Genomic DNA, 72,089 nt, shown 5'->3' on the forward strand with positions numbered 1-72,089 from the left:
ACCAATTTCAAGGTCATAGAAGGAATTTCACAACATGGACAATGCTCGGGTGATCTACAGGGGGTAAAAAGTAAGTGAAACAATAGCGGAAGGGTTGTCCGGGGTATTTGAAACTTGTAGGGGGCTGTTTGGGAAAATTTAAATTCTTGAGGGGCTAAATAGTAATTTTTTTCGCTATTATTTATGATACTATTAATTAATTAATTAATTATTTTTTTTATAAAGTTGATAAGCGACAAAATAAAAGACAAGTGAGTATAGAGGAGGTACACCAGTTATAATGGCTTAACTAACCTTCTTGAACGAGAGATAATACTTACACAGAACTCCTAACATGAATTGTAATATGTGAGATTTGAACTCGAGATCTCTTAATCACAACTACAACTAATTATCATTGAGTTAGACCACTACTCCATTTATGATACTATTTTAAATGAGTTTCATGAGTTCTTGCTAGAGATGTTATATCTCTCCTTTGCATGGCAACGAAAATTTATTAGCTCAATTTAATTTTCAAAGAATCTTATAAGTGTACACATGAACCTGTAAGTGGTTAATAGGCTACTATAAGGGTAAAAATTTTGAGTGATCATTGTACTATGCCCAATTTTCACTTTGCTCTTTGAATTTCAATTTGTATCTTTTCAATCACTGGACATTAATTCCTTTTCACCGACAGGTTATCAATAGAATTCCGGTCATTTTTTGCTGAGCTGGTGGCCAAAAGTACATGCCAGCCATTAAATTTGATTTAATTAATCCACGCTGGTGATTGACACATCACCTGAAGAACCTGTTACCTGAGTTTTTATCCAAGTCAGCCTCTAACTCAGCAAAGCTCATCCACGTCAACCCCACATCAAGGATGGAAGAGAGAGGACAGTGGTCGAGCATCATCGACTGCAACATTCAATCAATGTTTGTTTAATTTATGTATGATAGGTTCAGAAGTTGTAAAGATGTTTAGATCTCATATTTTTTTGATAGTTTCTAGCTATTTGACTCGGCTTTCATAATGATTAAGACATCCATGTAATATAATTCTCCATGTACTATAATTCTTTCATTTCAAATGCACCTACTCTTGTATATTGTTGTATGTTTCAATCAGTGGTTATTTGAGAATTCCTTTAGTGGGGACAACTCAATTATGATAACTTTTTCAGTATGCTTCCTTACTTGATGGTGTGTATATTGACCTTACTAAGCTTTTTTGGTTAGTGGGGACAACCCTGTATTAAACTCATTGTAGGTTCCATGGATATGATTTGTAATTCATTAATAAATTCCTTTTTTTGTAGTTTCCATCACAGAGTATTTCACAATACATATGTATAATTGGTTAGGTGATTTTGTGAATTTGAATGAAGCTAGATTTGGAGGATATATAGACTTTTGTAATGCTGATTTTATTTCAATGTTGGAGCTTCTATAGATGGCTAGGGAGATGAAATTAGATGTAAGAAACTGCAGTTTTTGGTCGAGGGAAACTAGGGGTGAATGGGTAAGGATGGTTGAAATGTGGAATGATTTGGATGTGATTATAATGGCAAAAAGTGTGGGCCCTAGTAGGAACATAAATGTGTATGTCAAGGGGACTACTCAGATTGGAGATACTTGTGGGGCTGGTTTAGAAATTGTTGCCAATGTGGGGACTAGTCAGGGTTATGAAGAAGTCATTCTAGAGGAAGATGTGGAGTAGAATTTAGTTGAAGCACCAGAATAGCACATGTAATTGGAAAATTACATGTAGATGAAGATGGTGAAGAAGATGAATTAGGAGATGAAGTGGATGGGGCAAGGAACAATGGGCAGCTTGATGATGCTGATGCTGATGAAAGTGATTTTGAAGACTCTGAGTACAGCTTTCATAGTGAAGAAGATGTAGAGGAAGATGTACCCAATGAAGATGCAATACCAATGGTAGAGTACAGGGGCACAAGAAAAAGTGGGAAAGGAATGATTAATGATGATGAGGAGGATGTTGTCTCTGAGTATGCTGGATCGGATGAGTTAGAGTCATGTTCGTCTACAGATGAAGATGAAATAAAACCAACCAAACCTAGATACAGTGAGTTCAGAGAAGACTTAGACATGAAGGACCCACAATTCAAGATTGACATGAAATTTAGGAGTTTCAAACAATTCAAACAAGCAGTCAAGAATTATGGAATAAAACTTAGGTGTGTATTGAGTTTTTGGCCAAATGATAAAATCAGATACAAAGCTTATTGTAGGAAGAATTGCCCTTTCTACCTACTTGTGGGCATCAGCAATGTATACAGACATAAACACCATATAAATTAAGGCAGGAAATCTGAATCATGAATGTTTCCGAGATCACAATATCAAGCATGTTACTACTAAATGGATCACAAAGCAGTACATAGATTAGTTCAGATTAGATCCAAGTTGGAAACTTGCTAGTATCATTCAGGTAGTTAGGATTAATCAAGAGGTCAACATCAGTAGGTTGAAGGCATGGAGAGCAAAAAACATAGCAATAAGGTATATGATTGTCATGATTGTCCCTTTTTGTTACATATTAGTAATCAACACATTTATTCTTAACCATGTTATTTTGTGTTTGTTAATTAATTTTTTTCATTGCCATTTCTGTTGTGATTTAGGATGCTTGATGGGGATGAGCACACACAAGTGTGTGGTTTATACGACTACAGATTAGAGCTACTTAGAACATATCCTAACTCCACAGTGAAATTTAGATGCAGTGAAGGTGTGCTCGAAGCCATGTATGTGAGCTTGTCCCCACTTACGACAGGGTTCCTAGCAGGGTGCAACTAGGTGATATCTGTTGATGGATGCTTTCTGAAGGGCCACTACGGGGGACAGTTGTTGACAGCAGTTGGCATAGATGCAAATGACTGCATCTATCCAACTACCTGGGCAGTGGTTAATAGAGAGAATTCCCAGAACTGGCTTTGGTTTTTAGAGCTATTGGCAAAAGACTTGGAAATATCCAACTCTCACCATTGGCCATTTATGAGTTATTGACAGAAAGTAAGTGCATTTAAACTATCTTTGTGATTATTAATGATTATACTTACTTATGTCTAATAGGTATTTCCCTTATCTAGTCACTGACTTGAAGTTTTAATTTTTATTTTTTATCACTTCATGGGGACTTGTAAATAAATCTTACATGGAAAAAATAAAATAAAACATTGACCACGTAGGGCCTCCAAAATGCAATTGAAGAGTTGTTCCCATACAGTGAACATAGATATTGTGTGAGGTATTTGCATATAAACTTTAGGAAAAAATTCAAAGGCAAGACTCTTAAGGATCAGTTATGCACCTATGGTCTTGTGCCAAGTCCAGTTACATACTAGCATTTAACCTAGCTATGGATACTCTTAAATGTATGTCAGCAGATGCACACACTCATATGAAAAACATTGACTCTGTGCATTGGAGTAGGTCACACTTTAAAATGCTGTTTGGCTACCATTAAATTCCATAGGAATGGCCACCATTCCTATGGAATTTAATATTACATAGGAAATCATAGGAATTAGTGTTTGGGTATTCTTTTTACAGGTTAAAATTCCTATGAAATCATAATTCCATAGGAATTTTACAAAGTGGGGGAACACAAATTTTTTTTCCTTTGTTTTTCATGTGGGTGCTACGAACAAGTGTCAAGGGCTTTCATTTGGGATTGGCCGCCAAGCTTCTTCGTCCGTCTCCCACTCCCTCCGCCTCCATCTTCTCCCCCGGTTGGATCCCGACGGTGAAACTGTGCCCATTGAAGAAGTAGTCCAAGGATAGTGGAGTTGGAGTTCGTGCATCGTCCAGCTTCTTCATCGGCGCTAGTCCTTCCTATAACCTGGCTGATATTTGATAGGAATAGGAAAATCTCAAGATTGCTCTCTAGCTCATCTCAGAATCACACTGTGTTCTTCCTCCTTGATCTTCCTCGCCATTGGGTGTTCAAGCGCTCTCCCCAAGCGCCCATTTCCTCATTCAGCCATCCGATCCCCCTTGCAAGGTCTGTATATATATGTATATAAAAAGCATCATGAAAATGATTGAAATTAGTTTGCAATTTGCATACATACCCTGTCATTGTTCCTAGTATGAGCCTTTAGAAGTAAAGTCTAACTTGGAGATGAGATCAATGATCTGCTCATCAGTGTTTCTATTACTTGACATCAGAGATCAAACTAGGGATATATAGATGGTGAGATTTCAGTTGGATGATGGCAAAGGTTCTAGTTAAAGATGGAAGGAGAAAAGAGACAAGGAGCAACATATTTCAGATGAAGTAATGTGGAGAGAGAGAGAGAGATAGAGAAAGAGAGAGAGAGAGAGAGAGAGAGCGATAGAAGACTAGAGAAAGAAATGGCATTGTCTTGATTATAAATAGTGTTTTAATTGTCTACAGATCAGAGGGAATCACATGTAAAAACTTCAGTTTGTTGTATATGTATATAAATATATAGATAAGAAAATAAAAAAGTGTGAGAGGGATAATTTGAAGTCATTTTATGTTCATGATATGATCAGTTAAAAGCATTATACAGTCAGTTAAATGTTACTGCAGATCTAGAATAACTATCATATTAATTATATGGTTTTGAGTTGATGAACAACAGGGTAAAGTGAGTGATGATCTTTTAATTTGTGAATCTTTTTTCTATTTGTATATTTAATGGTTGGCATGTTATGGAATGTTATCAATGTCCATATATAATCAATGGTGATAGGCTGGTTTCAATTGGGGTTTTTTTTCCTATTTAATTTCGGTTTTTTGTTCTTAATGGTGTTGATTTCAATGACTATTTTTTTTAAATTTCTATTTTCCGTGCTTGATGGTGTTGATCTCAATGGTTTTGTTTTTTTAAATGTAAGTAAACAGTTCACCCATTCATCTTGTCATCCAATCTAATCGTTAGGTCCAATTATCAACCAACCATGAACAATTCTTTTATTATGTTTGGACCAATCCATCATCACCAACAAACAAACTACTAGTTTACTACTGGCCCTCTTTTCCAAGCCATTTTCTTTTGTCATATGCAGGTAATTCACTAATTGCAAATGGTTAGTCTTTTTCTTCTTGTATCTCTGTAGTTCTTATATAGTGAATTGGATTAATAAATACAATGGTGTTTACATTGAGATTTGTATGTTTATATGTGCAATAATAATAATATTGTAACTAAAATTAAAAAATCCATGTATTAAATTTTTAAATTTGAAATATAGTTATAGAAACAATCCTATAAAAAATGAAGTGGGTCATTACCATAAATACTCATGGGACATGACCACAGGCTGATACAGATTAATGCCTTGTTTGCTTGTTATTTGTTTTTCTATAGATTATTATGAAGGTACTAAATTCATAGCCCACTCTTCCTACTTTTTAATATTTTGGGGGATGTTGTCAAGTGCCAATGCCATAATACCCACCATTACCTAGTGCATACATGAGAGATAGCTTGTGACAAATGTCGGATACTATTATTAAAAATGTCAGGAGATTAAAGAACATCAATAGCAAGTCTAAAGAAAATGAAATAAAGTTGCACTGACAACTTGAAGTTATAATTCAGTGGCTCAAGTTCTTTGGTCAACATTGTTTGATATTTGCAAAATTGATAGAATTTCAGTGGGTCAAATAATAATTTTGTTGAATTGTTTGATATTGCAGAATTGATAGAATTTCTTTTGGTTGCATAGATAGCAACTCAAGAAAAGACCGACACAAGGGCCAAATTTAATAAAAATCATAAGGCTCATCTAGTAAAATTGTTGGGTGATTATAACGTTCCAGTGTACCACTCACAAAATGGATGGACTAAAGAAGCATGGAATAAAATATTGCGTGATATGATAACGAAATTCCCTAATTTAAAATGCACAGTTGTACAAGTTAAAGCATTAGAACAAGAGCTAAAAAAATTTACAAGATTCTAAAAGGGTTTATCGAATTAAGTGGCTTTGGATGGGGTTATGAAAAAAATATGGTAGAAGCCGCTGAAGAAGTTTGGGCACCACTACTTGAGGTATATATTTTTATCACATAATTTACAAACTTTATGCAATAATTTATCTTAATAATTTTCATCAAAAAATGCAGAGAAATAAAGAAGCTAGAAGGTGGCATCAAAAACCCTTTCTATATTTTACAACACTGCAGGAGATTTATGAGGGTAAAAATGTGTTGTTTACTAATGTTTGTTTTAAAGATTTGTTCATATATTTTCTAATAATGTGTACATTTATTACACAGGGAGATATGCAGAAGGAAGACGCTCTCATGATGTAGATTATTATGCAAATGTACCAATGGACACTCCATCTCCAAGCATTCCGGCTCCAAATGATCCCATCCAATCATTGTCTACACCCGAAATAGAGACAGAATCCTGATTTTACACAAGTAGAGCCTCCATGCAGTCAACCAAATATTTCACAACCCCAAAACTCATGTAGTGCAAGCCGGCAAAGGTTAGGAGATGAAGTGCAAAGAAGAAAAAAAGACCGAAAGCGAAAAAATGTTCAAGAGTCATTCTTAGAACAATATATAGATATACGTCGAGCTGAGATGGACATAAATATTGATGCTGTGAAAATTAACTCAGGAGAGGAGAAGTACACCATAGGAGAATGCATGGCGGCATTTAATGTGTTGTGTGATCAATTTCCAGATAAAATTTTTGTTAAAATTACAATATTGTTTAAAGATAAGGACAATGGTGAAATCTTCTTCAGTCTCATCAATGAAGAACAGAAAGTGTTGTGGCTTAGGTAAATGATTAATTAAAAACAATGTTATGTTCTATGTTTTTTATATTTAGTTACATGTAAACCGTTTTGGTTTATGTAAGACGTTATGTTTAAATGACTTGAATCTTTTATGTAAGACATTATGTTTATGAGATGTATTTATTTGTTTGAGATATACTTGTTTATTTGCTGGCAGGTTTTTGAATTATTTGTGGATATTCTATTGCTTAATAACAAGAAAGAGGATTTTATAAATAAGGCAACATTGATAAAGTTACATATTGATAATTGTAGCCCCAAAATAAAACCACATCGATAAACTTACACATTAGTTAAATGACATTTCTATGATAGTTACAGTAATCATTCCACATTTGCATTGTTATTTCATCTCTTTTGCGAGCACCTGCAATACAATCAGAGTTTAGTACATTGACATCATTTTGATATGTATCATCTTCATTTGGGATGGTAACTTCGTCAGCTCCATTACTGATTTCTTCGATTTCATCCATGCCATTGTGTATACGTATGAATTATGCAAGACACATGCTGCAACTACTATATCAGTTTGGGAATATATTGGATGAAAGGTTGCAACTTTAAGTATAGGAAATCTCATTTTCAAGACACCAATAATGCGTTCAACATGATTTCTCAATGAAGCATGTCACAAATTAAATAGTTCTTTGTAATTACTTGGTCTACATCCTGACCGTCCTTGCTCCTGTAAGTGATGATGCACATCCCAGTATAAGGCAATAAAATTTGGAGTATTTGCATATCCTACATCCACTATGTATTATTTATTGGGGGGGGGGGGATATAGAAACCTTGGTCAATTGAATGCTGAAGTACTCTAGCATCAGAAGCAGAACCTTCCCAACCAGCTCGAACATATACAAAATATAGGTTAAAATCACATACGACCATGACATTCTGGGATAATGTTTGTTTTCTATTTCTATAAGTATCTTACAAGGCCAAAGAAATAGTGATTGGAACATGTGTTCCATCAATAGCACCAATACAATCCTAAAATAAAAAACCCATAATATTTGTTAAGAGAATATATAAAAAACGTAAATAATAAATAAAAAGACAATATAAAAATTTCTAACCTTGAAATATAGAAAAAAATGTCTATTATTATGGATAACTGGTGATGTAGTTGTTGGTGGCGATTCTATATATGTAGTCGTAAGAGTAGTAATAGCTTCAAGCACTTTTTTAAAATAACGGCTAAGGGTTTCTGCTGAATGTTGAAAACATTCTTGTACGTCATGATTACTAGCGTTGTACGCAAGAGTGTACATAAACATTGCTAGTTGTTCCTCGATATGTAACCCTTTTCGAGCTTCGAAGAAGAGATCTTTCTCTTAAATAATTAGCAAGTGCTTGAAATATACGAGGCTCCATACAAAATTCACGCTTACAACGTGCTTCATGACCTTCAAGAGTTTTTTGAACATATGCATCGCCTGTTAATATTGATGTATGACAAGGCCTAGTTTATGAACTTACAGGAAATAAACTTGGTAAAATGGTGAACATAGATTCGTCATCATCTTCATTAATCTTTCTCCATTGATCCAGATCCATATTGAAACAAATGACTTTGAGACGTAAAAATTTAAGCTAATAAGTTTACAAATGGCATAAGAGTGTTGGTTTTAAATAGAGAGAAATTGTTACCGACTAGTTTTTAAAAAACTCCAACGGCTAATTTTTCAAAAACTTCAACGGCTAGTTTCTTTTTAAAAACTCTAACGGCTAGTTTCATTTTTAAAATTAAAAATTTTTATAGAAAAATTCTTGCGCACATCCAAACACTAATTATGTAGGAATTATTCCTGTATTAAATTCCAAAGGAATAATTTCTGAATCTTATGGAATAAAATTCCTACAGAAAAATTTACTACGCATCCAAACAGGCTGTCTCAATTTAAGTGTGGCATGTTACTCAACAACCTGTATGAGTGCTTCAACAACACAATTCTTGTGGCTAGAACCAAGGGCATAGTTAGGATGTATAAAATGATTAGAACACAACTTATGACCAAAATCTAAAAAAGAAGAGATGTAATGAGAAAATGCACAACAGAACATTGCCCTAAGATTCTGAACAAGTTGGAAAAATCCAAACAACTTAGTTGGTCATGCAAGAAAATTTGGAGTGGTGGTGATAAATACCAAGTTGTGTGTGCAGAGGGCCAATTCATTGTTGATTGTGTTGAGCAAAGTTGCACTTATAGGAAATGACAGTTAACAGGTATCCCATGTTCTCATGCAATTGCATCTCTATATTACAATAAAAAAGACCTAAGGATTACCTAGATGAGCACTATAAGGTTAGTACATACCTAGCAACTTATGAACACATCCTCTACCCAACCCAAAGCTCTAATTGTTGGCCCATAAGTCCACAAGGCCCCATGATTCCACCTGAACCACCAAACAGAAACATGGGCAGGAAACCTATGCTAAGGAGAGAAGGACCCACTTGAAGAAAACACTGGCTTCAAAAAAAGGAAAAATCAGTAGAAAAAAGGTGCCAATAAAATGTGTATTTGTGGGGTTGCAGGCCACAACAGAAAATTCCATCGACTGCAAGTATTGGTTTTTAATGTGCATCAGATTTTTTGTTGTTGATTGCTTTATGGGAGGAAGAGAGACACGCACTGTGGGGGAACAAAGTTGTGAGCACATTTGCAAAATTCAAAATTGTTTTAATAATCCATTTGTAATGGTTCAATTGATTATGATAACCAATTTAATTTTGGCGGTGTGGTAGCACTAAAGAGGACCCCATGGAGAACATTGATCCTGAGGTCCTTGAGGAGCATTTTATTGAGGTATGTATATGATGTAATGTGGGATGAGATTTTTAATTTATCATAGACTAATTCTGTTGTAAGTACTAGGCTAAAATAATAAGAGGCAACAATGTAAGTGGAGACAATGCAAATGGCAGAACAATTGGGACTCAGGGACACCTTTCACAAGTATTTTCCTACTTACGCAATGTGAATAGTTTAAGCTTTAGCTTATGTTGACTTTGTCTATGTCAAGATAATTGACATACCTGTCCACAATCATGGAAGAATACCAATTGCATCATCATTTGAGTAGGTATTGCTGTAATTAATTTCCTTGAGTTCTTGGGATGACCTTCATTAACTAGGATAGTCGTTGGTGTGGCATGATTTCTGAAAGTATTCAATGTGCTTGTTGATATATATCCTGCCAAAAGAGAGTCTTAAAGTAGCTGGAAATTTATCAACTCCATCGAAATCAAAAGTATGTAACAATCAATTCCCAAAATAATGCTTGAATATCTACTTTGTTTTTTTTTTTAACACAACCTAGCTTCAAATACTTGGTTACAAACTATCCAACCCACCAACTACATACCAGAATCTTACAGAAGATGGAACTAGGGCAATTTCATTAGTATCAAAGGTATGCGTCAACTAACCCAGAAAGAATACTCAATTCCCCAAAGTGAAGCTCGAATTGTTGACACTACATACATAACTGCAAAAGACTAACCTGCTTATGCCCTTTCAAGTGTAGATCAATAAAATAGCTGATCGACCCACTTCTAGACCTTCAACTCCATCTTCAAAGTCAAGTGTAGAAGGAGTGACAATAACAGTTGGGATTATAGGAAGAGAAGCAAAGCTCTACAAAAGTCAGGCCAGGAAGCAGTTTCCAAACAAGACCTCCTGTATTGCAAGGAATAGTAATTGATAAAAAAAATCTAAAGATAGTAAGAAATTAGGTGGTAAGGGGAAATAAAGGAATGCGTGGCTTCCACCAGGTCCTGGAGGAGGAAGCAGTGGAGCTGGAAGACAATAAAATGCATCCTCAAAGAAAGTGATGCTTCAAATTTTGTACCTTTTTTTATTTCTTTTCATTGCTTACAATGCTTGCTATGACTAGTGGGACCTTGTACACTTTGTTTTGTTAAAACTTTATCAGGTTTCGCATGTGAAATTCTAGAACATGTATCGAAAGTAACATGTGCGTTTGCAGCAAACCAATTCTTGCCTGCAGAATCGTAGTTTATGACTTAACACTAACTTTTTTTTAATACTAAGGTCATCCCTTTCTTTGTGTGTTATTAAAATCAAATACAAAGTCGTATTTCATCCAATTTTGTGTTCTACAATATTGTATTTTGCAATATAATATCACTAACAACAGATTTATTAACATAGCAAGCTCTATTTGTTGGGGAAGGTTAAGTTAACAAAACATAAAAATGAGGAGAAGATAAATTCATTGCTCGTTGACTAATACAAGATGAAGATGATGGAATTTCAGAAAATTAGGACAAGCAGTTGCTGTTTTCTTTCATTACAAATCACATGAAGAGCACGTGATCTTACAACTTATGCTAGCTCAGCTTTTAGTTAAAACTAATACCAAATCATTTGATGCCAACTCAGCAAATCAGTTATAACTGATGTTGAGTTAGCTAATTAGTTATATAACAATTTTCCTACAGCTATTGTTCTAATGTCTGAGCATTTTCAGGCTCTTCTCTGTAAATCTTTAGATCACTGAAATAAGTTTTTCTCCTCTAGAACATTGCTTTTCTACTCATTTTCTTTCTTTGATTCTTGTTCACAGATCAAGTTTGGAGTTCTTTGTTCATTCGGAGAAGTTGGATCATAGCAAGGATGGGAGTTCTGCTTCTCAGTTCAGTAGGGATTAAGCTGGATTGTTGTGCTGTATTTTTCATCAAATTCCATGAAGTTTTCCAACACTATTCTCATTCCACTCACAAATTAATTATAGCATCTACAAATTAACCTCTCATGGATTCAATTCCCAGAAGGATCAAAAGCGCCAAAACAACCAAAAAACAAAAAATGATGTAGTTAGTGATTTGTTGGTGATCTCCTCCCACTTCCTTGGTCGAATCAGCCAGTAATCTACTTTCCTTCCTCTTTCTTGGTCGAATGTTGTAGCCGGTGATGCTCGACCATAGTCCTATCTTTCTTACCCTTGATTGGGCAGATCTCGAGTGTTGGACTGTTGTGATCTCCTCTCTACCGGTAAAGGAAGATCCCTTCGATGAAGTATCGCACTGTCGGTGGAGGATGGCGCCGTCGGTGAAGAACTTCTTTCTCGGTTGCACGCTGGAAAAGTGGGAGATGGAGTGGGGTCGTGGCTCTCTCAAGAGAAAGGGGAAAGTATGGCTTACGTGGATGAGTTTTGCTGAGTTGGAGGCTGACTTGGATGAAAACTCGGGTGATAGGTTCTCCAAGTGACATGTCAATCATCAACGTGGATTAATTAAATCAAATTTAATGGTTGACGTATACTTTCGGTTGCCAGCTCAGCAAAAAATGATCGAAATCATATGGATGACCTCCCGCTGAAAAGGAATTGATGTCAGTGATTAAAAAGATACAAATTGAAATTCAGTGACCAAAGTGGAGATTGGGCATAGAACAATGATCACTCAAAATTTTTACCCATATAAATAGTGCACCATCAAATCTGCTTGTCCTTGGATAATCTTTTAATGATGAGTAGCTTGTTGTTTTTGTAAAAAAAAAAAATTGTTTCACATGTTATGTTTGAAAATATAAGAAGTGAAATAAATAAAATTAATTCGAGTTTAATTTAATATGATTTGTACGAAGCTTGTTCAAAGGGATCAATTTAAATTACTCCACAAGAAATTAGTGCACTATCACATCAAAATATAAAAATTCCAAAGTCATATGTGGGATTAATTAAACGTTTAATTAATTCATTGTTTATATTTTATTTATTTTCCACCATCCTTGTATATTTAAATGCATAATTCTTTTCAGAGATATAATAAATATATTCATTGAGGACTACACAGATAAATAACATTTTATATATTGTACCCTGTACTGATTTAGACCTCGGACCTCTTTAGATTTTTATGCTTGCATTAGGGCTAAAATGGTCATTTAGCAGTAGTGACATTTTTTCCATGTTTGCATGGTAGCTTTTATGTGAAAAACCGGGGGCAATTCCGTCATTTGGATCTATTTTCTATTATTTCTCTATTAGGAGGCAATTAGGTCATTTCCTAAAAAAAAAAGAAGAAAAGAAAGAGAGAGCCAAACCTGTCTCCTTCTTCTTCATTACTTTTTCTTCTTCGTTTCTTATTCGGCCGACCACAACATTAGAAGGAATTTTTTTCCGGCAAGCATTTCCGGTGAACTAAAATACCAAACTCCTTCCGCCCTCACTCCTGAACTTGGTAAGCTTTAGATCTAATGTTTTCATTTAGTATTTCTCCCGTATTTCTTGCTTTTAGATTTTCTTTAAAAACTTCGATCTCTCCATGGATTTGATGGTTTATAGTCTCAAATTGAAGCCAATAATTTGTGATTCATATATGAGAATGTTGTTGAAGAAATTTCTTGATTTAGTGTTGTAAATTTGAAGAAAACCATAGTATAAGTTCCGGTTTTACTGTATCTAGCACTGAAAATTTTGAGCGTTTTCGGGTATTTCCTTGGTCCAAATTGAAGCCGTTCTTACCCTTAACTCTTTGGAACTAGGTTACTTCATTCTGATGTCATTTGGGTCCAAAATGACGCTGTTTTACCTCAAAACCCTAAGGTTTCGTAGTCGACTTGTATAATTGCATTTACATGCATTCCTTTTAGTTATCATTCTTATGTTCATTAGTATTTGGATTCCCTGCTTGTATCTAGGTGGCGAAACATCCTCCAAGGGGAAGGAACTCGCTGATCAGTGAGCACGTCTCGAGATGAGACAAATAGTTCTGTGAGTGGTTTAATTCGTAAATGCATAGATTTAACAATCAAGAGTATTACAGTATTTCCTTATGTGTTTTATAACATAAATTTGATATATATATATATATATATATATTGTGAGTATGAATATATTTGAAATGGCTAAACCTAGAATACTTATATGTATTCATTTTGGAATAAACATGTTTACATGTGTAAGTATGTTATTTGCAAATGGAATAAGGGTTGATGCAATTTACGTATTTAAACATTGTTTGATGGTTTCCTTGAGTTGGAAATCGGAAAGAATTCTATTCTTGTATTTGATTTTGATGGTAACTACGGATTTAGGTTCGACACTGCAGTGTGGGGTTTCACGGTCCGGCCTAACGGGAGGCGGCATGGTTAACCTTGTGTTTACCCTGGTCAAGAGGTGCGCGGAGCTATTGACAGGGGTTCTATTTTTGTGAGAAACCCGGGGTTACCACACGGGAATCTCAGTGGCCAACACCAAGAAAAGGGCAACATTTATATTGTTAAGGTTTTAAAACACCTTGGTGGTCCCGTAGCTAGTCGCGGCCACGACTAGCTTGGGAATGGTTTGAGGCCAACTCGCATTTTCTTTAACTGTGTTCAATGTGTTGAAACAGTTACTCGCCTATTGTATTGTTAGGCATTGTGTTATTTGTTAACATGTGGAATACTTGAAATTTTTTTTTATATGTTAGTATTATTGTGGTAGATAAAGATTTGAAATACTTGTTCTCTATGTTATATCTATGTTGTTACCACTCACTGGGTAACACATGTTACTCACCACTCTCCTTTCTCCTTTCTTAGACTGCGACGTTGGACTGAGTTGTGCTGTGAAGGCAGTAGAGTAATTTGTCTGTTCTTCTTGTCTAGGTTTGTTATAGTGTGCATGTAAATTTTATGGATCCACTAGACTTGACCATTATGTATTGTTCTTATATTTGTACCTCTTAGATTGTAACTGAAACCCTGTTTGTATTATTGTGATGTTCTCTTGTATTTAGGGTCCCTGTGTGAGGGAACCCTATTATGTTTTCATTGTTGATAATGTTCTATGTTCTAGTAACTGTATTAGCAGGTTTGTGTTGAGTATTACGGCGACTTGAAGGTGAGGGCCATTGTGGGACCCACTTCTTGTTGTCGTGGCGGTTGCCACGTGCCCGGTTAGGTTCGGGGCATGACATTATATAAATAAATAGAATAATAATTTAATTTCTAATGATCTGTTCATGTTATTTTGTGGTTATACTCTATATCTATATATATTGTTAATTTCCATTAAATGTGAGGGGCGTTTGTCACTTATTTATAAAAAAAATAATAATTTTATTATATTATACATCCATGTAATTTTTGTTTTTTTTGTCAATATGGGGTTGAGCGCTTTAAAATTATCTATTTTGTAAGGGTTATATACGCAATAAAAGTTATCATACGTAATTATAAATTTTGCAAGGGTATATGCGCAAGAAAGGACGTCAAATGTAATTACAACCTTTTTCAGGGGAAATACCGTAAAACCTCGGTGTCAGCTTCGCTGTTCCAATCCAAACAGCAAAGAGACCACTACATTGCCTCGAGATTCGTGTTCTTTGATGATCTCATCATACTGCACAGATCTCAAAGCATATATCAAAAGTCTAGAGAGAGAGAGAGAGAGAGAGAGAGAGAGAGAGGTCGGCAATGGCGATCGTGTACGCGCTGGTGGCGCGGGGGACGGTGGTGCTGGCGGAGTTCAGCGCCGCATCGGGCAACGCCGGCGCCATCGCTCGCCAGATCCTTGAGAAGATCCCGGGAACCAACGACAGCAACGTCTCATACTCACAGGATCGGTATGTGTTTCATGTTAAGAGGACCGATGGGATCACCGTCCTTTGCGTCGCTGATGATTCCGCCGGCCGTGAGTCCCTCCGATCTTTGATCTTTTTCCTTACTTTTTATTTTGTTTGATTGAATTTGAGCATGATTTAGTGTATTGTGAGGGGATGATGATTTGATTAGGTTCTAAAAAAGGCGAAATTTGTAGTCATTTTGATTGGTTATTCCATGGTTGCTTGGAGATTTTGTTGATTTTTCATGGATTAAAATTGTTAGTTTTGGAAGCTTAATTGGCTTTAAATTTACATGTATGTTATAGAGATAAAGGATTTGGAGGGATTATAGTATAGTTGAGAGTCACAGGATTGAGTTGAGTGATTTGTAATGAACAGAGAGGTGCTGTTATGCGGGTAATTTCCCTGCGTCTCCAACATAATTGTTTGATTGTTTGTGGGTTAGCATGTCAGAGGAATGCCCATATTTAATATGAAATATGAAGATGAACATTAATCCTATATTGGTTCTTGTGTTGCGGAGAAGAAATTTTGATGGACATTTTGGAGACTTTGTTACTGATTTTGATGTGGCATGGTATCCAAGCCACTGAAGAAACATCATAAGATATTTCTCCAAATAGCTTGATGCTTCCACTTGGTGTTTGGTTAGGGTTCAATAAGTGTTGTTAAAAGTGGCAGCGTAGGTGGTCTGCTTAGGCAGTTTTGGGTATAGGTCTGCTTAGGCATGGGTTGATTAATCTTGTAAATGCTAGTTGGCCTCTTGTATACTTAAGCGGCCGCATAGGCAGTGCATATCTGATTAATTTCCGCCTACAACCTAATTGGCCTCTTAGTTAAAAATATTTCAATATAGCTCAATCCAGCCCAATTGGGCCAACCCAAACCCACATCCATCTTTCATAGATCTGAATTATCAACTAGCTAAAACCCATTAATAAACTTAAATGTTTGTCAATGGAGCATCACATGCTATAGATGGGTGAAGATCAACAAGGAAGATGCTTCACACATGGAGATTGGAGTCAGCAAAGGCAAGAAAATAATTGCAACAACCCAAATGGGAAAGATGACAATGAGGAGATGGACTTGGATTCTAAAGAAATGGAAGAAAATACTGATTATGCATTGGAGGATTATGAGAATGATAATGATAATGATAATATGAAAAATGAAGATTGGAGAGAAGAAAGATACAAATAATCTTTGGATTGATACTTTTGTGGGCAATAGCTAATGCACATATTGTATTTTTGCTTTTGTTTTTTAGCTTGACAATCTTGACATCATGGACAAAGTTTTGTGCTTATATTAAACTACTAAAGCATAAATGTTTTTCTTCGATGATGAATGCTTTTGAGAATGGAAGTGTGCTTGTTATTTACTTGCTATCCTTTTTAAATAAATTTGCTCAATATTATTCAAGATACTCATAAACTATATTTTTATATTTTATATATTTTTCCAAAATAATCACCTGTTAGGTTACTTGGCAGTACACCTAGGTGCTTGTGCAGTGCCTAGGTAGCTAGGGCTTGTACTACCTAGGCAATGCCTAGCTGCCAAGTCAGTGTTTATTCCATAGCTGAGGTATAAGATGTTGGAGGATTGGTCTGTATTGATCCTTGAAAATCAATTCTGAGCTGATTGTTGATGAAAGGATTATAGCATCAGCCTACTCCATTTCTACTGACTTAATCTGCATGAAACTGTAGATCTATTCACATCATCTCGTGACCTGATTTTTGAAAGAAAATTACGTGTTGGAACTTATCTGTTCCATTTGTTGAGAAAATTAGAGGATTGTCAATGCCAAATCGACACATTGCATAAATTGGTTTCTGTTGGAAAGAAAACAATGACAGAGCAATTTCATATCCAGAATAGGATTTGATGTGTGAAATTACAAGAAAGCATGACAACTGGATTGAGTAGTGATACTTGTTGTTTGTTGGCAAAGGCTTCTTGAATGTTGATAATGATTTTTTATATCCTACTAGCTGTCATCTTTGATTTGGGTCATATGTATTTTATCCTTTAAAAGTGTTTGACAAGGAATGCATGGTTTTGTTGCATAATTTGCCATTGCTGCTTGTCGGTCTTTGCCTTGTAAGCTGATTATTATGGTCATATTTATACCTGCTGATGTGTGTTTCTTCATTGGGTAATTTATTTAGGGAGAATTCCTTTTGCCTTTCTTGATGATATTCATGGTAGATTTGTGAAGACCTATGGTCGTGCTTGTCACACTGCTCTTGCTTATGCTATGAATGATGAATTCTCGAGGGTATTGAGCCAACAAATGGAGTACTATTCAAGTGACCCTAATGCTGATAGGATAAACCGGATCAAAGGTGAAATGAGTCAGGTACTGGTTTGATAATTTTAGCCACTTTTAGTCGCTTTTCAAGTTATTATCTTTCATTCCATGTTATGTGTGTACGACCAAGGCGGCGCTTGGCCTTGATATGAATTTTCAACCATATGTTTTCTTTTTTTATTGAGATATTATTTTTCTAAAGCATTTTTTTTTTTGTATTTGTTATAGTTGACAAAGTTTAGGAAAACCAGTTTATGAGATAAAATCATAACTTGACCTGTTTCAATAGGATAGTTTTCAATGTGGAACTCATTGGCTTAGAAAATTTACTCTATGAACTTCATCATAGGCAAATTTATTCTTTGGGTAGTTACATATATCCTGATAACAAGTAGTGAGCCAATGATCTAAGGTTTTTATGTGAGTGTTGTATTAAGTTAAACTTATGATATATTTATATGGTTCCACTTCATAGGATGTTTTTTTCTGTATGCGAATTTGATAATTTTGATATATCTAGTTTATGTATGTATACTAGTAATTAGGTTGCTTCTTGTTCCCCACCTTATAGGTCTGTGCATTCATTTCACAAATTTCATTTACATAAATATGTTGCATGTTTGAATTTTTCTTATTAATAGTTGAAATTTCACACATACTTTTATTTATTATTTAATTATATATTTCTGAGTGATTATCAGAAAATAATGACATGTAGATGGAAATTTTAGCCATTTCTTTAGTAACATCAAAGTTAATTTCCAATTAGAGGCTATATGATCACCTCAATTTTGTGAAGTTGCAAATGTGTTACATCGAGAAGGGTTTCTTAGCTGGGCATGCTGTAAAAGAGTTAGAGCCTTTCTTTATATTTATGCAGGAGTGATGTTTGCATTCATTGATCAATTCTTTATGTAGTTGTCAACAGTGTCTATTAACATGTATTGGTAATAATGTATGTTCAAGGGTTTCCTAATTGACATACCCCTGTATAAATTCTGGCCACTGTGGCTTAGATTGCATGTCTTCTGGTACATTAATTAATTTTCTGCAATTTGAATTGTTCTCACATTTGTAAGATATGCATCTCTATAGGTGCGCAATGTTATGATAGAAAATATTGACAAGGTTTTAGAAAGAGGTGATCGGCTGGACTTGCTTGTAGATAAAACTGCAAATATGCAAGGGAATACGATGCGTTTCAGAAGGCAAGCTCGCCGATTTAGGAATTCAGTGTGGTGGCGCAACGTAAAGCTCACGTGAGTATTTCCTCAATTAAATGCATCCAGTCCCCTTTAAGCATTAGGCTGTCACCTTAAATTCTTGGTGTCTTATACTCCATGCTATCAATATAATTAATGAATGTAGACTTTTCTTTTATTCCCGTTAGTGCTCATTTGTTTCATTTTGTGCATGTCTTCTAGCAAACAACTCAACTACCAATGATGATTTAAAGTGGTGTTATAAGTGCCTGAAAGTGGGAAATTTATCTTATGTTTTGTTATGCTAACCAAGATATTTGCTTGTAGTTTCTGATTTCCCTCTTGTACAAATTAATCCATTACAACTGCTTGTTTGCTGATTATCTTTATTTATATGATGATTAGGAACTTTATCACTTGTGCATTTGTTTGATTTTCTTACTCTTTTGAGCCAATATGCCCCATCAGTTCTAAAGTAAACTTTCATTTTTCAGGGTTATCTTGGTCCTTATCCTTTTGATTATTATCTACGTCATTGTTGCTTTCGCCTGCCATGGAGTTACACTGCCATCTTGTATTGGGTAAAAATGTTCATATTTTGTTTGCTGGTTATGTTTTGTGCCCCATCTCCGTTCCATTATTATCATCCGGTGTGCCCGATGCAAATAATAGGTTTGCCATTGTTTGCTTATGTGAGAATTTGCAAAGTTATGCTGTTTGCTTCCTTTATGACATAAGAACATGTTGTGAATTGTGGTGCAGGTTCTGATTCATTCCCTATATATATATTTTGTGTTCTAAATTATATCTTTCTTGTTATTTTCCTCTTTTTCTCCCCTATTGGAAATCTGCAGTGACATGTGTTTGGATTGCTGGAACAGAAAGCTTGAATTATTATTAGTTTCTTGTGTTTAATTGTGCATCAATAAGCGAAAAACAGTGAACGCACCGACATACTTTATCTTCTCATTTCCTTTCATCATTTTTTGTTTTCCTATAATTTATCGAGTGGTAACTTTTATGTTTTATGACTTCTTCCAGCCAAATTTTGTTGATATTTTTTCTGCAACTGAAAATCTGCAGTGGTGTGTGCTTGGATTGTTTTCTTTTGTTGTTTTCAAGTCTTTTCTGTTGATTTTTTCTTCTGTCTATGTTTTTTGCAGTCATTGCAGAATGGTAAAATGTATTGATATCTTTTTTTTTTAATTCTTAATTTTCTTTCAATTCATTTAACACTGAAGAAAAAGAAGGCAGGTTACAGAGTTGGGATATCTTAGTGAATGTTTTTATTTTATTGTTATTTTAAAAGATGAAGTTATTATTGATGGCTCTTGAAAGCATGTTTTCAGATTCACAGCTTCATGTTTGATGGGTCATTTTGCAGGGTTGTCCAATTGATTTTGGAATAATTTAATTATGTTTATTTAAATTCATTTTGATTAGAAATTACATACTCAAAATTAATTCTCTTTGTTTATGTTGTACCTTTCTTTTTTTTTTTGTTTTAATAATTGAGATTTCAAGGGAAAAATAGTTTGGATTAAAGGTGATGAATGAGCTAATATTATCATCCATAATGATTAATTAACTTAATCAGAATATATCCTAATTTTTACTAGTGTGATTAAACTTTTGGCTGTTTATTATTAAAAAATGCTTGTGTTTAATTAAAGAATGCACATATTTGATTATATTTATTATTGTTATTATTATTATTACAATTTATTTAATTTAAATATAAATAAGAGAAATTTGATAAAAAAAAATAAAATAAAAAACATTAAATTTGAACCATAAAATTTTTACTAAAAATTTGAATTGAGTGAACAAAAAATAATTTGTTAACATTAATTCAAAGTTAACTCACTCTGACAAAAATTTAATGAAAATAATAAAAAAAATAAAAATGCATAAATATAAATATGCATTTTTAAAAGGTATGTATGTAAATTGTCCTAATAATACTTCCACAAGGGCTTCTCCGCAATATTGTATAGACATTGAAGGACTAAAGAAATATTTCAAGAAGTTTTAGGGGGTAATACGAAAATATCCATCATTATTACCCCTTAAAAAAAAAAGGAAAACCCGCACGAGCTCTATCGCTAAATGCTCTACTCTTCATCCCTTTCTTTTTGTTAGGGTTTCGATCCGAGCATTCAAAACCCTAGTTTTTCCACCATGGATCGGCACCGTAGTGATCGTGGTGGAGATCGAGGCGGTGGGGACGGTGGTGGAAGGCACTCCAGGATGCCTTCGAGATGGTCATCTGCCGAAAGCCCAACTAGCCAGCAGAATCGGTACCCAGGTCACTCCCGGGGTGGTGGAGCGTTCTCTGGCGGAGGAGAGGGATTCTCGGGTGGTGCCATGCGCCACCACCCTTACCGACATCCCGATGAGTACCCGTCGCCTGGTGGAGGACCCGGAATTCGCGGTGGGCATGCCGGCGGATTTCGGGGTCCTACGCCGCCATTTGGACAGAAGCGTAGCGGAGGTGGGTTTCAGGGCCTTGGAGGCTCGCTATGTAGCTTGAATTTGTAGATTTCTTATTTTGCCGCTGATTTTTGCTCTCTCTTGGGGGTTAGGGTTTATTGTCTAGCCCTTTTTTTTTTTATTTGGAAAAACTTCTCAATTGTCTAATTGTAATTCTATTGTGTTTTTCTTAGTAAGTAACGTAGTTTGCTAGGGAAAAGAGTGCTCTTGGAATTGTTTCCCTCACAAGAAGAGCTCATGTGTTTAGTATTAAATTTTGGTTTGATCATTATTGGGGGTTTTGTAGATGCTATCGAAATTCATCACTTTAAAGCAATAGCTGATGCCTGCTGGTTAGTGTTTAGGGTATTGGGGTGAGGTGCACCTCTAGGTTGATTCATGACAATATTTGTTTATGGAATCTTTCCTGTCCTTTATTTCACTTTTCTATATATGAATAATACAATTATGCATGATATATAAAAATATAGTCTGGCATTACATTAGGTCTCACGTAGAGAATTTGCCAAGCAACAAAGTCAAATAAAATAAAATCTGCTGTATATGTGAGAAATTGACAGCTTTTAGTTGGTTAGGGATGTATTGTTGGAAATATGGGTTCTTCAAGCTTAAAATATTTTGTTTGTTTATCTAAACTAAGACATAATGTTTTAGATGTTACATTTACTATTGTGGCAAAGAGAGATTTTTGAGTTATACATTTGAGATATTTGCAAGCTCAAATTTATTTTCTCCCATGCTTAAGAAACTTTAACTATTTACTCACTTATGGTTCATGAGGAAAGAAGATAGCTGAAATTTTCATTACCTGATACCCTATTGGTAGTTTGAAGAGTCTATTTTGCGTCATATTAACTATCAAAATTAGATTCAAGTGTTTAACTTAATGGGTATAATACAGATTTTGTTATGGTGTATCATGTTCGTGTATAATTTGAAGAGTTGGTTCATAATGAACTGTAACTGGCAGAAAGAGATTGGTTTGCATTTTTGAAACTATTGGTGATTCCGTCTTGGTGGATTGTAAATCTGCAAGATGAAGTATATCTTTGATAAACCATTAATTCTGAGTTGGGTATGGTTGAAGATCCCTGTCATCAAGTTTAACCTTAATTCTTGCCAATTGGACATCAGAGATATCTGAACATAACTACATTCTTCAGCTTATTGAGGCACTTGAGTCTTTCGTTAAAAATCACTTCAAATTGTTAGCCTTGTAATGTCTGCAAACCTATTCTTACTTGTTCTTAGTTTGTTTCACCTGGCTATTTCTTCATTAAGCAGTAACAATTGAACATTATCTAACCAGGTACTTAGTCATTCTTTTACTATTATTTTGCGTTATTTGTAATATTAAATTCTTGTAGTGCTGCGTTTTTCTTTTTTTTCTTTTTTCTTTTTTGACAATTTGTTCTTCATTGTACCCAGATTATCAAGAAGGTGGTAATTTTGCTAAACTCTTTATTGGATCAGTTCCAAGGACCGCAACTGAACAAGAAGTGAGTTTACATTTTACACATGATATTTTGTATGCCCTGTAATGATTCACTGCATTTTCTTTATTTCTTTTTCACTTCTGCGCATGTATGATCTTTAGAGGGGCCCTGTTAGGGCAAATGATTATTTAGGCTTCAATAGAATTAACTGGCTGTCTAAACTAGAAGGATTTTTCTGAACTCTAGTTGGCTTTTTGCTTTGTTGGTTTTAGTTTTAATCTTCGTTTGCTTGACTATTTACTTGTTGATTTTACTCTTAATGATTGTGATTTTTTTTTTTCTTAAAAAAATTGTCTTGTTTGAAAATCATGATGTCTTGGCTTTGTGGATCCTATCCCAGTGGCTTTTGGAACCAAGGTATCGTTAATGGAAGCTTCAATGCTTCTCCTGCTATCTTAAATTTGCACCATGGATTGGTTATTCAACCTATTTTGCTAGATGAATACAATTACTTTTTTCCATTTCAATCTGCGTTTGATTGCCTTCTGATTTTTGTTGTGATTTTTCTACTGCAGTACCAATAAGTTTTCATTATATTATAGACGAGCCCCATGCGTGATTATTTGTCTATTTAGTTTCTGATTGTCAGCATTTTCTCCTTAGGAACGCTGTTCATTCATCTAATTATGTTTTCATTTGTTTTTAGATTCGGCCATTATTTGAGGAGCATGGAGAGGTTATTGAAGTAGCTTTAATTAAAGATAAGAGAACTGGCCAGCAACAAGGTACGCTCAAATGCTTAATTTGACATATTATGATCTATGCTTGGAATTTTTTCAGGTCACTTGAGGGGCTAAAGGAAGCATAAGCTCGTGTTTCCGCCTAAATAAATTTTTGAACAATCACCAGTTTTATTTTGCTTTGCACAATCTCATAGTGTCTGCCATGTTCAATCTTGAAGAAGAAAAAGAATATGCGAACCTTATACTAGGTTGTTGCTTGTAGCAGTCAGATTTCTGTCTGAAATCAAGTCCTGCTCTTGTAATACCATGTGCAATGGTGACATTTAACTCATTCTTGAACATAACCATTGTTAATATATATGACTTTAGGTTTTTCAGGCTTCAAGACATGATGATGTGTGGTCATGTGCATTGTTATGTTGCAGCTGGTGAAATAGATGTTTAGGCGTGTTTCTTGATTGTTTTTTTTAATTAAAGATTGCAAGTTCTGAATGTGCTCTTCTTGTGGCGTATCTTGGTGTGAGTGGGGTCATGCTCTTGCATGGTTTTGAAAAACTTGACAATGTGTAGTATTAGATGGCTTGAAATAATTTAAGGGATCTGCTTACTCACAGCATTTCGTGTCTATTGTGGATATGCTAATCATGATGTTAGAATTATAAAATTTTTAGTTGCCGTAGATAAAAACATTTCATCTAGTGAGGCTCTGAAAGAATTACCTTTTGATGCAAAGTGTAAGGTTTTGTCGAATGCTGAGGTTGGAAACACATTCACTGCTCTGTCTTTTTTTTTTTATCTGTCCTATTTCACATCTTGTCAGTTGCTTGTATTTGTAAGATGGAGCATCCTTATGACCATTTAATTTGGTATTGGTGGATGTTATTTTGCATATGATGTTCCTCACTTGGATGGTCATGTGTGGTGGCAATATAAGTTGCCTTTAGCTTGATTGGAATGAATGGATAACAAGTTATGTTTTGGTGTTTTTTTGGGCTGAATTCTAGTGCAATTATAGCCACTGTATTTTATTGGGAAGGTTGAGTTTGGATTTCAATGAGTTACATGTGAATGGTCGGTATGTATGTGTGTACATTTACTTCGTGTGTATGGTTTTGGATGGTTTGTGTTTAATGCGTCATGGTATTGTGCTATGGGATTTTGCATATTGATATGAAGCAAACCTATTTCGAAGTAGTGGCCTTTCTTGTTCAATGGATCTGTATGTATTCACTCATGGAAATGGGTCACCTTGAAAGTTTTCGAGATGAATGGAATGGTGTTGTATGAGGTGGTACAAAACTTGTTGTGCCTGTTTTTTTGTGGGGATGTTCCTTTCCACGTTATAAGTTGATTGCTTCTAAAGTTGATTGTGCTGCTTGGAGCCGTGATTTTTCACCTTTTTTTTTTCTCCTATTGATTGATGTTTCAGTCTTTGATCCATGAAGTTGGATGGATGAGTTTTGATGTTGTGTGAGCACTTTCTTCCTTTAGATGACACGTAGAAAGGCAATTATGAGATGTACAATTTACCTAACTTCACTCAGTAACTGCCAAAAGTGACATGTTGAGATGTGGCATTTCCATTTTGTGTTACACACTGGACTGCGATGATGTTTTGCGTGGAACCGGATGCTTAACGTAATACTGTTATGGTGGAATGGCTGGCTAGAAATCCAGAGATGATTTTAGGTTGTGCATAAATAATTGATTTTAATAGCTGCACAGGTGCTCCTTTGATTACTAAAAAAATACCTTAGAGCTTGCCTTTCTTGTTCTATAACTCATGGGCTTAGCCTTCTCTTCAAGCACGTCTAAGTGTAAGTTCCAGTTGACAAGGCCTAGCCTTCTTTTCAAGATTAGTTTAATTGATTAGGGAATATCCTTTAGATGATGGACAATGTCTCATGATTTCATTCTGATTTATCTGTGCCCATCTTTTGCACCTGATATTGCTACAGTTACAGAATTATTGGCTAAATATTATTAGAAAGGGATAATAGGCCAACCTTTACCTGGAGCTGTTCTTTCTCCTTCGTCACTTACTTGAATAATTCCCTTTTCCCTTTGATAGGCCAACTTTATCTGTATATGCTATTGGTGGTTTGCGTCTCGGATATTTCAAGTTTAAATTTTTTTCGTCATAAAGTATTTCAAGCTTGATGAGTTTGGGATGCGCAAGTGATGTCTTTGCTTGTCAGGATAGGGCTGCATTCTCAGAACTAACCATAGGCCTATACTGACAGAAATGTTATGCTTGACTGTCTTTTCTTTCATTCTCTTACCTTTGAGCCAATCTCTTGTTTTGCCGCATACTTTAGGATCCTGTATATGTGATTTAAATTTTTTTTTTTTTGGGGGTCATGTTTCTCTGTAGAAAACTTCTGGTATTCAAGTTGTTAGATTTTTGTCTACTCATCATCTTTAATAGTTGAAGTGCACGAAACAGATCACTGCCTCATCTTCTTACCTTATTTTCAATTAAAAAATTGAGAGAATTATGACTGGAATTTTTCATTGCATAAGCTTTCGTGTTTGCAATGGCGCATTGTGAGTGCCAAGCTGTAATTTGCATGTGTTGATCAAGTTTGAAACCTTTTAACACAGATCTTATACTTGCTTGGTTGGGGTTGTAATATCATATGCCGTCTGCATAAAATGGCTTGTTCTTTTTGGTATCAGGACTGTGAGTTCCAGATGCATACATGGATAATGGTTCATTTTATCATTCAGGCTCTTTGTGGTGTATTATGTTTGCATGAAATTTGAACCTCCATTATGTGTCATGTAGAATGCATGTTAATGTTGGACTAAATGCTCAAATCCAATGTAGTGGAACATCTTGCTTTCATCACTTCTGTTTTGTCTTGCTTTTTATATAAAAACCTCCATTATTCCTTTTGTTTTTTTATATAGTCAATATTGTACATCATCACTTCTGTTTTGTCTTTCTTTCATGTGGGTTTCTAAATACACTAGGTTTCATTGCCCTTGAATTGTATAAGAATCTCTCTCTGGTTTTTGATCTCATATGTTATTGTAAAACTGGCCCTCTAAGCTCCCTATGACCTTCATGTGTGGGTGTATGAAAGGTGAATGGCCTGCTGAGTTGTTCTGTTTGAAATTGTTGTCTCCACATTGATGTGGCTCTTTTCTATATGCCAGCATTTGGAATTATTCATTTCTGTTCTTTGGTATCCCAAAACGATTCTGTTATATATATTAATGTGATGAACTGATGGAAGCTTGATAATGATTGATAAGCTTTGCTGCGTTTCTGGATTTTTGCCAATGTTTAAAAAGGCGTATGAGGCATATGCCTTGAGGCGCGCCTGTAGGCAAGGTGGAAGAAAATTGCCCCAAGGCGTACGCCTTTCCTTCAATATGTGAGGCTTACACCTTTCTATATGAGGCGGTATGCCTCGAGGCGCAAGAGGTGTATGCCTCTACTAGTTGGGCTATTATAGATTCTTTTGATTTTCACTAGATTGCATAATGCTTGCTTTTGCTCATATTAGTGGTGTATATCCTTGGATGTAAATATGGTGTTATCCTGACCTTTTATAACTTCCTAAGCATGTTTTCAGAATTCAAGCATGGCATGACAGCAATATTTGTTTATCAGGTTTCTGTTACATGGCCTTTAAGTTAAAAACAAGTCTCATTGACTAGTTATAGCAATTGATTCAAGAATTTCCCTCAAACTGTTTGTGATTCTTTGGATGTCTGCGTTTTGATTTTTCTTATTACAGAAGCAGATCATTTAGGGGAAAAAAATTTGGTGTTTACCTTATTTCACAGCTGAAGAGACTTGGCTAATGCTGTTACTTGCTCTTCTGACTTTTGCAGAACATTGGATCCCTTTAACTATAGTTTTTCCATGCTGAGCTTATTTTAGGTATCTTATTTCATGTGAAGTGGACTTTTATATTATATTTACACCACTAGTTTTTAGATGAATTGCTATTTGATCCATTTAGAGCATATTTGTTTGTTGCAGCTGTTTATTCTGTGACTGATCTGCTTCTGTATTGTGATTTGGTGGACTTTCTGCTATGACAATTTGGGTTGCCACCCTAATTTTGTTTTTGCATCAGTAAGTTGTGGATGACCATGCATGTGACGTGAATATTCTGACCAAGTTTTTGGATGAGATCCTTTGTGCTTCTAATCAAAATATGTATAAATCAATAGTTTCTTTATAAATTTCATAATAAAAAACATTTGTAGCCGGTGAAGTCAATACACAAAGCCTTTACTTTGCAGGATGTTGTTTCATAAAATATGCGTCTTCAGAGGAAGCTGATAGAGCAATTAGGGCATTGCATAATCAATATACTTTACCCGGGGTGAGTATCAAGCTAATCTGTTCAAATTTATTCACATGTTTTTATATTATGCTCAAGCAATGTGCTTCTTGGCTTTTTAGGGATCAGGTCCTATACAAGTTAGATATGCTGATGGAGAACGGGAACGGCTCGGTAATTTTTTTAAAAGCCTCTTTTGTAGACTTATGACATGTTTAATTTGGCCATAGATACTTGGTAATTTATATTCTTATTCAGCTGGTTCAAGCATGTCTACTTCTAATCCTGTGAGGGATGTTGGTTTATGTTTATATTGTGATGTAAACACGATTCATATGTGAATTTTTACTATTTTTTTGATCAACAGGTTATGGCAGTGTCTTTATTACACTTGCAATAGGGCTTCCAATTTCTCCATCCTGTACCCTACCATTGAGTACTGTCACCATCTTTGAGACATTGTGGCTAGTGAGCTTGAATGCACCCTTTGTTTCATTATAGGGGATTTATGAGAAAATGATTTGTCATTGCACACTAGTGTCATTTATAATGAGCAAGTGTAAACTTCATTAGCCATTGCTGAAGCCTATATTGAAACTGATTCTTGTGGCAATCAATGATTGCACAATTGAATTGGAGAGCTCATTAAAAACTAATGATAGAAATAAATTATTTTGTAATGGATGATGTGATTATAATTTGGTGTTGATTTTAATGTTGTGCACCAAATGAGACAATAATTTGGATTTTGATGTGCATGTTACAATTGTTCGTGTCTTGGGTGGATATGATGTGTGAACATTAATGCTATGTGGTGTAGCTTAGGAATGTAGTGCTGATAAAACTTTAATGGTTTTTATATTTTGTGTGTGTTAATATTCATAGAAGATTTACATATCGGGTTTTATTAAAATTCATCTCTTAATTTTCATGTCTGTCAAAAGTAGCTTATTCATTTTCATGCATACCTTAAATTCATGTATCTAATTTAGGTTTACATGCCTAATGTATTTCTATATTATTTGAGGTTTCTGCTCTCCTGTGATGCACATTGGGTTAGTGAACAGTGTTTAGTAAGAAGTCAATGTTAAATAGCATGCTTCTGTAGTTCTGTTCATTTATTATTGGGATTTCTTGTTGGTTCTGTAGGTGCGGTTGAGCACAAGTTGTTTGTTGGATCACTCAATAAGCAAGCTACTGAAAAGGAAATTGAGGAAGTAAGCCTTGTTACAGATCCTATCTTTTAAGGAAATTATCTATAGCAGTATGCACAAGTTAATAGTGTATTGCTTTCTAGTTTGGTTGACAATTTTAATGCAGATTTCCAAACTGGCTGGAAGTTCTTCCACTTGCACTATGTTTGATGAGAGCAATTCTCTTTTAGTATATCTTCCAGTGACATTCTTCTCTGGATCATTCTTTCACAGATTTTTGCTCCTTATGGTCGTGTGGAAGATGTGTACATTATGAGAGATGAGTTGAAGCAAAGTCGTGGTACGCCCTATAACTTCCAGAAAGCAGCAGCCGTATTATCTACTTTTGATTGTTCATGAAACTTTTTTTTTTTTCCTTACCAAAATCTTGTAGGATGTGGTTTTGTAAAGTTTTCTGGCAGAGAGATGGCAATAGCAGCTATGTCTGCCCTTAATGGCACATATGTGATGAGGGTAAACTCAATTTATCTGTTGGAACTTGTCAAATATAAACAGCTCTGATGTCACTGATCGTGGTTCATTTTTGTTAGGGATGTGATCAGCCATTAATTGTTCGGTTTGCTGATCCAAAAAAGCCCAGGGCTGGGGAGTCAAGGTTATCACAAGTTTTTTTTTAAATATATATATATATATATATTCCTTCCATTATTTATTTATTTTTTCTCTGGTGATTATACTATAAGGATCGTTAGATCTGGACCCCTATGAAGTTTGTGACATTGAGATCTTGGTTTTCTCGTTTTTGACATTTTTTTTGTATTTTTTGCTCAAATCTATTTTAGGGGTGGCCCTGCATTTGGAGGTCCTGGTTTTGGTCCTCGGTCACAAGCACCACCGGCCGTGAGGTATGTTCATTCTGACACAAATGTATGTTTTCAAAGGTTGCCAGGAGTAAGCTTTAGTGGAATCATTTTAACTCATAACAGAAATTCTCAACATGTCACTTGAGCAAAACTTTTGAAGTAAAGCACATAATGTGATGATAAAGAGAAGAATCCTTCATTTGTTTTTCCAAGTAAACATAATTATGCTTTTGTATAAGATCTTTTGACTATTTGATTCATGATTTATGTTTATGTACAGTGTGAGCCCCACTTGACAATTTTTAAAGCAAAGCTCACTTTGGCGGGCTGTGTTTAATACAAGTGGACTTTTTCTAGATTTTGTTTGAATAAATGCATAAGAAAATAAGGGATCTGGATCCATCTTTCAAAAATTTCCAGGTTAAAAAAAAAACCAGCAAATGGATATCATTGGTCATACCAATGAACATACCCTTCTTAACAATATAGATAGTGGTTCTAATTGCTAGATAAAGTTACCTTGCATTCCTGGGAAACCAACAAACAGTACATAGATGTAAATGCTGATGTTTGTACTTTTCTCACTGTAGCATAATTGGTCCTGATTGGTATACCTCTTCTTTGTTTCTCTACGGCCTAGATTATGAAAATCCATGAGTTTCCATTTCATGTAGTCGGATTTTATGTTGCAGGCCAGGTCCCAACTTTGGCGAGCCTGTTGGTGGGCGGATGCCACCAAATGCCTGGCAGCCAATGGGTCCACAGTCAATGGGAGCACCTTCTCAAGTTAATATGGATGGATTTGGCAACAATAAATCAGGCAAAGGTGGTATCCCTATGCCTTCAGCTGGAGTAAGTCTGCTGAAATCTCTCATCTTGTTTGCTAGTTATAGATAGAAGGAAAGCTTTGTCTTATGTTACTCATGTTTTGCCTCTTTTGAAAATTTAGCCGGATTCTTCAAGTGGCCATAGTGGTCCCACAAATGGTTCTCTTTCTGGTGTTGCTGGGAAACCACCTCCGTCGCAAAATGTAAGTGGAATGCCATATGTATATACTCCGTGCGTGAGGTTTCTTGCCCTGCTTGAAATCTGGGGAAACAAGTAGTGAACTTGCGAAGTCTAAATCTCTTCTTTAAATGTGTTGTTCAGGACTTTAACCTGCCTGTAGGACAAAACCAGCCTGCTGGTCAGCAATTATCACCTGCACAAAAGTCGTTCATATCTCCCCAACATTTGCCACCTTCCCTTCAGCCACTGCACAACCAACAAAACATGGTTTCACAATCACAAGGACAAGTTTTGCAGGTGCCACCACAGCAACTTGGTCAGATTCCAATCCCACATTCTGGTGGCTTACCTTCCAGTCAGGGTCTACCATCTCAGAACTTAATTGGTATTAGTGGCCAACCACCCGTTTCACATCCTCCACTTCAACAGAATGCCTCTGCCACGCCTCTCCAGCCTCCTCTAAGCTTGCAGCAGTTAGGTGTTTCAGGGGCTGCTACTCAACCTGTGCCTGCTGCTTCCTCCATGTCACAACTCCTTCAGCAACCCATTCAGCAATTGCCATCTCAGATATCACAGGCCTTACTTCAACAACAGGCACAAGCTTTACAATCAAGCGTTCTTTCATCTCAGCAGGCAATTTCTCAGCTTCAGCAACAGTTGCATTTAATGCAACAATCAAGTATAAACCAACAACAAAGTTCACAGACTGGTAAACAGCAGGTAATCTGTTACCAGACTCTTTATCATTGTGATACTTGAGTTCTGCTTATGTTTGTTGTTGATTTCTATAAAAAAATATATATTATTTGGACTTGTGTCAGCAATTAATTCATTTTCTATTAGGTTGGATTGCTTTTAATCTGTTCACTAATTTTGCAGCCACAGTGGACTGGGGTGACATCAGCCACACCACAATCAGCCTCAAGCAGCACCACTAGTTCAACTGCTGTGGTTATTCCTTCAGCTGCATCTACCACCCCTGCACTTCCAGCAACTCCTGTGGTTCCTCTAACCTGTAATTGGACAGAACACACATCTCCTGAAGGGTATAAATATTATTATAATAGTACTACCCGTGAAAGTAAGGTGAGAATCTTGTGCATTCAGTTGAACTTGTTTTACAAGATGTCATTCTTTTCTTTAGTTCTGATATTGTGACCTTTTCTTGCATTATGCAGTGGGAGAAGCCAGATGAGTTGGTGTTATTTGAACAACAGCAGCAGCAACAGAAATTATTGCTTTTACAGCAGCAGCAACAAAAGTTGGCTGTCCAACAGCTTCAGTCACCATCTCAGACGCAGCCACACACACAGATTCCCCCCAATCGGCAAGTTTCACAAGTACAACAGGTGGCTCCTCAGATGCAGCTCAATCAGCCGCCACAAATGCAGCTCCTCCAGCCCCAGTTGGCGGTAAGTAGAAGTTTATTTGTTACTGAGTTTTATGTTTCAACACACATATTTCAGTTGTTTACTGCCTTTAACTTGCTATTGCAGTATCAAGCTTCTGGTGTGGCCAGCCAACCTAATATTCAGGTATGTTCCAGCCTAGAAAAATACACATTCCATTTTTTCCATATCCGCAGCAGTAGTTTTCTAACTTTTACATCGAACAAATTGAAGTATTGAACCAAGTTGAATTATACTAGTTGTATCTGGTACATCCTCCAGCATCTTCCTGGTATGTTTTGGGTTTTCACCATTGGACCTCACAAATGATGAGTGATTTACTCATATGAGAACATTCAGTGGCAGGCTTGTTTATCTGAATGAAACACATCCCTTCCAAGTTTATCTGTATTACAATAAGAGTTACATTTGAGTTATGTTATATGTTAGCTTAAGAATGCTATATTTTTGGTGGTATGAAATTTGTTGAACTTGTCTTTCAAACGCAACTCTTGTATTGGAGAGTGGTTTGATGTTGTGTTGTTTCCTTCTAGTAGAGTATCCTAGAAGTCATAATGCTTGGGTTTTGGTTGATATACTTTAGGAAACTTTTATTGGTATATATGATTATGTTGTCAATTGTATATATTAATTAGATGGAATTCTACATTTTTCTACTTCTGTTTTGTTTAACTCAGGAACTGAATTATGCGCAATTACAAACATCTACTTCTGTTATTGACCCAGGTCGAGTTCAACAGGTATTTATTCAATTGCCAGGTCATTTTTTTTTTAAATTTCCTAGGTGAAGTGTTCTACATTTAATTCTTTTCTGGGATCTATGCAGGGACTTCAAGCTGCTCAAGAGTGGATGTGGAAAAATAAACCTTCAGGTTCTTAGCACTCTCTCACAAATGAGTGTCACCTCATGTTATTTTTCAACTGGAAATGTTCTATATATATATAGGTTTTCTTTTAGCAATAATGCATATTATACATGAAGGTTTCTGAAGGACCTTTGATGAATCAGAGACAATGATACACTGAAGTGTTGTTGTAGTAGATGCACAGATGATAGTGAACCTACAGTAATCTCTTCATGTGATACCAATTTAGGAATTTTATGTTGATCATGCCCACGGCATTAACTAGACCATCTCATATATCCTCAGTGATAATGTTATTTTAAAGAGAGGGTTGTTATCTTGATGCTTCAGGTGCCAAATAAAGCTTGGGAGTACTTCATATAAACTGATCACAACTCATAAGCTTTTGCCCATGGAATATAATTATTAGGGTTTTCTGATAATTAATTTTCAATATGTTTGCACATGTTCCCATTTATAGATATAAACTCATCATTTTGTTTTTCCATAATTTCTTCTACTTGTTTCCTGTGTTCTTTTAATGTCAAACTACATAATTAAATTATAAAGTTGGTTTAGGAACAGTATATCCTCTTTGACATTTACAACCCATTGACTGTTGTCTTTCATAGGTTCTTGACGTTGAGACGACGGACACGGTCCAATGATGAGGTCCGATAGGAGGGGAGCTATCTTATTGCGAGCAGAACCAATTCGCCCCGGATATAAACCGGAGTGGTGCCTTAAAGACTTACTTTCTTACCATCAGAAGTCCCATGAGAACTTCTGCCTTGCAATAGTATCAAACCCTAAATCCCAAAAAAGAGGAGCTGATTTTGCATTCCTCTTCATGTTTAACCCATAATGTTGACTAGGTTGTAGAATCACTGAAAAAATTTCTAGTCCTTCTCCTTTTTCAGTCTTTGGAATAATATTTTATTTTATTTTTTTGTATTTATTAAACTGTCAGATGTTGTAATGAGTCTTTAATTCTGCATAGACAGAACTCTAGTGTTTTTTTAGGGTTTTCAGTGACACAAAGTCTATTTTAAATTTTTAAACAGTTTGATATGAAGACTCAAATCTGTTGTATGCTTCCTGCTCCTCCTACTCCCTTTATTTTTGTTGCCTTTTTCTTCTGTTTTTGAGTGGTTGGTCTTTCCCTTATCATTGTTTGGAACCTCTCTCTCTCTTTTTTTTTCCTACTCACTCAAACACAAAAAGAAAGTTACCAACTGCTCTTCTTTCACTTGATACACTTCTTCCTTCTTTACTTTTTCTTTCACTCAATTGCAAAGTTAAATATGTAATATCCAGAATGTGTTTTTTGTTTGACTCTTTCTTGTGGCTCAGAGTGGACACACGGTTTCACCAACTACGCTGTTTTGCCTGCTTCATAATACCTTTATATATATATATATATATATATATATATATATATATATATATTCTGACATATGTAATAGTAAATCTCAAAAGATACATATAAGCTTACTATAATTTTTTTTCTTCTATGTTACATGAGATTTTTTAAAAATGGTAAAGATACGTAGTGTAAATATGTTTTTTTTTTAATATAATTAAAGATACTGGGTTTAATTAGATCAGAAATTTGAGAGAGCTCTTTTGGTGAGTCTAGTGTGAAAAAAGTAAAAGTATGTTCAACCACCAGGCACTCTAATCTTTTGTAAGATTGGGAAGACGAACTCTTGCTTGATATTGTTGTTGGGCAAAAGAAGTCTATAATTATTTATGAATCTCTTAGAAAATCATTGGTTGTGTATTAATACTTGATAAATGTTCATTTTGATGTTTCCTTTTTTCCAAATAAATTTTTTTTTTTTTTAAAAAAAACCAACCCACACCCAATCTCACACTCTTGTCTCAAAATCAAGGGAATAAAATCAAGAGTATTATTAGTACACAACGCAAGAAGAAGATCATAAAGTGAATTATAATAATATATGTACACGTAATAATAATAACAATAATAATAATAATAATAATAATACAATTCTCTTGACCATATTCCAGTAACCACAAATGACTAAGTTTGTTTGGATAGAGCCCACAACCAACCACCCTTGACCACTTCTTCACCTCTCTTTCTCTCCATAATAATAATAATAATAATAATAATATACACTAAGAACGTACACCACCCCATCATTCTCATGCATGACATCTTTCCCCAAACAAATGCCATTGTCTCTTCTTCTATATAAACCAACACCTCACTCACTCACTCACTCACTCATGGTCTCAACAAATAAACAAAGAAATCAAACACAAGTAGTAATTAGCAATGAAGAAGAAGAACATGGCAGTAATAGTGTTGTTAGCTTGTGCTTATGATCTCCTCTTAATCCTCAGCCTTGCTGCTGCCAATGTCCAAAATGGCTTAACTACAGAATGTCTCGACGGTGGTAATGATAATGATAATGGTAATGGTAATGGTAATGTTTCTTCCATTCCTACTCTTCAGTTAAAATTTTACCAAAAGTAGTTGTCCTCAAGCTGAAGATATAGTTTTCGCCGGAGTTCAACAAGCTGTCTCCGGTGATCCTCGCATGGCCGCTTCCCTCCTCCGTCTTCATTTCCATGACTGCTTTGTTCTTGTAAGCTAGCTCCCTTAATATCTTCATCTTAATAATTAATAATTACTAATTACCTCATTTTTTTGTTTTTCACTTTAAATAATTAAATTAAAATATTACAAAATTAGTATTAAATATTAACATTACCTTGATGATAAAAAAATACTGCTTAGCTAATAATGCAATTTTATTTATTATTTTTATTATTTTTTTGTAGGGATGTGATGCATCTGTTCTGCTTGATGATACACAAAACTTGGTAGGAGAAAAAACAGCCGGACCGAACCAGAATTCATTGAGAGGGTTCGATGTAATTGATTCAATCAAGTCCGAACTTGAGTTAACATGTCCTCAAACTGTATCATGTGCTGATACCTTAGCCATTGCAGCAAGAGACTCTGTACTACTGGTACATAATTTTTTTAAAAAAATTTCTACTAATTAAATTCATATATTAAAATTTCTTAATTAACTTTAATTGAATTATTATATTCTTCATTTTTCTTTTCTTTTCCTTTCTATTCTTAATGCCATAGTGGTAATATATAATAATAGAAAGAAAGGAGGGCAAAATGATAATTTCCGCAACATTGCTATTATGTGTGTATTTATAAATACCACAAAATTTCCTATTTGTTTTCTTTTGGGATTATTGTGATGATGACGTGGACCCAGTCAGGAGGGCCCACGTGGGAGGTGGAGATGGGAAGGAAGGACAGCAGAACAGCAAGCCTTAACGGAGCAAACAATAACATACCGGGTCCAAATTCCACACTAACAATTCTTATCAACAAGTTCAACAACGTTGGTCTTTCCTCCAAAGACATGGTTGCCCTTTCTGGTATTTTTTTTTTCTTATTATTTTCCACTTTTTAACCATTATTATTCCTCACTTTATTATTCAACTCAATCACACACACATATATATGGAACAATCAATCTATTTTCAGATTATCTAAAACTTAATCACATATTAATATATATATATATATATATATATAGGAGCACATACCATTGGAAAAGCAAGGTGTGCGACGTTCACCGGAAGACTCTCCGGCAGTAACAACGCTGGCGAACCTCCGATCACTAACACCGAGTTCATCCAATCACTACAACAACTTTGCACCGGCGGTAGCTCGACATTGGCCACCCTTGACTTGACCACTCCGGCCACCTTTCGACAATAACTATTACTCCAACATCCTCTCCGGCCAAGGCCTTCTACCGTCCGACCAAGCCCTTTTGACCGACAATGCTGATATCGCCCTCCTTGTTGAAGCCTATGCCATGGATCCATTTGCATTCTTCGATGACTTTACTAAGGCTATGGTTAACATGGGAAGGCTTGGTATGGCCGGAGAGGACTCCGGTGAGGTTCGGAGGAATTGCAGGTTTGTCAACCAGTAGTAGAAGTAGTAAAGATGAATCAAGTCTAGTTCTAAGTCCAGGTCTATGTTTATGTGTGCCTATGTTTGTTTGTTGTAACTTGTAAGACTAGTGAAAATGTTTCTAGGGTTTGGTTTAGGGTTTGCATTAGGGTTGGGTTTGTGATGAATAAAGATGCATGGTACTTACTATTTAGGGTTTGTTGAAGGTTTGTAGATGTGAAATTTGGAAGTCAATATAATAAACCCATAACATGTTATATCATGATTATATATATATATATATATATATATCTAAATGTGTGTGTGTGTAGGAGGGTATATAAGGAAAAAATTAGGGGTATATATGTAAGTTTGGCATCTAAAATGTGATATGCTATGTAGGGTTCGGTGAATTAATATCACACAAAAACATGTGGTACAAGGGTAAATATGATTACAGTGAAACCCTAATAACATCAAAATTTATATGTGCAAATAAGTGTTTTATGGGGGTAGATAAGCAAAAACTTTAGGGGGGTGTATATATGTAATTTTGACATCTTAAATGTATACAGTATGGTGAATCAGGTTGCATGGATGGGGCTATATATATAGAAAATGACATATATAGCCCTAAGTAAGTGAAAAATTACATCACATATTAACAAGGACGGTAAAGTTTTAATTCTAATTAGAAAAGTAAACTCTAACACTGAAAAGTACATCTTTGCAAATAAAGGTTTGATGGGAATAAAAGCAAAACCATAGGGGTAAGAATGTAATTTCAGCACAATGAATGCATGGCATGTTTGAACAATACACCACCCTCTACAGATGTACTTGATAAATACATATAAACAAGATACTAAGATTTACAATTAATTAGAACTATAGTTCAGATTTTTCAGATGCAGATTAGAACAAAGATGAGATATTTTTCGATATTATGAATATTTTTTATCGCTCGAAGAATAAGTAAAGTTTAATCACACCAAATGTAAAATCAGAAAAGCGAAAAGATTCAAATCAGTAAAAAGTTTGTATACTTTATTTCATATGCATCAGTGAAAAACCATGACAACATTTCATTTCTGAAAAGTGAGAACATCACACAAAAAGAAGTATGATAGACAATTTCAGATAAATGAAATCATCTACTGAAATTTACTTTCATAATATCTTCATAAAACTTACAGTTTTAATCTTATTCATGTCTGATTGGTTTGACGATGATACCATCTTTAACTTCAATGATAGAGAACTTTTGGTTTCTGCAGTAAAAAAAAAAAGAAGGTGAAAATGTTATAATGCATAAATTGCAATTGCAATGTAACAGAAAAATCATGAAACTGAAGATTACCTTCTTTCAGCAATTCTCGACATTGCTGATTTTGATGAAGCCATGCACAATTTAAAGGACAAAAGTAGGCATTCAGTGAATCTAATCCGAAAGTATACCCAGTTTACACAAAGCGAGCTTTATGTCACTGCTGCCGCAAGCGCTCCCAGTTCTAATTATGTTTGGGCTGTCAAAAGCGACGACGTCCTGTAAAGGATAGCCTCTGTTTGCATGTAGTTCTTTATGTTCAGTGTTGTGGCACAATGTGCTTAGTATGACAGTTTTATGAACTCCACCAAGAAAACCCTCGTAATCTGAATCACCATTTTCTCCAACAAATATCACCATGTTTGACAATTCTATGCCCCATCGAACATATAAATACCTGAAAGCATTCGCAATAAATGAAAGATTTTATCTAAATTATGCTGGTCAGAGCTAGAAAACCGATATCGGTGCATTGATTCGTTACTAGTTCAATGGTATCATAATTTTAAACATAAAGTGTATGACAAAGGCACCTGAGCGCTTGAGGCCGAGAAGCCAGAACAGGAATGAAATGCAATTTAGTTCCATCATGACTATATATCACGTTACATCGTAGTGCCTGAGTTCTCATCATCTTTCGAATTTCCTTTGAAGAAGGAGCCTGTTGTCAAAAGAAAATCATAAATCCACATATTGAACTTGTCACAAAGCAAAATTTTAATTCTTAAGCTTCAAACTTTTTGCAGTTGGCATAAAAAAGGAAAAGTGTTTTACCAAAGATGGGTTTCTGACTTCAAATGCATGGCAGTATGAAGCCGAACGCTGTTTGTCTTCAATAACAACCTGTTCTTCAACTTCCCCTTTCTTGTCCACAACTGTAGCAGCCCAACGAATTAAAGTCTTTCTTAAACCATCTCCGCCCCAGCGGAACTCAATCTGTGAATTATAATCCAAGTCGAGGTCAAAAGGCAAGTCAAAAGGGCTAAGCAGGTCCTCAGAGTTTGCCGATGGGTAGTAGAGCTCGCTGCCGCTATTGCATATAAAAGCATCAAAATCAGTAGCAGGAATGCCTCCCAACATAAGGACCGAGTGGATTTCGGATATTGTCAATGCCGTAGATAGAACAAAGCCTATAGAACCTGATATTCTATCTTCACAAGCAGCATCAAAAATGCTTTTCACAGCCTCAATGAAATCAGTTTCAGTGTCTGTGTCGACAGCAATGACAAAGATGTGTTTTCTCCTCCTTCAAAATAGGCAGTTTACTGGCATTACTCTTCTCTTCAATTTTCTTCGAAAAATCGATCTTATTCATGATATCTAAGGTGTTACCAAGGCTTCCACTATCTTCAGCTTTTTCACCATCTACTGAAAGCTTTAGGTTCAATGATAGATCTTGTATATCCCTCAGAGAGTCACCAGGTGACTCCGACTCTGAATTTTCAAACAGATCATAACTTCTTCGCCATCGAGGTTGTCTCGGTCTGCAGGTTGCAATGCGAGATAAGTAAGTCTTACAATGTTCTGGCCAAGAGAATAAGTGAATATTCTTCAGTCCATTCTGTCGGCACTGTGCCCAGAGGTTCTTATCAGCAACAAGCTTCAGAAGTGCATCAGCAATGGCATGCTGATCATGGGGATCAACAAGGAGACCATTGTCAAGAACCTAGCGTGCGGCACAATAAAAAGGAAGATTAAGATTCATACAAACTCATACATTTTATACAGAAACTCCTAGGGAAATAACTAAAGTACAGAACGAGTTCTTCTCAATAATATAAAAAATAAAATAAAATGTAATTAACAAGTACGAACCCGGTGTATATCAACAGGACCTCCATTCTTTGTGGCTACTATAGGCAGACCATGTGCCGCAGCCTGTTCCAGTTGGCAATGTAGAACCACAAAATTAGGAAATAATTAATCACACATGACAAGAATAAAGCACAAAAAATAATGGAAGTAAATTATCACCTCAATCAATGTAAGACCAAATGGTTCAATGAAAGCGGGATTGATGAAAACACCCTGGAAAACAAAGGCAAAAGTCAAACATTTGTTTCAAGCATTGACCTAGAAGCTAATTATCCAAAATGGATAATGAAGAAGAAATGAGAAACAAACACTCAAGAAAAGTCATATTTATTAGGGTTACACTTCCAGCCAAACTCATTCACACTAGATAGTAACCATATGACACTTTCTACCCTTTAAAATTTTCATGAATTCACTAAGTAACATAACTGCTTTTGTAGTCATGATTGTGAGTAGCAAAAGTGACAAATGAAGTATGTACAAATTTGTACTTTTTCAGCAACGGAATCAGGGAAATATTTTGATGTTCTTCATAATTTTCCGAGGCTAATTTTTTTTTTCAGCTAAAGTATCTGATGCAAAGCAATGACTACACACATGTACATAAATGCAACATCAGATTAATGTATCCTCATGCAACTTGGGACCATCAATAGATATGCATGTGATTTATCAGTTAAAAAAAATCGGACATTAAGCAATATAAAATTTTAAGGTTATTGGGAGAACCTTAACTCAAAATAATGGAGGCAATTACAATGATCGGTTATCATAAGATGAATTATAAAATACCTGACAATATACATGTTAATATAATGAAGTAATTTAATGTTTCAAAAGCAGTTTGTTATTGGATTCATGAAAGAGGGCACCTTGGTCTTTGCTGCTAGACGATAAATTTCAGGAACATCAGATTGCTTGTGGTGCTTAGGATATGCAACTTGACCATATAGATCATACTTGTCAATCATTTTGAGGATAGAAGTAAGCATAGATGCATTTGTAGTTGACATTTCATCAATATCCTCACGATTCCCCATAATCAATGTCTGCAACATTTACAAGTAATGTGAAGAAGAGGGCTAAAACCTCTTTGCAACACTTTCAAAACAACAATTATCCTAAAGCACTGAAGACTATAATATCAGGTATGGTAAATAGAATCAAGCAAAAACCATAAGTTAAAATCAACTCACAAGATTTGCAAGCTCCCTCAAAGGACGACATTCACCAAAAGCCTTCACTAGTGTAATGAGGTTCTTTTTGGGATCAGGTCGAGCAAGAGCAAGAATCATAGGCTTGCGGGGGTTTGAAAAGAAGCGCATTATCTGTGAAATTTGAAATAACTGAGACATGCATATCAACAAAAAGCGGACAACCAAGAACAGAACACCTTAATTGCCTTTTGCAGTGCAATAATATAGATGATTTAAATTAGAAGAATAATATCATTATTGATAAATAGCTCATAGAGAAAATAAAAAATACAAATAAAACCTCAAACCAAATAGGTGGATCTGGTGTAGCAGGGCTTTCTTCATTTCCCTCCACATCATCATCCATGTCTGTATCATGTACAACAATATGGTGGAACTCCATACCAGGAGGAATTATCTGCAAATGTCAAAAAGTCTCAAGTAACAAACAGCCAGAATCGAACTGAAAAATAACAGTAGAATAATTTGATCTGCAGGCATAAGCTGTGTATGCAGTATTTTACATTTGATCTCATGCTCTATGGAAATGTCAAGTAGCACAGATTCCATAACGCAGTTAAAAAATAATTTGATGAGATATACTCACACACATTCGTGGCATGAAACGCCCATGACAGCTGACTCCACGCTTGATTCTAGCTCGCAACTTACGGTCAAGGATCACATCAAAGCCATCATACAACTGCCATTGCTCGTCTATCTCCTGCCTTGTACTTGTAATAATAATATCAGAAGAATCAAGAGCAAGTTCCTCTGCCTCAATCCGACGCATTATTTTGTAAGTTGCATTTATTTCTTCCCTTGTTTGGCGCCCTTGTCTCAAAAGTTGATCCAATTTATCCCTACCAAGGGAATGGCCAGTGAATAGCATAGGCACATTCAGTGCCCCAGAGAGTAATGCAGCTGAGTCACCTGCATCAGCATAATGACCATGAATGGCAACAGGCCATACAGGTTCGCCACCACCAATTTGTTCACCTAAAACTTTAGACATCTGCAAGATATGGCTTAAAGCACCATCAACAAATTCTTGAATGTGTGGCCAAAGTAGTTCTTTAGGAATATATTTATCTTTTGGCCCAAATGGTATGCGGACAATATATGCACCACTGCTCTCTCCCAGCTCATGCACAAGACTTTCAGGGTTTCTGGGGGCTAACATCTCTGTTGGTTCTCCATAACTCCAATCTACATCTGGTGCCAATATTTGCCGGGTCAAGAGATCAACCCGATAAACTCCAGGCATTGCGGCCAAAGCCCTTGCAAGTTCTACGACATACTTGACCTTGCAAAAGTTAAATATGGAGGTGGCATCTCATAGATAATGAAAAGAAAATGATTATCCCAAGATTTTCCAATTTAGGAAGGCACATAGTGTTGACAACTTTGTTGCTTAATAAAATCTTAGGTGGAATGTCAATAAAGCAAAATTACATCTTCACAGAAATTACCTGACCACCAGTATCAGAATCACGACCAAGTTCCATGTTTTCACCTCTAATAAGCCCATGAATACTGCATCAATTTTAAATTATGATTAAAATAATAATCAGAACTTGCACACTCAAAAGAATCAAAAGTGATATAATGAAAAGTTATCTGTAAGGTGCATGGGCTATCTGTAAGGTGCATCAATTCTAAATGATTACCTCAGATAATAACTCCTATCAAAGCTATATAAAATGCATGTTTGCTAGAAGCATGCGATTGCTGTAAAAGCACATAATTTTATGACGCTCAAATTGTTGGTCAGAGCATGATTTGATGAATGCACCTCTTAAAACTTAACAGCCAAAACATTGGTATGAACTACTAAATGAAAAAGAAAAAGAAGGCTCTCTGTAAAAAAAAAAGAGAATACACATGAAACCTAAAAAAAACTCTGTGAGTTCATGGAGCTTGAGAATTGAATATGATTCCCATTCTCCTTATGTTTATGCACATAGTTTGTCCGGATCACAAGCCCAAGAAATAACATGGTTCAGCCATTCAAGAATAGATTTGAAGATGAGAAACGAATGATTTTGGGATTTTATGGCAGTCATATATACGATCCCTAAAATTCCATATAAAAAGTTCCAGCTGCAAGGTAAGTCTCATGCCTGATCAAAACTATGTATAATTTCTTGTCCTTGTGTTGACTAGCCCAAGCCTCAATAGCATCAACTGAACTGACCCTGGACAATTTTCCTTTTGTGCTGCCACCACGAGAAGACAGATCAGCCACATGATCTCCTTTTTCTCCTTCTGAAAGATCTTCAGACATATCAGCAGTTGCATCACGGCGGGCTCTTTCACGTTCAAGACGACGTTTAGAAATCTGCTGAGCTTCTTCACTCTCAATCTACATAAGAACAAAATGAGTAGCTGCAAACCTAAAAATCACACACTCCTCCTGAAATATAGACATAAAAGCTAGAGTCGAAAATTTTGAAAAAAAAAGGACTAATTTTCCTTCACTTTCAAACTTAAGAACAGAGAAGATAACAGATAAATCTTATTAAATATGATCCATTCCGTTCCAGGTTACAATCATACTAAAGAACTACAGTATGCAAATAATACAATTTGAACAATGAGCAATGCGATATAATAACTTCCTAAACAAAGAAAAAAAGAATGAAATTAGCATTTCTCATTACATCTTTTGACATTGAATAAAGCTTCTACCACGAAAACTTTTCATGAATCACTACAAATTGATACCCTCACTAAATAGTTGTTGCAGGCATATAAGGCTGCTCAACTATTCTAAGCCCACAAACTTGTTTGAATCTTCACAGGACAGCACAAGTCTAAGTTGAGCTCCAAAGAGCACCATAATCATAAAGATCCTTACGATATGTTCAAGGAAGTCCATTGCCCTTTCTCCACTGCTATTGAACTAAATCAGGTGTTCAATATAAAAGTAAATACAAATCTCCTTAAGCAGAATTCTATATGGTAGTTGAATACATTAAGGATTTAAGCACAAGTTTAACTGGAAGCTGAATGCTGATTTAAAGAATCTCATGTACCTATATAAAATTTTATAGATGAGATTACAAAACCCTTGAATTTATCAATAATAATGTGGTTTTCACCACCCTTAAATTTTATATAGACATGGGTATCTTATTATGTCAAACTCATAGATACATTACTAAAATAAATAAATTTTGTTTTGATAGTTGAATAATTTAGCATCCTCCTACTTTCATTTTCAATCATCATCCTTCTGCTTCTCTTTATAATAGTCTTTCAATCCTACATTTCTCTCTAAACTGGATCTGATCAATGAAATTAAACTAAAGACGACACTTGATTCAGGAGGCATGTTGAAAGCAGTTAAACATGGAACGCTGAAAGGGCAAGCTCCACAAGGTATTCCGTTCAAATAATCAGATAGAACTACGACTAACAGCATGAGCAGAACAAAACATAATACCTGTTTCTTCTTGCGAGCAAGATTCCAGATCCTCCAGCACATGTTCTCCAACCTTGTGTTCCTCTCCTGTGGACCCCTTGTTGATGCAGCCTACCACATTTTACAAAAAAGCAAAACTTCAAATTAAGAAGAATTCCCACAGACAAGCCAAACTTAAACAAACATATGTGACCAAACAGTTAAGTGGAAAGAAACTGGAGAATGAGTACCGCAATATACTAAAGATAAGTGTGAAAACATGATCCCAAATCAAAATTTTGATAAATAAAGAAGTCAAATTAATGAATTGGTGAGCATTCCAATAACATCAAAAAATAAGAGTAGACTTTAAAACACAAACACAAAAAGGAAGAAAGAAAAAAAAAATCAGCACTCATTTCAGCAAACATCAATACAAAAATTAAGAATTATAGGGAAAAGCCCAAGCCTCATCAAATCACAGAACACAATTCTGAAGAATTAAAACCCACACACACACACACACATACACACAGTCACCAAGTTAACAATCCAAAAATCCAATCTTCAATCAACTTCTCAACACCAAGATATCAAATAAAATGAAAATTCAGAAAATCAACTCACTGAATCCTGAAAAACCAAAATAAAAAAAATAAACAAACAGTAACCAAGAAGGGGGAAAAACCTCAACTTTAGCCACTTTACCGGAAGATAAAATACTCAAACAAAACAAAATCCACAAACTCAATCACATTCAATTAAATCAAAAGAAAAGAAAAAACTACAAACAGAGGAGCAATCACAGGAATTAAAAACAAAAAACAAAAGAGAAAACGAAGTCCAGATCAGTAGAAGACACCAACCCGAACCCAAGACTTATAAAGGTCCGTCTCATCGAAGCCAGTGATAACTTCCTCGACGAAGTATCTAGTGGGGCTGAATCTGCCGCGCTCCCGGAGCAACAACGACTTCTTGTCCGCCCCGATCCCTGGCCCAGAGTCCAGGATCGCCTCCAAGTAGCTGTTTATCCAATCGTTCCCCGCCATCGCCGACGAGCTCGAGCTCGAGCTCGCACGCGAGAGAGAGAGAGAGAGAGAGAGAGAGAGAGAGAGAGAATGAAGACGGTGGAGAAGAAGAGAGAAGTTCGTTTCGTATTAAAAGGATTCCAAAAGGAACTCTTTTGCATTTATACCCCCGTTAACTGTCATAATTGCATAAGCATTCTTGTGAATATTTTTAAGATTTTTTTTTTCTTGTATACACCCCTCAAAATTATCTTAATTTAATTTTTTTTCCTGTGAATATTTCTAAATGTTTTGGTTTAATGCTAAAAGTTTCATAGCTCTGTAGCATTAGGCCATCCACTGTAAAAAAATTGGGCACAATAACAATAATGAGTCTTTTGTTGAGACGTGTGAATTACGTGCCATCAAGTTCAGTTGTGCTCTCACTCGTAACAAACATGTGTTTGTCATATTTATTACACACACACACATATATATATATATATACCTTATATACACCTTTAAAATATATTATGCATTATATAAATAATGACTTTTAATAATAAAAAAGAATTTTATTTAAATTTCTAAACCATCTCTCGCATGTTAATTTTTAGGATTTAGATATAATGAATAAAATAAATTTAATTTTTTTAGAGTATATATTCATAAATATTAACTTAATAACTTATATATATAATTTTTAGCCATTTAACATATAATAATATATTTTAATGATATATAGGGTAAAGATCTATACATATGTAAATAACTCAAATTTTATATAATATATATGGTAGTTAGCTTTATTAAAGGGTATACACATAATTGGGTGAATTTTCAGTGGTACATATATATAATTATAAATTAATGATTATACTTTGTATTCATAACTAAAAATAATGTTAATTGGAGTTATGTGAATTTAAAAATCAATATTAAGATTTTTTTTTGTTTAATTGGGAGATTTGCAAATTATGATTTAGATTTTTTTTTATCATTTATATTCCTCATGTATCAATTTCTAAACATTTAATATTCTATATATAGTTATATATTTTTATTATGCTTTTTCTTTTTTCTTTTCAATAAAAATGATTTATAAAAATTTATATTTTAAAAATATTTTTATCTATATAACTTTTATAATTATACATTTAAAAAAGATAGGTGAGAAAGAAAAATTTACAACATTTATGTGAAAACAAAAGGATTTTTCATGAAGTAAATTAATGTTTGAGTATAATAATCCATGTTCATCGGAGGGGAATCTAAGCAAGAAAATCAACTCAACGTATAAATTTGAACTAGTGTGTGTATATGTAAAATGATGGCTTAATACATGCATACGAATTTAAATTTGGATTCATATTAAATAGATTATTTATAACTATATTATTGTTAAGATAATGATGTTTATTTTAGTTTGGTTAGGATATCTTTGATTTAAATATTTAAGTTAGTTGTGCTTTGATTAAAACTCAAATTAGTAGAGATTATTTTTTTAGAATTTTGCCTTTATAAAGATTATGAATAAAGTGTGCAGTTTTTCTCATCTTTTTTTAAGTTATCAGTGGTATCAAGAGCGGGAGAGTTTTTGTAGTGAAGAAATTCACGAATGTCGCAAACAACTTTCATGAACCATCTATTCCACGCTTTTGATGGTCACTACGATCATTGGAGCATGTTGATGAAAAATTTCTTAAAATTCAAGGAGTATTGGAATATTATTGAATTCGGAGTGGCAAAACCGGATGTTGGAGTGATACCACAGCGGAAGGAACTTGAGGCATCAAAGTTGAAAGATTTGAAGGCGAAGAATTACTTATTTCAGACCATTGATCGATCTATTTTGGAGACGATTCTTTACAAAGAAACCTCCAAGGATATATGGGATTCGATGAAGAAAAAAATATCAAGGCTCATCAAGAGTGAAGTGTGCACAACTTCAAGCCTTGAGAAGGAATTTTGAAAATCTACGGATGAAGGATGGAGAATCGTAACAACTATTTTAGCAAGAACCATGGGATTAGCCAATAATATGCAGCTTTACATGGGAGAAGATGGATGATGTCACTATTGTTGAAAAAGATATTACGATCTTTGACAACAAAAATTTGACTACATAATTTGCTCGATCGAAGAATCAAAGGACATAGATGCACTCTCAATTGATGAACTTCAAAGCTCTTTTATTAGTTCATGCGAAAGTAATCGTAATTTTTTACTCGAGGAGCAAGCTTTGAAGGCCTCCACAACCAACAACTTCTCAATATTACGAGGTAGAGGTCGAGGTGGAAGTAGAAGAAGAGGAAGAGCAAATAGAGGCTACAGAAGTAGCAACAGAAATATTGATGATGGTTATCAATAAAGTAAAGGAAGAGAACGAGGTCAACAGTTTGATAAATCTAAAATTTAGTGCTTTAGATTTCATCGATTTGGTCATTACCGTTCTGAATGTTATACCAAGCTATCTAATGACAAAGATAAAGGAGAAAAGTCAAATTTTGCATAAAATAAAGAAGAGGAGACTTTGCTAATGGCAATTCAAGATAGTCAGGAATCTCACAAGTCAGATATTTGGTTTGTGGACACTGGTCATAGCAACCATATGTGTGGAAGTAAGTCCTTCTTTTCTTACTTAAATGAAGATTTTCACTCTACTGTTAGCTTTGGAGATTGCTCTACGGTGAATGTGATGGGAAAGGGTGATATTAATATAAAAACCAATGGTTTTATAGAAAAAATTTCTAATGTTTTTTATGTTCCTGATTTGAAAAATAACTTACTGAGTGCTGGTCAGTTGCAAGAGAAGGGATATACAATTACTATTCAAAAGGGTACTTATGAAATATATGATCTTTGTAGAGGTGCAATTGCAATTGTGTAGATGAGTTCAAATAGGTTGTTTCCTATAAAGATTGAATGTGCTCAACCTTGTTTGATGGCTAAAACAAAAGACCCTTCATGGCTATGGCATTATCGGTATGGTCACTTGAGCTTTGGTGGATTGAAGACACTCCAAGAAAAGGATATGGTGATAGGGCTTCCTAAAATCACTATTCCCTCCCAAGTTTGTGAGAGTGTATTGTTGGCAAACAACATCGTACTCCTTTCTCTCAAGGAAAGTATTGGAGAGCAAAAGATGTTTTAGAACTTGTTCACTCTAATATTTGTGAACCAATAAATCCTACTTCTAATAGAGGTAAAAGATATTTTATTACTTTCACTGATGATTATTCTCGGAAAACTTGGGTTTATTTTTTGCAGGAGAAATCAGAAGCTTTTAGTGCATTTAAAAGCTTCAAGGTATATGTTCAAAGTGAAACCGGGAAGCCTATTAAAACAATTCAACGCGATCGTGGAGGAGAGTACATCTTGCCGAAAGACCTTGAAAGTTTTTTGTAATTATCATGGCATCCGAAGAGAGCTCACAGTCGTAATACCCACTGAACCTTTGGATACCACTGGAAAAATATATTCGAGGTATTACTACGATACGTGAAGAATTTTTCTCTGAGAGTAATCTTGTTGAGAAACCCCAAGTGGAAATAACAAGGACCCTAAGTGTAAAAGTTTATAAAAGATTTTGGGTTAAAGAGTAATAGAAAAAGGATTGATATAAAAATGTTTCTAGCATCCAAGGACTGAAAGGTAAGATGGAAGGGATCTTTTTGAAATGTTGTACTATAATCCAAGGACCATTGGATAATTTAGAAGGATCTTTTGAGAATACTATTTTTGTAATTCAGGGACCATTCATGAGTTTTTTTCAGGGACTGTTTTGTAAGGAATTATGTTTTGAGGGACTAAATGTAAATTTCGGCTGAAAGTTAAATTTGGAGAAAAATCTAGAGCTTGAGTGTTGCTCATCTTCTTCTCCACCATTTTCTACGAGTAACCCGAGAGTTATGAAGAAAAATGAGAGAGAAATTAGAGGGTTTTTAAAGAGAAAGACTTGGAGATCACTGGGAGAGAGTCACGAGTCCCTTGGTAAGGGTTATTTTTGGTTTGAATGATATATAAATTTTAGTTAAAAGCTCGAGCAACAATCGCTTGAATTTAACATGTTTTTTGTGAGGTTTGGCTTGGATTTAAGTGCTGAAATCATGTTAGATTATTGTGGATGATTGTTTGATTGAAATTACTTTGAAAAACTTTTGTAAACATGATGAAATTGCTTGAAAAATGGGGATGAGATTCAGGAATTACTCGTAGCGTGCATCATGAGCACCCGCAGATTAAAATTTGGTTTAGCTTAATTAAATTGATGATTATGATGATTAGGAGGTTAATGATAATGGTTAGATTGAAATGGGCTGAGTTAGCCAAAGTTGAATTGGTTGGATCAAACCAAGTTGCATCGAATTGATTGAGTTGAATTAATTTGGTTGAGTTGGGCTTCGATCAAATCAGGTTGAGATGGTTTTGGGTTTGGTTCAGTTGATTTGGGTTATGGGTTTTTGGACTGAACCAAGTTGGTTCAAAGGATTTTGAATAAAAATTGAGTTGGTTCAAGCTGGTTCAGTTTGATTGAGTTTGGTTCAGTACAATTGAGCTTGGTTCAATGGAATTGAGATTGGTTCGATTGGTTTAAGCGTGTTTAGTCTAAATTGAGTTGGTTTTAGTGCAATTGAAAGCCGGGTTTGATTATGCAATGTCGGATTTTTAACCGATTGGGTGAGTGGGCCCAATAGAGAATTGATTATTATTTTTTTGTATTTTCTTTTGAGTTTAAATATATTATTTATTTTTTTATTATATTATTCTCATAGGGTGTTGTCAGTCTTGGGAGGGAGTTCCAGTGTCTAGCGAGGAACCCAAGGACACCGTGTGAGTTGGTAGTGGCTATTATTTTAAATAATTGATTAATTATTATTATTTTGAAATAATTATTTAATGGCTAGTATTTTGAAAATAATTGTTTAAGTATTTCTTTTTATCATGTTTAATTGGCGTATAATGTTGAGGTATACGTATATTTATTTGCCGTTGATGTTCCTGACAATCGTATTGATACATCAATTTCGTATAATTATACGTATTTATAAATAGTATAAATACATGTATATGTGATTTAATTATTCGGTTCATGAATTTATTTTTGGATGGTTATATATGCTTTGATTTGGAATGATTTGTGAAATCATGTGCGTGTATTAAAATATTTTACCGACAATATTTGTGGGACTGGTTTTCATTCCTGGCATAGGAATGGTATTTTGTATTTGGACTTTACTGGTATTATGCATGTATCGTACTGTGAATGTTTGTCCTGGATAAGGACCATATGTTATGATTTATACAGTTTGTATTGTTGCTGCATCTACATGTTGGTTTGGATGGTGACGGCGGGCTAAAGCCCCGACTCATCGCGAGAGTGGGTTCCCACGCGCCACCCTGTAGCAAGTGCGTGCGGACCTGGTGTTGATTTGTCCGGATCGGGGTGGGAGCGTAGCCCGCACGATCGATGATACATCGGGATCCCGAGTCACCACACGGACCGGTAGGGCCAACGCCAAGGTTGACGAAGACTCGATCGCTCCCCAACCTAGTCGCTGACGGCTGCTAAGCCGGGGAGAGTTTTCAGGCTATGGATTTGAGAATGGTTTTATATTATTAGTTATTTCTGACATCGATTTATGATGAATTTATGTTTCAAAAGTTTTTAAAAATGTATTTTGCTAGAATTCTGGTATTTTGGAAAAGTTGAAAAATTATTTGAGAAGTTGGTATTTATATACTTTATATACAATCGTATTTAAGTATTTGGAATTATTAAGTCACTACCCGACCAACCGAATGTCAGTAGTCAGCTAGGAGGCAGAACCTAGATTACCCGATCGGGTTTAGAACGAGTCGTGGGTTCGACCCAGACCCGCATGGGTCCCTCATTTCTTTTTCTTGTTATTGGTGTCATGACCTTAGTAGCAGTTGTACCCGCAAATTAGAGTAATTATATTTATTGTATTTATGTATTTGAACATGTACTTGGTGAAAAATTGTAAATTGTGATTTGTAGGTGCCTTTTTGTTTAAAAAAGCGAGTGTCGGGCTTTCAGCTAAAAGGGAATTTTAACTGATGGGTGCCACATTTACCTCGGTAGAAGGGGTGGGTGTGACAACAGCTTCCTATTCCCCAAAATAAAATGGTGTATCAGAAAGAAAAAATCGAACCATCCTCAATATGGTGCGAACCTTGTTAATAAAGGGCAGAATACCGAAGAATTTTTGGCCAAAAACAGTGAATTGGAGCATTCATATCTTGTATAGAAGTCCTACTTTGTCGTCAAAAATAAAAATACCGGAAAGAAGCATGGAGTGGAAGAAGACCGAGAGTAGATCACTTTCGAATTTTTTTGGTTGCATTGCATATGCACATATTCGAGATGAGAAAAAGAAGCTTGATGATAAGGGCAAAAGTGTGTTTTTCTTGGGATTAGTGAAATATCCAAAGCTTTTTAAATTGTATGATCCATTAACAAAGAAAATTGTGGTGAGTAGGGATGTTATTTTTGATGAGGAGAGCACTTGGAATTGGAGTGAGTAGCAACCTACTTCAATTATAATTAGTGATGAAGCTGAAGAAGAAGGAGAGCAGGTCCAACATCAAGAAATTTCACCTAATGAAGCCTCAATTACTACTAAACTTTCACAAACAGCAACAGAGACATCAACTAAATCCCCTATTACTCATGTCCGAAAAAGGCCGGCTTGGATGGCAGATTATGAAGTAACAGATTTCAACCAATCTGAAGACCTTGCTACCCACTTTGCTTTATTTTCAAATTGTGATCCTTTATCTTTTGAAAAAGCGATCCAACATTCAAAGTGGAAAAAAGCTATAGTTAATGAAATTGCATCTATTGAAAAAAATAAAACATGGGAGTTGACTGAACTTCCCAAAGGGCAAAAAACAATTGGTTTAAAGTGGGCATACAAAACAAAATTAAACAAGAAAAGAGAGATGTCATACTTGATTAGATTTACATATACTAATTATGCAGGAGATTTAGATGATCAGAAAAGCGTATCCAGTTATGTATTTATGATGAGTTTTGGAGCTATCTCATGGTCATCAAAGAAGCAACATATTGGTATTCCTTCAACTACTGATGTTGAATTTGTAGCAGCAACAACATGTGCCTCTCAAGTAGGGTGGTTAAGAAATAATATTGAAGAACTTCAATTCAAAAATGAAAGCATTCATGCAAGAGAGATAACTTTAAACTTATAAGATAAACATAAGTTTAAGGGAGGGTGTTAAGATAATGATGTTTATTTTAGTTTGGTTAGGATATCTTTGATTTAAATATTTAAGTTAGTTGTGCGTTGATTAAAACTCAAATTAGTAGAGATTTTCTTTTTAGAATTTTGCCTTTATAAAGGCTTCAATGATTATGAATAAAGTGTGCAGTTTTCCTCATCTCTTCTTTTAAGTTATCAATTATTAGAATCTTATATTAATTCTAATGAGTATTTTGGATGATAATCTATTTTTAAAAAATTTAAAGTGGAGTTATTCCTTTGTTAATCCTTATATTAAAAGGATTATATATAAACTACTAATAAGAGTACTCAATATATAGTTCTTGTAAATACTTTACCCATTTATGCAGAGAAGGTATAGATTAGCAATCTTTATTCTATTGAACACAGAAATTTATCACTAGAATGTTTGCCGAAATATATCTTATAAGAGATTTTGAAATGACTATATTTATGAGAAAGAGAATTTAAGATCAAATGTATAAGGAAAATATCTAGTAACTCAATATTGAGAGTTTTAAAAAGAGTTGCAATATTTTTTATGTGTATGATGTGCTCTCACATGAATTTAAACCTTGTGAACTTCATGAATAATAATTGTCATAAGAGTACTAGCAAGAGTCTTATTTGAAGTCTCAAATTAATCATCAATTAGTGGAACAGATCCAAGATTTTTTGTTTAAAGAGGTCAAAATTTAATATATATATATATATATATATTTTCAATTTTATTGGGGGCAACTAGTAAAAAAATTTAACTATTTATACAATATTAACTTTATGGGAGTAATGGATATTTCAAATTTTAGTGGGGCAAGTGCCCCCACTAACGAGCATGTAGATTCATCCTTCAACAAATCTCTTCTGTACTTGCAATTTGAAATATAATCACAAATACTAGTTAATATAATTGTTGTACTGAGCATCATGCTCAAGCGATTAGATTGCTCTCATAAGGCAACTACACCTAGAGTACTAATGCTACCATAGGTGTTTGTCCTTCCTAATTGCATGGTTGATATCTTTGCACCTTAATTGGCGAAGAACCTTTCTTTTTAAATTTTATAATTATTAGTCATTTCCGAAGGAATATAACATTTATCATCAAAACTATGTGATATTCCTTTATTAAAGAGAGATAATTATAAAATTTGGAAACGAATGGTTCTTTTCCAATTGGGGTGCATAAATATGGACTATTTGATTAGGAAGAATGAATACTCATGCTAATATTTATACTTTAGATGTGATATCCTTACGTAATAATTTTGAGAAACCTAATTACTTACGATACGTGTGGTTCCAGATTATGAGTATATAAGAGATTTGTTGAAGACAATTGATGACCAATTTGAGATTTTAGATAAAATTTTTGCTCTTATTCTTATGACAAAATTATCATCTGTAAAGCTTAAAAGTGTTAAAGTCATTTGAGATCATATCATTCAAATATTGCAACTCTTTTTAGTTTTTAATGTGCTTGTGTTTGAATTAACTTGATTTTTTTCTTATCCACTTTATTCTAAATTCTTTTAAAATTTTTTATCAAATATATAAAAACAAATAGTTTATTAATATGTGTTAAAGAGAGAGAAACCTTGTTACATATACACTCTTATTTAAAAGAAATTATAAAATAATGGCATTGCTTCTTATCCTTTCAACTTCATCCATTTTGCAAAGAGAAAGGCAAGATACAAATCAAAGGAAAATCTCTTTCTATGGGATTAAAAATTATTTTTAATAATAAATATTTGTATGTATATATAAATATTATTTTTTGTAATTAAGGTCCATATTTCAGTATGACATATCACATACGTGTGGAAAAAAGTAAAAATAAAAAATACATAATAAAATACCTATTTTTGTATTAGTAATTATAAAGTCCTAACATATAGAGTTTTAATATCATAATTTTGAGGGGATGTGAAAGCAAAAAGACCATTAATTACAACTCTCCCCAGTCCTTTTTACTAACTCTATTTTAACTAAATTACAATTAAACAACATTGGTTAAAATTAGTTGGTTTTCTCAAATTTATGAAAATTATATTATTTTTTTAATATTATTTTTATTTAAAATATATTTTAAATAATATATAGTTGAATATAATTTATTGAAAGTTATATAAATATATTAAATATAAAAGATAAATTTGAAAAAAAAATAATATTTAATGTTTTACAAATTTTCTAAATGAATAAATAAAATAGTTAAAAAAACATTTAAAATGAGACAAATAAAAAACAACAGGGAATATTTTATTTTTTAGATAATCTAGTTTTTTTAAGGAAAATTGCTTATACAACCTTAAGAAAATAGGTATTTTAAGTGATACATTCTTGTCTGTACCAGCCTTAGGAAATATGATGTGTCAATGTGTCATGTCATTTGGAATAGTTACACTTGTTGAGTAGTGAAAAAATAAGGGGAAAATATGGTTTTTTAAAAATAGAAAAATTTATTTATTATTTATGGGTTAATGAAAAAAAAAGTTTGTAAAACCATAATAAAAATTTTAGAATATATATATATATATATATATGGAATTCCAAACTTTTCTAAAGAGGATTTAATATAATAATAAATATGGATAATTTTATGAGAAAATTATTTATTAGTCTTTATAACTATTCAAATTTCCACTGCAGTGTTTCTAATATTTCTCTAATTTTAATAGACATAATATTTAATCGAGTGATATATGATTAAAACTTACAAATAAAGTTTTTTTATAACTAAAAAAAAAGTAAAAATTCTGAACTATTTAAAGAAAGTGGGACTTGCCTTCCATGTTACTCCACATGTAGTTTGTTTTTTAGTTTCAAAGTACAAATTTCACAATCTTATTGCCCCTTCAACAACATTATTGAGTCCGCTCATGTTATTTATTAATTTATTTATTCATTAAATAAATATTAGGAAAGGTCCTTTTCTAGTGATTATTTATTTATTTCCCATCTCTCTCACACCATTGGAAATAATTTATTTTTTTAATTCAAATTTAAATCAATTCTTGTGGGAAACCCAATTGTAATTTTGAAAATATTATCACTTGGTCTATTAATAGCTAGGTCCTCATTAAAATTTTTTACAAGTGGTGAGAACTTGAATTATGAATGCGTTTACATTTCTCAGAGTATGAGTGATCTTATCGTCCATGTGTGCACGACTTCTGTCCCTATTTGATTCTTCCTACAAATTATCAACTTTTTCAGTTTGTTCACCTGTTTATGAATAATTTGCAATTGAGAAATTGAGTTTCAAATTAAGATAATATAATTCAAAATCGACTTGTGAATAGAAAGTCTTAATTACTCACGTTGACTTGAGGAACTCTCTCTGCAATGCATGTCACAAAAGTTGGAATGAAGATCATATATTTCATAAACAAATCCATAACTATTAACACCAAGATTTGCTGAAGAAACTAAAATAGAAGGTTTCATTTAGTGATAACTAAATATGCCCTCTTTTTCAAAGATGAAACCAAGAATTTTTTATTTTTTATTTTTTGAAAGGGCCATGTAAAGGACAAACAATTGACAATAGATTATCATTGTTAATTATCATATCCATATAACTGCCTTAAACACCTTAATTTTAATAATACTTCAGTAACTTTGCAAAACACGCAATCTAACTGATCATCAATTATATATATATATATATATATATATATTAAAATAAATTTTCCACAAGTTTAATTTTATTTTTAATTTTAATTTAATTTTATTATTATTTTTTTATGGAATATTTTAATGTTTGACTAAATTTCAATATAATATAATTTTAAAAATTAATTTTTAATCATATAATTTATTTATAATAGAATAATTATTCTATTATATACATTTATATATTAACTTTCGAAGGCAGGATGAGATAGCAAAGGATGGGGATTAGAGAAGATAGTCCTTTTCTTAACTCTGCCCCATCCCCAGTCCAAATTAGATTAGAGATCATATCCTCCTTATACATAAAATGATAAAAATGAGAAATCCCTCATATAAGGGTTTTGCCCTGTTTAGGTTGAATGGGTTGTTATCTCTGCATATCTATCTAGGATGTCCCTCTATTTTAATATTTAAAATATATAAGTCCTTATAATGACTTTCTTGGGACAAATTATATTAGAAAGGGACTTAAAATTTTCAAATATTAAAATAGAGAGACCTCTTAGGGACCAATCATATTAGAGGGACCAAATGGGCAGACTGACTATATTAGAGAGACTAAATAGGGTATTCAACCTAAATAATATAATACAACTGCATAAATATAAGTATTGAAGTGGTTTTTTTCTTCTCATATAGAAATTGAAATCATGTCAAATATGTCCTTAACTATGAATAGTATAGACTATAAAGACTCAAAGGGTGAAATGGCATTAAGACCTCGCTGATCTTAACTTTCACCTTCATCCTTCTTTTGTTCTCAGTGCCTCTCCAGTGACCATGTTTCATTTGGTGAGAGCCCTGGGACGTATATAACCTCGTGGCCAATGCCAAAAGGCTCATCATATTGGAGGCTTCAAGGAGAAGATCCCGCCAAGAATGATGGGTCTTCGACCACCAATAGATTTGGGAGGTGGATGGCTACGCGTAGGTAGATATACCAACATGCCACGAGGATGTTCAAGTATCAGAATGTGAATGTCACTGATTTACCTGAGTCCGTGGATTGGAGGGACAAAGGAGCGGTCACTCCTATAAAGAGACAAGGCGGGTGTGGTAAGCTTAAAATATTAATTAAAATTTCTTTTAATTTTTCTAGTACATCCTCTCCTGATTTTATTTTATGTGTATAGATTCATGTTGGGCTTTGCTGCGTTAGCTGCTGTGGAGGGAGCCTTTAAGATCAACACAGGCCGCTTGGTTTCTCTGTCTGCATAACAACTTATAGATTGTGACAGGATGAGCCATGGATGCTGTTTGACAATATGATTAATGTATTCAAGTATATTATAAGGAATGGTGATGTGACATTAGAAGATAACTATCCCTACACAGAAACTCAGGGTTGCTGCCAGGAACGGAAAGCAAGAACACCCGTAGCATATATAAGTGATTATCAGCATGTGCCTGCAAATAAGGAGGCTTTGCTTAAACATGTAGCCCACCAAACAGTTTCAGCTGTTGTCTTTTCTGAAAAAGTAAATTTTAGGCAGTATAGAGGTGGTTTATTCTTTGAGCATCATGAAGATTATCCTAATCATACTGTTACTATAGTTCGGTACGGGAAATATCGTAATGGGATCTAAGTATTGGTTGATAAAAAATGGTAGAATACTCTATTTAGTCCCTTTAATATAGTCAGTCTGCCCCTTTGGTCCTCTAATATGATCTGTCCCTAGGAGGTCCCTCTATTTTAATATTTGGAAAATGTAAGTCCCCTTCTCTACTATAATTTGTCCCTAGAAAGTCCTTATGAGGACTTATATTTTTGAAATATTAAACTAGAGGGGCATCTTAGGGACAAATCATATTAGAGGGCCCAAAGGGGCAGACTGACTATATTGGAGGGACTAAATGGGGAGTTTTTAAACTCGGCACAGGTTGCTTGGTATCCTTGTCTGCACAACAACTAGTAGATTGTGACATGTGGAGCCATGGGTGCTGGGTGGCTATATACAAACTGTATTTGTATATATGATAAACAATGGTGGTGTGACATCAGAAGCTAACTAGCCCTATAGAGGAACTCAAGGTTGGTGTCAGGAATGGAAAGTAAGGACAACGATAACATATATCAGTGATTTTCAGACTGTGCCTGCAAACGAGGAGGGACTGCTTAAAACTGTAGCCCACCAGCCTGTTTCGGCTGCGATGTTTAGTGATAACGTAGATTTTTTTGTTTTATAGAGATGGTTTATTCTCAGTGGCGGAACCAGAAACAAATTAAAGGGGGTGCTTATATAAAAAATTATAAAAAATTTTTTTGAAGTTTTTTCAATTCAAAAAATATAATTAGATTAGTTGAACAACATATTTATGGTAGTTTGGCCGATCCAATTGTTACATAAAAAAACAATACATTTATAATTTTTTATACAAGACAAAATATAAAATTAAGGGGCCAAACAATAATTTTTTATAAATATTTTTTAAAGAGGATCATTCTTCTATGGATGTTCATAGATAAAAAAAAAATCTATAGATGTTCATTATAAACAATTGGATCTAGATCTAACGGTTAACATTGATGAACAATAGTTACTACAGTAATTACTGTTTATCTATGTCGTCCGTTGGATCATGATCTAACGGCTGATAATTGGACATCCATAGATTTCTTATCTATGGATGTCCATAGAAAATGTATTGTTTTTTTAAAATATATATATATATATATATATATATATATATATATTATATCCTAACTAATAAAAATCACGGATTTAACTAATAAATATTTGTAATTTTTTTTTATTTTTTATTCTATATAAACTAATTTGTAATAAATGAAAGCTAAACATTATCTTTTTGGAAAAAAATTCTTTTATATTATATAAACCAATTTATAAAACGTCTAAATAATAAATATTAATTTTGTTCCAAACACAAAATGAAAATAAAAATTCAATGAATTATTTATATACATATATATAGAGAAAGAAAGAGTGAATGAGAAGAGAGAGGGGGTGCTTCCAATTTCCTACTCCTCCCTAAGTCCCTCTAATATACATATAAACATGTATATAATATTGATTAGTTGGGGCCAAGGGGGTGCTTGAGCACCCCCTTGACCCCCCTCCATCCGCCCCTGTTTATTCTTTCAGCATCATGAAGGTCTTCCTAATCATGTCGTTACTATAGTTGGGTTCGGGAAAAAGCGTAATGGGGTCATGTATTGGTTGGTTAAAAATTCATAGGGAAATTTTTGAGGGATAAGGGTTACATGAAGGTGGCAAGGGATATTGGATTGCGTTACGGTGTTTGCAGTATTGCGAGGTGGGCAGCATTCCTTATGGTTTGAAGATAGTAAATACTTTTTTTTTTAAATATCTTGGATATTAAAAAATGGTGAGAAATATCTCAAGTCTTTTTTGTGTTTGCTTGACCGACAGAGCTATCAACTTCAAGGAGGAATTCAGTCCAATGTTTCTTGAAGAAGAGCAAAGACAGGTATTTACTATTCACTACCCATGTTGGTTAATTATTAGTTATTGGAATTAATTAACTGAGATTAACTTGGAAACAAATTATGAACCATGAAATAGTTAATTAGTGTTAAATGTTGAGCACTAGAAGCTCATGTGGCATATATAGCTATTTATATATGGTTGAATACCCTATTTAGTCCATCTAATATAGTCAGTCTGCCATTTTGGTCCTTCTAATATATTTTGTTCCTACGAGGTCTCTGTATTTTAATTTTTGAGAAATGTAAGCTTTGATAAGGACCTCCTAGGGATAAATTATATTAGAGAGAGGGATTTATATTTCTCAAAAATTAAAATACAGGGACCTCCTAGGGATAAATCATATTAGAGGAAACAAAAGGGTAGACTGATTATATTAGAGGGACTAAATAGGGTAGTCTACCTTTATATATATATATATATATATATATATATATATATATTGATTTTATTAATAAACATGAAAAGAATATGTTTCTACTCCCATTGCTTCTCTATATCCAACATCGCTTGCTCATAGTGTAATTGAAATTGCAAATTTGAAATTAGGAAGTTTTTAAGACACGAGAAACTTAATATTACAGACAGAAAAATGGGTTGTACATACAGTAAAGTGGTGAGTAGGGCGCCTTATAAGACCACTTGGCCTAGAAGCAGCACAGCCATAGACCAAGTCTCAGCTCAGCTGAATTTCTCTGTGTGATGCAATTAGTTGTTGTTTTATTATAATATATGTATCTTGACATTATGCCCAAGTGTAACATACAATGCTTACATCGATTGAGACTTCTACTAAGGATTCCTATATTATCATGTTTGTTGACATTTGAATAATTAGAGTCGGTTATGTTATCCTTATCGCCTCGTAGTCATCACTTTCAGTATTATTCTCCTTAACCTTTTATAATTTATTTCGCTTTCAATAATTATTCTTAGAAGCTAGGAAGGAATAATGTTTAGTTTTCATATGCTATTAGCCTAAGATAAGCAAGCTTCAATGGACACATGACAATCCTTTTGTCGCATCAGTTTGAGATTTTACTTTTAAAATATGATAATACATTTTTTTAAAAAAAATTATTAATAATGTGGCAAAATATGATTTTTTTTTTTTTACAAAAGCAAAAAACAACAAGCGTTGTTAGTCCAGCAAGCAGTTATGAAATTGCACTAATTATAGTGATTTAGAGATCTCCTAGAGATAAATTCCATTTGTCATATAAGTCTAGAAAGGTTGGAAAGTACTTCTCATATAGACCTCCCACATGAGACCAATATGTATTGTAGGTTGAGATGTTCAAACTCGAAATCTCTCATCACAAGACACGGTGGGTACCGCTGGTCAATGCACAAATGAATGACTACTTGTTTTTTTTTCTTTTAAAAAAAAGTTTAAAGCCCAAAACTAACAATTTTATAGTTTGAAACTATAATAAACATTAAGAGGCGTTCATTCTACCGTAAGTAGGCGGAAGTGGGGGGAAGTGGATTGCCTTCCCCTACTTTTTATATTCTTTTCCTCTAAAGTGGGGGCCACTTCCCCCCACTTCATACTGAAGTGGGTTTTAACACAAACCCACTTCAGTATTTTTTACACTGAAATGGGGGAAGTGAGCTCCTTATAAAATTAGCAATATTGTAATTATAAATTTTTAATTGCAAGGATAGAGATGCTTAATTTGTTTTTGTTCTATTTTTATTCAAATTTTATATTCTTTCATTATTTTATTAGTTTCAAATGTTATGTTATTAATGTATAAAAATAAAATTTGCAATCACAAGGTGATCCAGTAATTACTATTTTTTTAATCAATTATTTATATCAATTAATGTTTTTCAAATATTCACTTATATGATTATCACTCTAAAAAAATTTACATTTAAGTTTTTATTTATATTACTTATGATATTAATAATTAAAAAACTTTTAATTGCATAGTTGCACTTATTTATTAATGAAATCAAAAGTATACAATAGTTTCCATTGTATGAATTATTTAATTATATTATTTTTATAATCTGCTCCTAAGTGTTTGAAGGAATAAATTTAAATTTTTTATTATAATTAAGTTTTTATTTATATTACTTATGATATTAATAATATAATTTTTTTAATTATACCTATTTATTTATGCAATAAATGTCCATAAGACCTTTGAAATCCAAAGTCTATACATATCTATAAAGTAGATGTATAATTTGGCTTGAGAGCATTTCAAGGAATAATTGTGATTTTTTTTAAATATTATTGCACTTAACTTGAATATTTGTAATTAATTATGAAATTAGTAATATAAAAGTTTAATTGCTTTCATTAATTTTGCATTAAATACTCCATAAGACCTTTCAAGACCAATTATAGTGATTGAAAAATATTTGTTTTGTGGTAAATGTATACCTAGGAGTTATCAAATTATAATTTTTTTTTTTAGTAGTTTTGCAAGTCATCTTGGATTATATCTAAGTAAATTAGAAAAAAATAAAGATATCAACATATAAAATATAATTAAATGATGAAAGATATTGAAACTCCATAAACTAAGGGTGTGTTTGTTTGGCCGGATATAAAACTACATGTGATTGTAATTACAAAAGACTTGAAAATCTAGTGTTTGTTTCGTTGAATTTGAGAATTTGAAAGTAGTTAGAAATGTAATAGACATGGATTAGTTAGTTTTGGAACTACGTCCAAATCGGGCGTAGTTCAATCTCCTGCACTTTGGATTTTGATAGAATGTCTCGCATGTGGTGTCACGTGATACAAAATGAAGAGGTCAAAGGATCAAGCCACCACTTTCCCACACCATAGCACATCTCCAGAGCTTTCTCTCAAACTCCATTGCAACTAATCTTTTCCTCCTGTGCGACAAAAAATCTACCACAAACTCCTAGGTTCCTCTTTACCTTTTTTGGGATTTTTTTTAATTACAAGTTTATTTATTTGTTTTTATTTTCTTGCAAAATATAATCTTTTTATTGTTTTTCAGATCAAGATCTTCGCAAAAACAACAAAAAAGTCATCGATCTCATTCTTACATTATCCGGTTAGTCTTATCTTTTTTTATTTTTAACCTTAAATATTTCCCTTTTTTTAATGTCTTTATTATTTTTGCAAGTTTTTTATCTCTTTTTTTATCTTTTTACTACTGCATAGATTTGTGTAGATTTGCTTCATGTTTATTATTATTATTATTATTATTATTATTATTATTATTATTATTATTATTATTATGTTGCCTTAGATTTAATTATTACTTCCATGGTTAATAGGAATGTGATATTGATGCATGGATAAAGATTTGCTTACACTTTTGATATTTTTATTTATTTATTTATTCATTTATTTTCGTGATCAAGATGTTGAAGTGTTTATTTGCATAGTAAACCTTTTTAAAGGTGAAATAATTTTTGTAATGAACTAGTTAATACACGTTACTTATAAGGTTTAGTTTAATGATTAAAAAATATGTAAAGTTGTTGTAATTTCTACCATCTTATCACTCAGTATGTTTAAAATTATGTTTTAAAATCATATGAATTGAAATATAAATAAAGGATAAAGGGATAAGATTTACATCATATAATATAATAATATAATAGTATAGAGTAAATAATAATATTTGTGAAAACATTGAAAAAATAAAGCAATCAAATATTGTTGTACCCTGTCCTGATTTAGACCTCGGGCCTATTTAGATTTTTTTTTTTTTATGCTTGCATTAGGGATAAAATGGTCATTTTTGCATTAGTGGCATATTTGCATGATCGCACTGATAGTTGTGTGTGAAAACCAGCCAAAAAACCGAGGGGCAAAAGCAGTCTTTTGGACTCATTCCTCTTTATTTTTGTATTAGAGGGCATTTTGGTAATTTCAGTCTTCAAAAATCTGAGAATTTAGAGAGGCTGAAGCACGTGGCAAACTTGTTTCTAGCCCATTCTTTTTCTTTCTTTCTTCTAAGCCTTTCCTTCTTGCTTCCTTGCTTCTTGTTCTTCTTGTTCGGCCGAGCATAAACCTAGAAAAAAAAAAATCTTTCCGGCGAGAATTTCCGGCGAACTTCAATACCAAATTTATTCCTCTCTCACTCCCCGAATCCGGTAAGCCTTATATCCAATGTTTTTGTTTTTGTATTTTTACCCGTATTTCCTTGTTTTTAGAAATATAAAAAAATTTCGATTTCTCCATGAATATGATGATCCATAGGCTTAAATTGAAGCCAATGATTTATAATGCATGTATGAGGATGTTGTAGAAGAAAATTTTTCGATTTAGGGTTGTAAATTGGGAGAAAACCATAGTATAAGGTTCGAGATTCATGTAGTAATTTCGAAATTACGTAGCACGAAAATTTTTGAGCCTTTACAGTATTTCTTTGGTCCACATTGAAGCTCTTCTTACCTCGAACTCATTGGAACTAGTTTTACTCCATTATGATGTCGTTTGGATCCAAAATGAGCGATGTTTTTGCCCTAAAAACCCTAAGGTTCCGTATTAGACATGTAAAATTGTATTTTTCATGCATTTTTCTTTGGTCATCATTCTTATGTTCGTTAGAATTTGAATTCCAGCTTGTATCTAGGTGGCGAAGCATCCTCTAAGGGAAGAGCTCGCCAATCGAGTAAGGGCGTCTCGGGACGAGACGAGCGAGGTTCTAGTAGTGGTTAAATTTCTAATTGCATAGATTTAATAAGAGTACTAAAGTATTTGTTCATGTGTTTTTATCACATAAATTTGATGATAAATTGGTTTCCCACGATATATATTTTTGAGTGCGAATTTACTTGAAATGGTTAAACCTAGAATGCCTATACCTATTTATTTTGAAAAAAAACATGTTTTCTTGCATTTCCGTATTTATATGCAAATGAGATATGGTTTAAAAGTACATTTCTGTATTTATATGCAAATGAGATATGGCTTGATGTATATTTCCGCATTTGTATGCAAATGGAACATGGTTTAATGTATATTTTCTGGTTTTAAACATTGTGCGATGGATTCTTTGAATTGGAAATGGAAAAGAATTATATGTGGCATTCGGTTTTAATGGTGACGGCGGACTTTAGTCCGACATCGATGTGGGGTTCCACGGTCCGGCCTGATGGGGGCAGGCGTGGTTAACCCTGGTTTACCCCCGGTCAAGAGGTGCGTGGAGCCATTGGCGGGGGTTACATTATGTAGAAACCCGGGGTCACCACAGGATCTCGATGCCAACACCAAGGAAAGGCGACTCTTTTAAATTTTTAAAAAGTTTTAAAAACTCTTGGTGGTTCCACGACTAGTCGCGCCAGCGATTAGTGTGGGAATTGTTTTAGGCCGACTGTATTTATTTGCGAATATGTTCATTATGTTTTTAAAATGTTATTTGCTTTTCCTATTGATGAATCTCGTGTTATTTGTTAATATGTTGAATACTTGAACTGATATATGCTATTATCGAATTACCATTTGAAATATTTTATCACTCTGTTACATCTATGCTGACACCACTCACTGGGTAACCTCACATTACTCACCACTCCCCCTTTTTATCTTTTTCGATCTGCGACGTTGGGATGAGTTGTCTTGTCACGTAGATAGAGTGGTCTATCTCGCACTTCTTGTTTAGGTTTGTTATAGTATGCATGACCCTTTATGGATCCACTAGACTTGACCTTATATGTGGTTCTTGTATTTATATTTTCGGGTTGTATCTTAAAACCACGGTTTGTCTTTATTATTGTTACTTGTGTTTAGGGTTCCCTAGTCTTTGGGGAACCCTATTTGTGATATTTTATTATGTTGTCTTCTAGTTATATAATTGTGATAACAGGGTTTATATTGAGCCTTACGGACTGAAAGTGGGGCCATTGTGGGACCCACTTCTTGTCAGTCGTGTGCGTTGCCACGCGTCTGGTTAGGTTCGGGCGTGACAATTTTAGTGGTATCGAGCTAGAGGTTTACATTGATCTTAGTTCAAATTATAAAGCTGTTGTCCTTAAAGACTAGTGGATCCATTCATCGATTTGCATTGAGCATAAGTGCATATAGGAGTTAAGCTTAAAATTTGTCTCTTTGTTTATTTCAGCTAGAATGCCAGCACAACGTCCACGTACGCGTCGAGGAGCTAGTGTTCCTTCTAGGGAACCTACTCCTGCTCAACCTCCTTCTCCCCATAGGCAAGAGGTCAATTCAGGACATGAGCTCTCCGTGGCAGCTCTCATGTACGCTCCCGAGTTCCGTGTCCCATACCTCGGATCAGTAACCCGGGAGTAGGCACCACCAAGCTCTTGAGGCTTTAAGGCATATTGGGACGCCCAGTGTCGGCCAAACGATATATCGTGAATATCGTGACTTTCTTGGTTATCGAGCTCCTGTTTGGGGACACCCCACTACCGAGCCGGTGTCCTGACCACCACCACCACCCCCAATGCCTTCAGTTCAGCAAGCACCAGTGGAAGACAGTAAAATCAGTCAGAGCCTAATTTTTGTCCAAGTTACTGAAGGAAGTGGTTCAGTTGGCATTGAGGGCTGAGAAATTGGTTCTTGAAGGTAAACGCCTTCGTGAAAATCTAGCCAAGAGAAGAAACTCAGATTTTTCAAGGCCGTCCAAGCGCAGCAAGAGTGAGGGTACTTCTTCGTGTTTTTCAGATCCAGCTTCGCTCGGACCTCCATCGTGCAAGTCGGCGATCGAAAGGGTGCTACATCCGCGAGCGGGCGAGCTATGGAGGAAAATCAACTGGAAATGTTCCTAGGTGCCAGAACTGCAATAGATTTCATCCAGGTCCATGCCGTGAGCCACGCGATGAGCAATGCATCGCAGTGTGGGCGCGATGGTCACCTTAAGTCGAAGATGTCCGCAGTTAGGCCAGCATAACACTGTGTTCAAGACCTCCTCCGCGGGACGACAGCAGTCGACTAAGGGTGTACCAGCCTACTACTTCTACACCTGCTGCCCCTACCGGATCGCTTGCTTTGCTAGTAATAGTCCACAAGGTGGAACAGAGACGACCTCGACCCGCTCTCGCACCAGCAGTTTTTGCCATGATCAACGAGGAAGTCGAAGATGCACTCCAACGTGATTACAGTAATCAGTATCCATTTTTCAAGATGATGACATGTTTTGACTAGACTCGGGTCGAGAGAGATCTTTTTGTTAGCACCGTGCATTTTCATGTCATGCCGATAGAATAGCCTCCCCATTAGATCGTGAACTCGATCCAAACACCTCGGGCTCAAGAGATTGTCGGAGGTTGTTTTTCGATGGATGTCCTATCAAAGTGAAGAGTGTAGATTTTGAGGCGATCTCGATTCCACTGGAGATGCGAGATTTTGATGCCATACTTGGTATGGACCTGTGAATAGGCATAAGGCTTCCATTGATCGCTCAGAAGGAAGTGACTTTGCAAAGCTCTCATGGACTGAATATTGTGTTTGAAGGTGAAAGGAAGGTTCTTTCGAGGTGTGTGATATCTTCTATGGAAACAAGGGAAACTTGTACACAAGGGATGTGAGGTATACTTGGCTCACATAGTAGATATCAAGAATTGTTGACCAAACCTCAAGGATGTTCCTATTGTTCAGGAGTTCAAGGATGTATTTCTTGAGGAATTGCCTGGATTGCCTGGATCGAGAGTTTGAGGTTTGCTATTGACTTTCCACACGGGTCATCGCCTCCAATCTCCATTCCCTCCAGACGTATCGGGCACAAGCTGTAACTTAAGGAGCTAAAAGTACGCTTACGAGGACTTGGTGGATAAGGAGTTTATACGCCTGAGTGTGTCACCCCTGGGTGCTCCAGTTCTTCTGTGAAGAAGAAGGATGGTTCCTTCAGATTGTGTATAGACTACCGGCTGAACAAGGTGACTATTAAGAACAAATATCCTTTACCCGTAATCGATGATTTATTTGATCGGTTAGTGGAGCAAAAAGTGTTTTCAAAGATTGATCTCCGGTCTCGGTTATCATCGATCTGAAGATCAAGGGAAAGTGATGTGTCAAGACATGATTTCGCACTACGTATACGCGTATTATGAATTTTTGGTCATGCCTTTCGGTCCCGATTAATGTCTCCAGCCGCTTTTATGGATCTAATGAGCAGTAGTCTTCGGACCTTATCTCGACAAGTTTGTAATTGTTCTTTATTTCGATGACATTTTGATCTACTCACAAATGAAGAAGAGCATGTGCAACATTTCGTGATAGTAGTTCAGCATCCTTCGAGAAGAGAAGTTGTATGCTAAATTCTCAAAGTGTGAGTTTTGGTTGTCATGAGAGTGGTCTTCTTAGGACATGTCAGTATCCGGAGAAGGAATCGAGCGTGGATAGAAAGAAAGTTGAAGCAATCATTGATTGGGAACAACCAGAATGTGTCTCAAGTTCGAAGTTTCCTGGTTTTGGCCAGGTTATTATCGGCGGTAGGAAGGGTTTTCTCGTATTGCTTTTCGACCTTTATCACGCTGATTGACCGAAAGGAGGTAAAGTTTGTTTGGGATGAGAAGTGTGAGAGCAGCTTCCAAGAATCAAGAACCGACTGATTTCGATGCTCAGCTCACTGCTACCGTGGTAAAAGAGTTTCGTAGTGTTCGTACGCATCACGCTGGATCTCACGCGTATTAATGCAAGATGGGAAGGTAATAGCTTATGCTTCGACATTTGAAGAAACATGAATCGAATTACTCCTACCCATGATTTGGAGTTAGCAGCAGTAGTTTTTGCCCTGAAGATTTGGCGACATTATCTCAGATGGAGAGAAATGCTTAATTTATCACCGATCATAAGAGTTTAAAGTGCATTTGTTTACTCAAAAGCGAGCTGAACTCGAGGCAGTCAAGATGGGCAGAGTTAATCAAGGATTATGATTTGGTGATCGACTCACCATCCGTGGAAGGCCAATGTGGTAGCAGATGCTCTAAGTAGGAAAAACTTCCACTTCTTTAGCTTCTACTACAACATCTTATCGGTCTCAACTCGTAGCCTCTTCGAGACATGGATGTGAGACTTAAGATCGAGCCAAAGGGAGTTTTGTTGGCAAATTTTGTGGTGAGACCATCATTATCGAGTAGCATTCGTAAAATCTCGTAGAGAATGATGAAGAGTTAATCGAAGGAAATACAGAGACCGGAAAAAGGTGAACTCTAGCGATTTTTGGGCTTCGCAGCTGATGGTATTCGGAATTTCAGTGGAAGAGTTTGTGTTCCAAGGGATGCAGAACTCAGAAGTGCTATCCTAGAAGAAGCTTACTCCTCACTTTTATGCTATACACCTGTAGCACTAAGATGTATCAGTACTGATCAGTGGAAAATTATTGGTGGTCCGAATGAGCGTGAGATCGCAGATTTGTAGCAAGATGCTTAGTTTGTTAGCAAGTAAAAGTAACATCAACAATGGGCGGGACTATTACAACCTTTACCTATTCCGAATGGAAGTGGAGCATATTACTATGGACTTCGTGGTTGGGTTACCGCTGCGACTCTTTCAGTGGGTATGACGTGCGGTGGGTTCTTGTGGGACCGCTTCGACAAAGTCACGCCCCATTTTCCGCCATTCATACCAAATATTCCTTGGAGAAGTTAGCGGTTTATTTATAAGCTTTAAATTGTTAAACTCCATGGAGTACTCGTTTCAATCAGTGTCTCGATCGTGACCCGAGATTTACATCTCAATTTGGCCTAAGTTTCATCTGTAGCTCTTGGGACAACTTTGAGATTCGTACGGCTTCACCATCCCGCATGATGGCCAATCGAGCTGCATGATCCGATACACTTGAGGATATGCCGAGGGCTTGTGTTCTCGATTTCCAAGGAAGTTGGGACAAGCACTTACCCCTAGTGGAATTCGCTTACAATAATAGCTTCCATGCAAGTATTGGTATGGCTCCTTATGAAGCTTTGTATGGGCGTAAGTGTCGAAACACCCTCCGTGGGATGAAGTTGGTGAAAGAAAGTTGCAAAATGTAGAACTAATTGAGGTAACCACAGAAAAAGTGAAGGTAATTCAAGACAAAGCTAAAAGTGGGCTCCAAGACCGCAAAAAGAGCTATGTCTAACAACAGAGAAGAGATTTAGAATTCCAAATTGGGCGATAGAGTTTTTCTCAAGATATCACCTTTGGAAGGGAGTAATTCGTTCCGAGTAGTAGGGAAAGTTAAAACTCCTCGCTATATTGGGTCATTCTTTGATACTTGAAAGAATTGGGCTGCTGCTTATAGATTACTGATAGCTGCCACCGAGTTAAAGAAGATCCATAATGTTTTTTCATGTTTCATTGTTGAAGAAGTATGTACCGTATCCGGTCGCATGCACTTGAAACACCTCCAGCTGAACTCCGAGAAGATTTGACTTTTGAAGTGAGACCTGCTCGTATCCTTGATCGGGCTAGAAAAAGTGCTTCGGGAAAGGTGGTGCCAGCTTGTAAAAAAGTTCTTTGAGAAGTGATCGATTGAGGAGTTGACTTGGGAACCCTGAACGGTTCATGAGAAAAGAAATATCCTCATTTATTCATGTGAGTTGGGTGTCTTAAAATTTTTGAGGACAAAATAAGGAGGGTAGAGTGTTGTACTCGCTCCCGACGTAGACCTCGGCCTATTTAGATATGCTTGCATTAGGGATAAAATGGTCATTTTGCATTAGTGGCATATTTGCATGATCAGCACAAAGAGTTGTGTGTGAAAAACCAGCTAAAAACCGTAGGGCAAAACAGTCTTTGACTCATTCCTCTTTATTTTTGTATTAGAGGGCATTTTGGTAATTTCACCAAAATCTGAGAATTTAGAGAGGCTGAAGCACGTCGGCAAACTTGTTTCTAGCCCATTCTTTTCTTTTCTTTCTTCTAAGCCTTCCTTCTTGCTTCCTTGCTTCTTGTTCTTCTTTGTTCGCCGAGCATAAATTTAGAAACAAAAATCTTTCCTGCGTAGAATTTCCGCGACCTTCAATACCAAATTTATTCCTCTCTCACTCCCGAATCCGTAAGCCTTTATATCCAATGTTTTTGTTTTTTGTATTTTCACCCGTATTTCTTGTTTTTAGAAATATATAAAATTTCGATTTCTCCATGAATATGATGATCCATAGGCTTAAATTGAAGCCAATGATTTATAATGCATGTATGAGGATGTTGTAGAAGAAAATTTTCGATTTAGGGTTGTAAATTGGGAGAAAACCATAGTATAAGGTTCAGTCATCGAGTAATTTCAAATTACCGTAAAGATCGAAAATTTTCGAGCCTTTTTCTCGTATTTCTTTTGGTCCACATTGAAGCTCTTCTTACCCTCGAACTCATTGAACTAGTTTTACTCCATTATGATGTCGTTTGGATCCAAAAATGACGATGTTTTGCCCTAAAACCCTAAGGTTCCGGACTAGACATGTAAAATTGTATTTTTCATGCATTTTCTGGTCATCATTCTTATGTTCGTTAGAATTTGAATTCTCATCTAGAGTCTAGGTGCGTAAGCATCCTCCGGGGAAGGAGCTCGCCAGATCATAGGGGGCGCCCCGACGAGACGACGGGTTCGTGGAGTGGTTAAATTTCTAATTGCATAGATTTAATAAGAGTACTAAAGTATTTGTTCATGTGTTTTATCACATAAATTTGATGATAAATTGGTTTCCCTGATATATATTTTGAGTACGAATTTACTTGAAATGGTTAAACCTAGAATGTTTATACCCTCATTTATTTTGAAAGAAACATGTTTACTTGCATTTCCGTGTTTATATGCAAATGAGATATGGTTTTAAAGTACATAGTATTTATATGCAAATGAGATATGGCTTGATGTATATTTCCGCATTTCGTATGCAAATGGAACATGG

At 34.8% G+C, this 72,089-nt stretch overlaps 5 protein-coding genes and 1 long non-coding RNA gene across 6 annotated transcripts; 5 read left to right on the plus strand and 1 right to left on the minus strand.

Annotated features, from left to right (window-relative positions):
* Window positions 1-3,530: 3,530 nt before the first annotated feature.
* LOC120268794 lies at window positions 3,531-6,916 on the plus strand. The gene is made up of 4 exons (XR_005539028.1): window positions 3,531-4,015; window positions 5,684-6,038; window positions 6,113-6,185; window positions 6,266-6,916. It is a non-coding gene; the product is annotated as an uncharacterized LOC120268794 (long non-coding RNA).
* Window positions 6,917-15,207: 8,291 nt separating this feature from the next.
* On the plus strand, window positions 15,208-19,810 carry LOC120269349 (vesicle-associated membrane protein 711-like). Its single transcript, XM_039276687.1, has 4 exons — window positions 15,208-15,456; window positions 17,566-17,756; window positions 18,804-18,967; window positions 19,405-19,810. The coding sequence occupies exons 1-4, from the start codon at window positions 15,240-15,242 to the stop codon at window positions 19,493-19,495; spliced, it is 663 nt and encodes a 220-aa protein (XP_039132621.1). The 5' UTR covers window positions 15,208-15,239; the 3' UTR covers window positions 19,496-19,810.
* A 1,180-nt stretch (window positions 19,811-20,990) lies between these two features.
* LOC120268807 (flowering time control protein FCA) lies at window positions 20,991-34,252 on the plus strand. The gene is made up of 19 exons (XM_039276073.1): window positions 20,991-21,404; window positions 22,832-22,902; window positions 23,546-23,624; window positions 27,846-27,928; window positions 28,009-28,060; window positions 29,036-29,103; window positions 29,314-29,380; window positions 29,474-29,553; window positions 29,631-29,695; window positions 29,883-29,945; window positions 30,596-30,755; window positions 30,853-30,933; window positions 31,053-31,631; window positions 31,791-31,997; window positions 32,090-32,323; window positions 32,408-32,446; window positions 32,998-33,060; window positions 33,147-33,192; window positions 33,798-34,252. Exons 1-19 carry the CDS (start codon window positions 21,092-21,094, stop codon window positions 33,803-33,805), a joined length of 2,358 nt encoding a protein of 785 aa, XP_039132007.1. The 5' UTR covers window positions 20,991-21,091; the 3' UTR covers window positions 33,806-34,252.
* Window positions 34,253-35,407: 1,155 nt separating this feature from the next.
* On the plus strand, window positions 35,408-37,412 carry LOC120268399 (peroxidase 40-like). The gene is given in 5 exon segments (XM_039275825.1): window positions 35,408-35,783; window positions 35,980-36,171; window positions 36,438-36,603; window positions 36,765-36,937; window positions 36,939-37,412. Coding segments are annotated over 5 exon segments (810 nt in total). The 5' UTR covers window positions 35,408-35,735; the 3' UTR covers window positions 37,170-37,412.
* A 778-nt stretch (window positions 37,413-38,190) lies between these two features.
* LOC120268866 (probable sucrose-phosphate synthase 1) lies at window positions 38,191-45,986 on the minus strand. Its single transcript, XM_039276126.1, is given in 15 exon segments — window positions 38,191-38,400; window positions 38,490-38,853; window positions 38,990-39,117; window positions 39,231-39,704; window positions 39,706-40,122; window positions 40,272-40,334; window positions 40,431-40,484; window positions 41,144-41,320; window positions 41,468-41,599; window positions 41,769-41,885; window positions 42,075-42,773; window positions 42,940-43,003; window positions 43,591-43,832; window positions 44,916-45,005; window positions 45,740-45,986. Coding segments are annotated over 14 exon segments (3,123 nt in total). The 5' UTR covers window positions 45,923-45,986; the 3' UTR covers window positions 38,191-38,400; window positions 38,490-38,570.
* Window positions 45,987-57,785: 11,799 nt separating this feature from the next.
* On the plus strand, window positions 57,786-58,415 carry LOC120268654 (senescence-specific cysteine protease SAG12-like). The gene is made up of 3 exons (XM_039275960.1): window positions 57,786-57,880; window positions 57,963-58,037; window positions 58,124-58,415. Exons 1-3 carry the CDS (start codon window positions 57,786-57,788, stop codon window positions 58,413-58,415), a joined length of 462 nt encoding a protein of 153 aa, XP_039131894.1.
* The last annotated feature ends 13,674 nt before the right edge of the window (window positions 58,416-72,089 follow it).

Source organism: Dioscorea cayenensis, chromosome 9, assembly GCF_009730915.1.
Source record: "Dioscorea cayenensis subsp. rotundata cultivar TDr96_F1 chromosome 9, TDr96_F1_v2_PseudoChromosome.rev07_lg8_w22 25.fasta, whole genome shotgun sequence".
Taxonomy (NCBI): Eukaryota; Viridiplantae; Streptophyta; class Magnoliopsida; order Dioscoreales; family Dioscoreaceae; genus Dioscorea; species Dioscorea cayenensis.

Excerpts from the sequence above, each read along its gene's own strand:
- LOC120268807 (XM_039276073.1), top strand. The coding sequence starts at position 21,092 with ATGGATCGGCACCGTAGTGATCGTGGTGGAGATCGAGGCGGTGGGGAC. Across the intron at positions 21,405-22,831 it reads TGGACAGAAGCGTAGCGGAG|ATTATCAAGAAGGTGGTAAT; the intron begins GTGGGTTTCAGG and ends CATTGTACCCAG. Across the intron at positions 31,998-32,089 it reads GTACTACCCGTGAAAGTAAG|TGGGAGAAGCCAGATGAGTT; the intron begins GTGAGAATCTTG and ends TGCATTATGCAG.
- LOC120269349 (XM_039276687.1), top strand. The coding sequence starts at position 15,240 with ATGGCGATCGTGTACGCGCTGGTGGCGCGGGGGACGGTGGTGCTGGCG. Across the intron at positions 17,757-18,803 it reads TCAAAGGTGAAATGAGTCAG|GTGCGCAATGTTATGATAGA; the intron begins GTACTGGTTTGA and ends GCATCTCTATAG. Across the intron at positions 18,968-19,404 it reads TGGCGCAACGTAAAGCTCAC|GGTTATCTTGGTCCTTATCC; the intron begins GTGAGTATTTCC and ends TTCATTTTTCAG.
- LOC120268654 (XM_039275960.1), top strand. The coding sequence starts at position 57,786 with ATGTTCAAGTATCAGAATGTGAATGTCACTGATTTACCTGAGTCCGTG. Across the intron at positions 57,881-57,962 it reads CCTATAAAGAGACAAGGCGG|ATTCATGTTGGGCTTTGCTG; the intron begins GTGTGGTAAGCT and ends TTATGTGTATAG. Across the intron at positions 58,038-58,123 it reads ACAGGCCGCTTGGTTTCTCT|GAATGGTGATGTGACATTAG; the intron begins GTCTGCATAACA and ends GTATATTATAAG.